The 69,580-nt window shown below is 49.9% G+C and overlaps 2 protein-coding genes, 1 long non-coding RNA gene and 4 other non-coding genes across 8 annotated transcripts; 6 read left to right on the forward strand and 1 right to left on the reverse strand.

Annotated features, from left to right (window-relative positions):
- Positions 1-1,966: 1,966 nt before the first annotated feature.
- On the reverse strand, positions 1,967-30,092 carry Syngr1 (synaptogyrin 1). Of its 2 annotated transcripts, none has more exons than XM_075959859.1 (4): positions 29,934-30,090; positions 10,098-10,335; positions 9,009-9,154; positions 1,967-5,399 (listed from the first exon to the last, which is right to left on the reverse strand). In XM_075959859.1, the coding sequence occupies exons 1-4, from the start codon at positions 30,030-30,032 to the stop codon at positions 5,178-5,180; spliced, it is 705 nt and encodes a 234-aa protein (XP_075815974.1). In that variant the 5' UTR covers positions 30,033-30,090; the 3' UTR covers positions 1,967-5,177. The 2 variants fall into 2 exon arrangements, with proteins under 2 accessions (XP_075815974.1, XP_075815975.1); XM_075959860.1 differs by lacking the exon at positions 1,967-5,399 and adding an exon at positions 7,434-7,711 and having other exon boundaries at positions 29,934-30,092.
- A 12,451-nt stretch (positions 30,093-42,543) lies between these two features.
- Rpl3 (ribosomal protein L3) lies at positions 42,544-48,607 on the forward strand. Its single transcript, XM_075959862.1, has 10 exons — positions 42,544-42,729; positions 43,377-43,569; positions 44,271-44,439; positions 45,476-45,611; positions 46,195-46,381; positions 46,832-46,992; positions 47,684-47,785; positions 48,045-48,140; positions 48,296-48,415; positions 48,507-48,607. Exons 1-10 carry the CDS (start codon positions 42,727-42,729, stop codon positions 48,549-48,551), a joined length of 1,212 nt encoding a protein of 403 aa, XP_075815977.1. The 5' UTR covers positions 42,544-42,726; the 3' UTR covers positions 48,552-48,607.
- Positions 43,128-43,189, forward strand: LOC142845293 (small nucleolar RNA SNORD43). Its single transcript, XR_012909853.1, has one exon. It is a non-coding gene; the product is annotated as a small nucleolar RNA SNORD43 (small nucleolar RNA).
- On the forward strand, positions 45,421-45,475 carry LOC142845320 (small nucleolar RNA U82P). The gene has a single exon (XR_012909880.1). It is a non-coding gene; the product is annotated as a small nucleolar RNA U82P (small nucleolar RNA).
- On the forward strand, positions 46,437-46,528 carry LOC142845313 (small nucleolar RNA U83B). Its single transcript, XR_012909873.1, has one exon. It is a non-coding gene; the product is annotated as a small nucleolar RNA U83B (small nucleolar RNA).
- LOC142845312 (small nucleolar RNA U83B) lies at positions 47,876-47,969 on the forward strand. Its single transcript, XR_012909872.1, has one exon. It is a non-coding gene; the product is annotated as a small nucleolar RNA U83B (small nucleolar RNA).
- A 13,983-nt stretch (positions 48,608-62,590) lies between the features above and the next one.
- LOC142844689 (uncharacterized) lies at positions 62,591-69,157 on the forward strand. The gene is made up of 4 exons (XR_012909760.1): positions 62,591-63,106; positions 64,924-65,025; positions 65,689-65,889; positions 68,612-69,157. It is a non-coding gene; the product is annotated as an uncharacterized LOC142844689 (long non-coding RNA).
- Positions 69,158-69,580: the final 423 nt, after the last annotated feature.

Below are 69,580 nucleotides of genomic sequence, written 5' to 3' on the forward strand. Positions count from 1 at the left end.
CTGTGCCCAGGTGGAGAGTAACAAAAGAGTGAGCGGTGGCACAAGCCCAGCAGGGCCATGGTAAGAGAAGGGGTTTCATGTAAAAGTGCCTGACGGTGTGGGGTGTGCACAAACGCAGCGCTGGAGCCGAGGAACGGGCAGCACGGCCAGCGGGTGGCACAGCCGGCACAGCCACAGGGACTTGATAGCAAATTGTAAAATAAAAGATGCATCTGAAGATTTCATTAAAGCTCATGGTTTGATTCAAAGAACCAAAAAGGAAAGTCTTTTTGTCATTTATTTATTTATTTATTTTTAACATGTATGGGTATTTTGCCTGAATGTTTACCTGTGAATCACTTGCTTGCTTGCTACCCAGAGAGGCCAGAAGAGGGTGCTGGATCTCCTGGGACTGGAGTTATTGGCAATTTTAAACTGCCACGTGGGTCCTGGGAATTGAACTTGGGTCCTCTGGAAGAGCAGGCAGTGCTCTTAACCACTGACCCATCTCTTCAGCCCCGGGAAAGAATTCTTAAAAGAATTTACAACATCACAAAGCAAACATCAGACACAAAAATCAAATTAAAAGTTCACCACGCTCTGCAGAAGAGAACTGTGTCCTCAAGATGCTTCATCATTAACAGAGGCAATTTTACAAAAACCTTTCCTTTGTAATTGAGGAAATTAAATTGCATAAACAAACTAGGGGCTGGAGAGATGGCCCAGCAGTTAAAACCATTTGCTACACTTGCAGAGGACCTGGTTTCCATTCCCAGCACCCACATCGTGGCTCACAGCCACAGAGAACGCCAGTTCCAGGGGATCCAGTGCCCCCTTCTAATTTCTGCACAGACTTCACACTCGTGATGCACAGACATACATACGGACAAAACACTCACACACATAAAAATGAATAAATATTTATAATTGCATAAATAAATTGTTAAAACATTTACAATGAACCGGAGTGGCAGCACACTCCTCTAATCCCAACAATCAGGAGATAGAGGCAGGAGGATCTCTGGGAGTTTAAAGCCAGCCTCGTCTATGTAATGAATGTCAGGCCAGCCAAAGTTGCATAGTGAGACGATCCTGTCTCAAAAAAAAAAAAAAAAAAACAAGACTCAAACAAAGAATCTGTGTGGAGCTGGTGAGATGGCTCAGTGAGTAAAGGCACTTGCTGTCAGGCGTGGTGACTGGAGTTTAATATTTAGGATCCACATGGTGGAAGGAAAGAACCAGCTCCCTGAAGTTGTCCCCCAAGCTCCACATGTGCGCTAGAGCACCCCCCACCAGTAAATATGTAAATGTTTAGAAAAATCTACTTAGGCTGGGAATACAGCTTAGTCTGTACAGTGCTCTAGCACACGAGGAGCCCTGGATTCTCTCTCCCAGGCTGCATAAACAAGGAGTGCTGGCAAGTGTTTATCATCCTAGCACTCAGGAGGTGGAGGCAGGATCAGAACAGTCAAAATGCTTGTTATCTAAGTACGAGGATCCGAGTATGTCTATAATCCTGGTATGGGAAGGTGGAGGCAGGAGGATCCTTGGAGCTCTTGCACTACTGACCAGCTAGAATTGCTGAATTGGTGCACTCCAGATTCAGGGGAAGATCATGTACCAAAACACTAAGGTGAAGGACTGGTGGGATGGCTCAGTGGGCAAAGGTGCTTGCTGCACAAACTTGGTAATCTGAATTTGACCCCTGAATCCAGGTAAAGATAGAACAGACTTGTCCTCTGCTTACCACAGGCACATCATGGCATGTGTGTCAAACACACACACACACAGTTCAAGGTCATCCACAGCTACAGAGCAAATTTGAGGCCAGCCTAGAAGACCTGCAACTTTGTCTTGGGAAAAAAAAAAAACAAGTTAACCAAACAATAATAAACAGATAAAACTTGGCCCAGGGCAGCGGAGACAGAGGAGATAAACAAGCTGAAGCCACACGCAGGCTGATGAAAAAACAATGACACAGCCCCTGTGAGTTGGAAGTCTTCACTTTATTACTATATCACCAGAAGTCACCACCTTCACTTGGTTCACCACGGATGGATGGATGTCATTGAGGAGGATGCCACAGGGCCACTGGATCCACTCTGGAGAGGCTTAACCAGGTGGGGGAGGGTCTAGAGCAGGGCCCACGTTGGGGGCTGCTCTTCACTGCACACACGCACGCACACACACTCACAGATATATTGTAGAGCCTTATATTATACATCTTATATATAGAAAATATATATATTTATATTATACACAGGCAGTAACGCTGTGGGAGGGGCTGGGGCACCCAGACAAGAGCTGTGGGCACCAGGGGGCGGGAGTATCAGGGTGGGGGTAGCACTAGGAGATGGCTAGCCCAGCCCATCCTCCATAAACTCTGGGGACTCCTGCTCACACTCAAAGGGGTTGTGGATCAAGGTTAGGGGTGCCCCAGGGGTAACAAGTGGGATCTATTGGTTACATGGGAAAAGCCTGGAACCCCAAGAGTCATGAGGGGCAGACGGAGTGGAGACTGGTGCCGGTTCCCTGGGAATTAGCCCGATTGCTACACTCCAGGTGGACTGGGGGCCACCCAGGCAAGATGGCCTGTAACTGTGCAGATTATGACATCTCAGAAGGCAGAAGATGGGGCTCCCAATCTCTCACTCTGTGCTTAACCTTGGATGAGACATGAATCTCTTGAAAGACCCCTGCAACTATAAAGTCCTGTAGAATCCATTCCCAGACCTTCTTTTGTGCTTGACAGGGAAAAGGGAGCCCCAAGTCCATAGAACCCAGCTGTGGGGGGTGTCTCCATGGAGAGTGGGGGAGAGAAAAGCAGATGCAGTGGAGAGGGGAAGGAAACCAGGGTGCTGCTGGCGTTGGGTCCTACGAGGACTATGCTTTGTCCAAGGAGGTGTGGGGCTGTGATCCCTCCCAAATCACTAAGTCAGAAGCCTGGGTCTGACTCAAATCCTCCTAGGCTTCTTGTCTGTTGACTGACATCACTACCATGATGGTGGCATGCATCTGGAAAAGGAGGGGGGTGCCTGCTGAGGTCCTAGCAGCCCAGCTCCTGGTCCTGTAAACTTCCGCAGCCTGAGGTCTAAGGTCGATGATAGACACCCCAGGCTGGGCAGAGTTTAACCAGCACTCTGCCCTCTGCTTGACATCACAAGTGGCCTGTTGCTGCCTAGGGAGACACCAATGGGCCATCCTCAGAACTCTAGCGTTCACCAGCATGAGTTGCAAAGGCCAGGACTTCTCATAGCCTCTTGGTGGCACAGAAACATTCTGTGGCCATTGTCTTCTCTCTGGTCTGAAACCAGTTAAGTCACCCAAGCGGTCCCTGCTTGACCCACCTGGTTGGGGCATGGGGCTGTACACAGAGCCCCTTCCTAGGTGTGGAAAATGGAAGTTAGCAACAGCCAGCTGTCACTCAGCTGCCTGGGGTCCTCTCCCAACACTGGAGCCCCCTACGGAACTTGGAGACCCCAGTTAGGATCCAATCTCCAATGTTAACTCTCTATACTCACAGAGACTCAATTTCCCCTTCTGCTCAGGAGGGGGCAGTGGTGCTCCTTCTGTGCCTCTGAAGCGTGTGGCCCCTCCCTTGCTGTCTTCCTGAGGCCTGCACTCATGCCAGGTCTCCTACGGTAATGGCCCTGTACCTCTATGTAGGAGTTCACAGGCTCTTAGCGGACAGGCGCCACAGACAGCCTCGGTGACACCTCACCAACATGGGTACCAGAAGAGAAAACATGCCTGTCAGAGTCCTGTAGGGCACGGGGTGAGATGCTGAGGACACCCTTGCTGAAACTGACCCGCAGCCCATTGCCCTGCTTCACAAAGAACCAGCTGGTGTATGCCAGGTACACAGGACGATGGCATAGACAACCCTCCCTCTGGGCTCCCTCTGTCACACAGAGGGAAGCACCTCCTGTGAGAATGTGGCCTTGCTGTCTCTATAGGCCCCACCCACTCTCCCATCTCTAGTCTCTGAGATAACCTGCTATTTTCTTTCCTGTGGCCCGAGATCTCCCTGAGTCCATTCTCTCGTGTCTCACTTACGAGTTAGCTATGGCACTCAAACTGAACCTGTCATTGAAAGCTCCTGTCCTGAACCCTGGCTGACCCAGACAAGCAGAGGGAGGACAGTGTCCCAGGTGGTGACAAGGGTGGAGTCACCTGCTGGATGGGTGGAGTCAAGGCCAGCTCTACCACTAGCACAGGGACCTCCGGGCAGGTCTCCACTCCCCCCAGCCTCCTGTCTACCCAGTCATGTGCACAGCGAGCCCAAGAGGCAGAGATGGCCACCACTCCTTTGGGAGACTGCAAAGGAGGTTGCTGGCAGACCCCAAAGAAGTTCCCTGTGGGGCATGTTGAGCATGGAGCAACACAAGGGGACAGGGGAGCCCTCTAGAAGGCCAGGACTGAGGAGAAAACCTGAATGGGGGAAAGTAACTGAGGCAGAAGAGGCCCTTGGTTTGCAGCAGATCGTGTGTCTTGCTGGACTCAGGTCCTGAAGCATCCCCCCAACCCCCGAATTAGAGTAACACTGAGAGGCAAAACCTAGGTGCAGGAATAGAAAGGCTGACAGGAGCTCTGCATCTAGCCTACCTTGAGGTGGCCTGTTCTCAGCTCTTTGAATGACCTTGGACAAAGCATTCTGACCTCTCAGACCTCGGTTCCCTCGACTATAAAATGCAGATGTCCCTGGCAATTCCAGGAGGACCGACTGTTCCATACCAAGGACTCTGGGGATGATGGTCCCCATCCTGTGATTGACCACACTCACCTTGTGACTGAGCCCCTGTAGCCAAACTTGCCCATATCTGTCTGCCCTGCCTTTCCTGCACCCAGAGCAGGGCTTCCTCAGCCCACTGTCCCCCATCCCTCACTCCCCAGCCGAGCAAGGCCTAGCATACAGTAGGTGCTCAGCAAATGCTCAAGGACACAATGAATGACTGTAACCCCTGGGCCCCACCCTCTAGACCCCTGCTGGGCACACACTTGCACACACATGTAGACACACCCCACCTGGCTCCCCCCCACCAACCCACCCCAGCTGCACTGGGCCTCAGTGGAATCACCTGGAGGCTTAGCAGGTGCTAGGCAGGGTCACCTGGGAGGGAGCAGGATGTTTGAAAGGGGAGCTAGGATGAAAGGGCAGGGGCAGGGTAGGCGGTCACTGTCACCACCATCATGGGGGCTCAGTAGCCCTGTGACTGGTAACCCTGGGGCTCAGCATCGAAGGCGTTGGCTGGATGCTGGTAGGTGCCACCCATGCCAGCAGGGTCCGGCCCAGCGCTGGGCTCCACGTAGGGTGCATAAGGCATGCTGGAGTCCTGGCTGGGATCCATGTAGTCCTGGGAGAAGAGGGCCGAGTCGGCGCCAATCTGGTACCGCTGGAAGGCCAGCACAGCCTGGCCCGCCTGGGATGGGGGCAGGCAGGGACGAAGACAGGTAGGAGGGATGGTTAGGAGAGAGACAGACAAGAGTATTGGGTTAGTAGAGGTTAGTTGACAGGATACAGATGGTTACAGATGTTCAAACCACCAAGCTTGACTAAGGGGAAGGACTGTTCACACAGCCACCCCTTCCGAGGCCCAGGACCACATCATCCAGCCATAAAGAACCTCAGAAGTCACCTGCCCCGAGTATCCCAAGCCAAGATGACTCAGCCTCGGAGGGTTAAGATGGCCCAAAGGCCCACAGCCTGCTCCCAAACTGTGTTCTCAGGGGTGTTATGTGAAATGGGAGAAAAAGCCTCCTAAAACAGATGCCATCTTTTTGCTTCTCTTGCAGCTAGGCACAGTCATGTGGTTAACTTCCAACCAATGAGGCACAGCCATATCCCATGACCCACTGTCAGGTCTAATGCCCAGAAAACAGATGTGATAGCTGGCGCTCCAATAGCTAAAAACACACTAAGATGGACGATGGGTAAGAGCTAAGGTTGTGTCTAATCACTGAAGGCATTCAAAGCCACTATGCAAGCCCCACACTATTTCTCCAGATTTGAAATTTTTTAAAATTATTATTATTATTTGGAATTGAAATCATTTGCCACTAAAGCTAATTCCAGCCGAAACACACAGCAAGACAAGTTTGGGAAATGAACAAAGCAGTAAAACACATCTCAGAACCACAGGACTCATCAGAACCTTGACTGTCTGATACATGCTGGGCCCTGTTTGTCTCAGCACAAAGATTGCCTGCAGCTGCACAGAGGGAAGACAGGATGCTGACCACAGGAACCACATCAAATCGGCTCTGCAATTCACAAAGAAAGCCTTCCCTAGACCTTTCCAGCCCACAGTCCTGGGTCATGGCTGGGAAGATGAAGGCAGAGAGGAGGAGTGCCGAGACTCAGCCCCAAAGCCAGAGGCCCTGGCCTGTGTGAGACTGAGGAGTTGTCAGGGCTCTCTGGGGCAGTGGTGAGAGGGCAGGAAACAAAAGAGAAGTATGGAGGCCAGGCTCTCCCCGTATTCCCTGGCTTCGTGATGCCTGCGGAGGCAGGAAGCTGGAGCGATGACTTCCACAAATCCTTTCGAGAGAGAGGCCGCCAGCTAGAGCACTGGTTCTCAACCTTTGGGGGTCGCATGTCAGTTCTTTAAATTACAATTATAACACTGCTCTAGAGACACTGGAGTCCGCTTGCACCTACTGCATCCTCACAGCCTGCAGAGAGTACAAGCCCTGGGTGGGTGCTGTCCAGATTCTGGGGACCCAGAGGAGGCAGTGAGGAGGATCTAGAGGCCAAAGTCTTTCGACAGAACAAGTATTCACTAGAAGACCCACTCCCCACTGGGCTGTGGTGGCGCACGCCTTTAATGCCAGCACTCGGGAGGCAGAGGCAGGCGGATCTCTGTGAGTTCGAGGCCAGCCTGGTCTACAGAGCTAGTTCCAGGACAGGATCCAAAGCCACAGAGAAACTCTGTCTCAAAAAACCAAAAAAAAAAAAAAGACCCACTCCCCGAGGAGAGTTTATGGGGATGCACCTGACTCAAGGAATGAATGAATGAATGGGTGAACAAATGAATGAACGACAGAACTGACATTTATTGAGCATCCCTGTGCCAAGGCCTGCAGGCCTTTGTTCAACCTGCTCAGCTGCCTGAAGAAGTTCATCCATTATCAGTCAGGCTAGGAAAATTGACCAAGATTCAGAGAGGTGCAAGAATTTGCTCTTGGTCACACAGCACAGGAAAGCTGAGCTGGGCCAAAGGTCCTCCAACATTCCAGGCCAGCCCTCTGCAAGAAGTCACCCCAGGGGGACAGTAAGCTGGCCTTTCACACCACAATCACAGACAGGTTATCACACTGTCCAGGCTCAGCCCCTTCCAGGAAGGCACTTCAGACCCTCTAAGGGGCCACCCCACTTTGTGGAAGGTCAGCTACCTTTCCCTCCCAGCCTACAGGCTCCCGGGACCAGGGACCAGTCTAATCCACACAGGCACCAAACAGTTGCTCAATAAATGTTTACTGAAGGAGTGAACGTAAAGAATAAACCGAGGAAGCGATGCAGCATGAGTGAGCCAGCGCTGAGTCTTAGCTGACTGCTCCAGCTAGCCTGTCCTTCCTGTCCTAGCGGTCAGCGGTCTCCTGCACTTGAGCCCTGCTGGGGCCTGGACTCCCTGCCCTTCAGGGGCTACGGCTGAGCTGAGGCAGGGAACAGTGTGTTGTAGTCCTCCTGGAAGGTAAGTTCCTTGAGTCTGCGGACGGCCAGGGCTGCTGTCAGGCTCTGCCGGAGAGAGCAGGGGTGAGGCTGCTGAGGAGGTGGAAGGGCAGAGCTGACTCAGGAAGGCCAGCTGTGGTCAGCAGCACCAGTCCTTCAGGTCCGGTCAGCTCTGCCCATCTCAGCCAGAGGCCCACTCTCCTCCAGATACCTTCTTCCCCAATGAGATCCCCTGGGGTCACCTTGACTGTCCTGCCCAGTCCTGAAGGCATCAAGAGCTATGGTTACTCATGGCTGGTCTCCAGGAACCACAAAATTCTAGCTCCCAAAACTGGGGGCTGAGGATGCCCCAGAAAATGGGTGTTGGGGTCCTTTTAAAATATATATATATGGCCAGAGCTGGAGAGATGGCCCAGAGGTTAAGAGCACTAAATGCTCTTCCAGAGATTATGAGTTCAATTCCCAGCAACCACATGGTGGCTCACAGCCATCTGTAATGAGATCTGGTGCCCTCTTCTGGCATGCAAGCATACACGGAAGGAATGTTGTATACATAATAAATAAATAAATCTTAAAAAAAAATAGACATGACCTAGACCCACACAAAGAAGGGCTAGCCTTACTATGCCATGGAGTCCTCGAGACCTTGGGATAGCCCTGCAAAGAACAGACTGCAGCAAATCCAAGACCCCTAGATATGATTCCCCCCACCTGCAAGATTTCTAGTTTTGGAAACAGGGTTTCTCTGTGTAAGAGTCCTGTAGCTCTGTAGACCAGGTTGGCCTTAAACTCACAGAGATCCACAGAGATATGCCGGGATTAAAGGCGTGCGCCACCATTGCCCAGTTTATTTTTTGTCTTTTTTAAGGAATATTATTTTTAGACTGGGTGTGGTGAAACGAATTCTGGGACAGCCAGGGCTACAGAGAGAAACCCTGTCTTGAAAAGCCAAAAATAGACGAACAAACACACTGATAAGTGACTGAGCCTCAGTTTCCCTGTTTGGAAAGCAGTGTCAATAGGAACCTTCTGAAGTGGGGAGCCCCCATGAACGAAGACCCTCGTGAACGAAGACTCAACATGAGCAAAGAAAACAAGGGAAGCAGCAAAGGCGCTGCCTGTGTGCAGAGACCAGGCAGGAGGACCTTGAGTTTAGGTCCAGTCTGGGCTGCACTGTGAAGTTCACGTCACAACCCTAGGAAAGCTGCTCCACAAAAGGCAAGGGTTTGCCATGCTCAGGGAGGCTGTGGGTGGTGCTGGAGTGAGGTTCCCGCCAGGAGACAGAGCTCAGCCTATCTATTCAATAGGCCACAGCTTGGAGTGTGGCTGGGGCCAGTGGGGAGTCTACAGGCGCCATACTCACCCAAGTGAAAATGGAGAAGAAAGAGAAGGCGATGGCGGCCCGGGCGGCATCTGTCCCTTCGTTCAGAGGGTTGTCCTGGACCTTGGAGACTTGCCACTGGTTGGCCAGGAAGCAGAAACCCACAAACCAGAAGAAGGCCCAGAAGGCTGGAGTGTCCAGGGTCAGGCCAGATGTCAGTGACACACACAGAGAAAGGGGAGAAAACAGGGTACCAAGAACAAGGACACAGGTCAAGAGCATGCTCCCATGCTCCCCGACCCCCAAATGATGAGCGAGGAGGTGGAACAGAGAGAAGGAGCGGACTGGGAATGATGGAGTTGGGGGGCCACAGAGAGGGCAGGTCAAAAGCAAGCAGATGCACAGGGCAAACCATGGAGCGAGAGGACAATGGGGAGGGGTTGGGCAGCCAGGTCAGGGGCCTCTCTTAGCGCCTGCCACATCCCTGGCCTGGTCTGGACGACCAGCTGCCAATGCAAGGAGCAGGATGCAGCAGCCCTGCTCAGACTTCTGGAGAACTGGGGAGAGGGACCACTGGGACAAGGACAATAGTGACTGCACAGCCTACAGCCTGGGCCTCCACTTCCCACGTGCGCAGCTTCCAGAAGCCTCCCAAGTGGAGCCCCCTGAAGCTGAGGTGTGTGGGCTGGGTAGAAGATCAAGATCCTCTGTGGGTACCAGGGTCTCCCCAGAACTGTCCAGGACAGAGCCTGGGCATGTGCCAGCCTATCCCTGAAAGGAGCTTCTGGGAACTCCATGGAAACAAGGGAACAGTCACTTAGTCCTACGTCTTTCTGGAAGGTCAAAGGGTCCCCAGTTCCTTAGGAAGCAGGGCCCACAGTCTCCTGATCCTGCCCAAAGTGCCTACCAGACTGACTCTGGGATTCCCATGGGTGGGAGACTGGCAAAGGGAGGTAGTTCTGCTGAGACCAGGGGAAGGGGGATCGAGGATCTCCAGGGAAGGGAGCCGAAGGGCACTGAGACCAGAGCTGACCTGAGCCCCTCCCCTAGTCAGCCGCAGCCCCTCGTCTGGGGCTTCACTACCCACACTTCACGGGAGGTTATTAAGGGGTACCACCCGAGCAGGCTCACCCGAGACACCGATGTCGGACAGCACAGCCTTCTTGCGATCCTTGACACTGCTGATCTGTGGGAAGTACACATCCAGAGCCAGGTAGAGCAGGCAGGTGAGGAACGCCAGCACGCCCACGGTCACGCCGTAGCTGCAGGCATTGGGGTTCCGGTTGTAGATGCAGAACTCCTCCTCCTCCTCTGAGCTGTTGAGGTAGCCCTCATTCACGATGGAGCCAAAGACCACAATGGAGAAAACCTGCAGGGCGGAGCAAGTGTGAGCACAGCCAGGCTCCCCCACCCTGTAGCCTGATCCCCTGCGAACACGAACACGAGACAGGTAGGTATTTAAGCAGGGACCCCAGAGGAGGGCGACTTGCTTGAGGTCGCACAGCAAGGCAGCATCCATCACTTTCTAACACTGCTACAGAGCTTAAGGGCCTCTGACTGCTCATGCAGTCCTTCCTACCTCCTGACACCAAGGGTCCCCAGGGCTCCCTGCCAATCCCCCATCCTCCAGGTCAGTTTCTACAGTTCCTAGCACCCACCCAGTCCAGTATCGCGTCCCTCTCTGAACAGCCTAGGTAGGGCTGCTCTAGTCTGGTGTCTCGAGCCACGAGTCTTGGTCCTACCCTGGTGAATGAAGTGAGAAGTCAAAAGCTCATAGCGGTAGCCATCCTGCCAGAGGCGTCCCATAAGCCACCTCACTCACGGTCTTAACAAACCCGGATCACTTCAGCTGGACTGGCAGCTAGCTCAGGCCACAGTGGCTCTGCCTCCTGCAGGCCACACCCCATGGTGACTAAACCTGGTAGATAAAATGTGGTTACAAGGTGTCTCGGAGCTGGGCAGGCAGCGGTGGCGCACGCCTTTAATTCCGGCACTTGGGAGGCAGAGACAGGTAAGACAGGTAGGTCTCTGAGTTCAAAGTCAGCCTGGTCTACAAAGCAAATTGCAGCCAAGGCTACACAGAGAAACCCTGTCTTGAACTCCCCCTCCAAAACAAACAAATAAATAAATAAAAGAGTCTGGGCTCATAAGGCCCCACCCCACTGAGAAGCTACAGGTGGTTGCTAGGGGAAGGGCAGCCATCTTCCTTATGGTGAACTCCCTTTTGCCAGGTAAATAAGGCCCTGCTGTGCTCATGCCAGCAACCTTAATGCAAAGACACAGGGCTGGAGAGCGTCCCAGCGGGTAAGAGTGCTTGCTACTCTTCCAGAGGACCCAATTCCGTTTCCAGTACCCATTTCCGGTGGCTCATAACCATCTGTAATTCCAGGGGATCTGGTGCCCTCTACAGGCCTTTGTGGGCACTGCACTCACACGGCATACATAGACACAAACATACATAGACATAAATAAAACAGGAATGATCAAAGACATGACTGTAAGAGCTTGTTGGGTAGAGGGGTTTGGCAGGAGGGAGAAGGAGGAATGACTGGGGGGGAAATGATCAAAGTACATTACATAAGTTTGAAGTTACAAAAGGATAATTTAAGCGATGAGATTTTGCCTCTGGCTCCCACTCTCTGACCTCCTGTCCCTGCCTGCTCTACTGGAAGGCAGCTGCTGTGACAAGGGGCGGAGGAAAGTCTCTAGCTGACAGCCTGAAGGGAGCTGAAGCCCTCTCCATCAGCAGCCCATGGAGTGGGGGTGGGCTGAAACCCAGAGCACATGCTTGTGAACTTGAAACTGACTTGTCCACAGGAGAGCCAATGAGACCACAGCCCTGGCTGACATCGTGGCTTTAGCCATGAGAGACCTGGAGGCAATAGCGCCCACCTTAGCAGATTCCTGACCCACGGAAACTGAGGTAAACTGTGACTGCTGTTTTAGGCAATACGTTTGGGGCAATGTATTATGTAGCAATGGCTAATCGACATATCAGTATCATCAGCAAATGCAGACAACTGCACGCGTGTATGTGGAGGCTAGAAGTCAATGTCTGGGGGCTTCCTCGGCTACTCTCCACCTTACTTTTAGAAACAAGATCTAGAGCTGGGCGGTGGTGGTGCACACCTTTAACCCCAGCACTCGGGAGGCAGAGGCAGGTGGATCTCTGTGAGTTCGAGGCCAGCCTGGTCTACAAAAGCTAGTTCCAAGATAGGCTCAAAGCTACAGAGAAACCCTGGTTCGAAAAAAAAAAAAGAAAGAAAAAGAAGAAGGAAAGAAAGAAAGATAGATAGATCAATCGATCGATCTCTCACTAAACTTGGAGCCCACTGATTCAGCCAGACCGTCTGGCCAGTAAGCCCCAGAGATCTTGCCATCTCTGCCCATCCAGCATTGCTATTACAGGCTCAGGCCACTGTACCCAGCTTTTAGATGACTATGAAGGCCTGAACTTGGGTCCTTGTGTCTACATAGCAAGAACTTACCAAGAGAGTCATCTCCTCAGCCCCTACTTTCCGTTTATTTAAAAATGTATTTTACGCGCATGGATGTTTGGTCTGTACACATGTGCAGTGCTCATGGATGCCACAAGAGGGCGTCCGATTCCCCCGGGACTGGATTCCCAGATGGTTGTGAGCCTCCATGTGGGTACAAAAAAATATCCTTCCGTTATCAGCCACATGCTCTCTGCCACAGTGGACACACCCAGGAGGGGTGGTAAGGCAGAGACGTTGTGGAATAGGGGAAGAGCCAAGAATCGTCCACAGTGTTTTCTTGCATGTCTACCACCAAACAACAGTGGTCCCATTCATCTGCTGCCTCATGACACCCTCCAGGCCTCAGCACACTGAGGTGTTTGATCTTTTCATTATATCAATCTCCATTAAGTGGATAATTGGTGATGGGATATTAGATTGGTATTTGTGAGTTATTGTTTTTAGAAAATTATATTGGTATTGATTCTTGTATGTTGATACAAAGTTAAATTATATTAACTATTGTATGCGAGTATGCTTCAGCCTCTGTTTAAAACATTAGTTATGTATTGATATATACATTGTATTGATATATATATATTTACCATATTGCAGTGTACATTTCTACCTCTGATTAAGATACTTATATATTGTTTATGTAATGATATACATTGTTTACATTTGGAGGTCATTGTCCTCATTTATTGCAGTTTTTATTCTCTTAGTCTTCAAGTTAGATAGGTATCGAGAATTATAGATCAATAGTCATCTATGTTTGTCATATTTATATATAGGCTAATCAGGTTCTTTAGATACATAGAGATTATATTTAGTATAGATAGTATAATCTTCAACCTCTTCAAAGAGCTGTAGAAAAAGGCCTTTAATCTAACCTAGAGTTCCGTGGTAGTGAGACACAATTACTCCTAGCAACACCGCTCTACTCCCTAGAGAATGTTGAGCACCAAAGACACTCCACTGGGAGCTTGTCTTCTTGGAAGAACTGGCCTTTGAGCAAAGAAAAGCCCATACCTCGACCACTGACAGAGATACAGAGTATCCGTAAATGTATAAAACAGGATTGTCTTATCTTGCCAAGACAGGGTAGGATAGTTCTAAAGCCTTAGCCAAAGTTGGTTGCCTCAACATTGCAAATGAGACTTTGGGTGATTGCCCAGGTAGTCAGTTATCTCTATCATTTGTTGCACATTTTGGAAGTTTCTCGTTTGTACTTCCTGGTTGCTCAAGTTATATTACTTCCCTTCTCAGATCTTTGATAGAGTTGAAGATTAGATAATTATAGTTACCCTCCTCATGATTTAGCCAAACTTAATTTCAATATATTATTTAGACTCCTTGAAATAGAATGCTTAGTAAAACTTTTGTTATATGTTTCTTGATTAATATTGTTTGTTGCTTGTAATTTTATATTCGGTATCTGTTCCTATTGTATATAGTTGTATTGGGTTTGGTTCGATCTTGTTTAGACAAAAGGGGGAGATGATGGGGAAGCTCAGCCAATCACATTTCGCTAGGGTGTGGCGCCTGGGGCCAGGGAAGAAAGACCTGGGAATCCAGGTGCACTCTCTCTTCTCTCTTCGCTCGTGTGAGTTTCCCCGTTTTCCAATTATTAAACTAGGTCTGTTATATTGAGCTTGTCTGGTTAATTCTAGCTTACCGGTCGACTACGCCCATCAGTCCTTCATATCCCCAGATGCCACCAAACACACAGAATGGAAAAGTCTCTTGATTAGAGAGATTTCAGACCCTGGGGTCAGACAGGCCTTCTCCATTCAAATCTGGAGCTGCTTGCTAGGTGCAGCCCCATACAATGGGCTTCTAGAAAATTCTCATCTAGTGAGACGGCTCAGTGGATAAAAGCACTTGTAGCACAAGCTTGGTGAGCTGAGTTCGATTCCTGGGACCCACACAAAAGTGGAAGGAGAGAAATAACTCGGCAAAGTTGTCTTTTGTCTTCCGCGGGTGGGTGCACAGAGTCACACCCACGCATATACATGTATACAGGGGATGTAGTTCACTGGTTCCGCGGGTGCACAGAGTCAAACTCAGGCACACCTATATATACACAGGGGATGTAGTTCACTGGTTCCGCGGGTGCACAGAGTCACACTCAGGCACACACATATATACACAGGGGATGTAGTTCACTGGTAGGTCAGGCACTTACCATCCTGGCACTTAAAAAAACACAACACCAACCTCTCCTCTCGGGGAGGTTTGCACACCAGTACCCAGAGCAGGGCATGCCTCTCAGGATTAAGAAAGAGGCCCTTTCAGGTTGCTTCCTTTCCCTGGAGGCTTTGGGCAAAATGGAACACCAGAGGCCTCTCTTGAGCAATACTGCCTGTTCCTGTGGCAGGAAAACACACTGCTGCAGCAGGGGCTGAGAACAAGAGTGAGCCCCACTTGTCAACAGCAAGGAAAACGGGCTCCCCAAAGGCTGGGAGGGGGAGCAGGCAAGCGGAAATCTGGGCCTTGGGGAAGGCTAAAGAGGAACCATTAAGACTGGGTCTCTAAGGGGAATCAAGAAGGGAGTCCTTGGAGAGGCCAGGAAAATGGTGCTGGAGACATGTGTCCCCAGGAAGGTGAGGAGCAAGATCAAAACACCCTCAAAAATAGGAACGGGGAGGCCTGTGACCCCACAACAGCAGCAGGCTCCAGCTCTGGTCAGGCACTCACCACAAATTGTAAGCTTCCTAGTGCCTGAAACTTTGCAGAAAGGGACACTGAGGACAACAGGACCTTCCTGTGGGGAGTGACCCGTGGGGTACAATCAGAGAATCCCTGCCTGGCCTTGGGTCTAGGGGAAAACAACAGCCCGGGACTCCCAATATACTCTGAGGAATGGATGCTTCGGGTGACGGCAGGTCCTGAAAAGGTCAAGAGGATGCATCAGTGGTCAGGGCAGAGCTCTGCAGCCGGGCCCTTTGAGATGACTGAGAAAGAGCCAGCCCTGCATGGATGGCTCACATAATCCGGGCAGGGGAACGGAAGCAGAGGCTGGAGGTGAACTGAGGATATGGTGGGGGAGTGAGAGAGTAGCAGTGATCAGTGGGGTACAGGCCTGATGGACTGTGGGGTGACCACCGTCTTCAGGCGCAATAAGCACGGGATTTGAAGTAGCTGGGGGACAAGGCCAGACTCACAGATCCCTTCCCATTGGTCCTGCTCCTTCTGATGTCCCCACCGGAAGATGGAAGATTGGAAGTTGAAAAAAATCACTTTTGGGGTTCCTCTCTACCATCTGGATACATCCTGAGTATCTAGGTATAGAGGCCAACTGGGCACCAGCCCCATTCACTTCTGGGGGCCCTGCTCCTCGTCAGCTATGTGCTTCCCTTCCACTGTCCCAGGCCCTTTCTAGGTCTTCTTCCTTGGAGACTGTTCCTAGCACAGGTCCCATCCCAAACTTAATGGTGGCCTCTGTGACAGGTGCAGGGAAAGCACACAAACTGCAAGGGTGCACTATTCGGAGAGCTGACTGTGTCACACACACAGATCTGCACTGCGTCGGGGTGGGGCCCAGGAGGCCTCTTCCTAGAGGTCAGTAACAGCAACTCCTGAGCACCTCATATGTGATCTACACCAAAACTACAAGGCATCCAAGGTCCCTGTTCACACCGAAGGAGACAGGTATTCATGTAAGTTCTGAAACATACCACGAAGAAGCATTAACTAGAGTAAGGGGAGACAGCCAGGGTGGCTGATGAAGTGACCACTGAGTCAGGCAGCAGCAAACACCACCACCACCCCACCTCCCCCACCCCCGCCCTAATCGGTATCTCAAAAATGATGGCCCAGGGAGGAGCAACAACAAGCACAAAGTCCCTAGGGTGCAAACAAACTTATTGTGTTAAGAGGGAGGTAAGGGAAGTGACACAGAGCCAGAGGAAGACATCTGGGAATTAAGGTCACCAAGGTAAGCAAAGGCTGGTCCCCTGGGATCAGGGTAGGTCTAACAGCCAATGCGGACTCAGAAGCAGTAACTGACCTGATCTGACCTGGGTTTGCAAAGAACCAGCTGGTCAGCTCGGAGAGAGACTGCAGGGAGCTCCTGCAGGGATTCCTGCAGAATCCAGGCTGGAAAGAGCCAGGGAGCAAACTGGGGGAGCTCGGACTGCAGGAGTGGTGCAGCCTGCAGACCTGCTCAGGTCCCACACAGTGGAGGAGAATACTGAACTCAAGGGTAGACCTGACGACAAACAGACAGAGGTGCACCTGAACACACCTACACCCTGTCTGTGTGTATGTCTGCAGGCCAGAAGAAGGCACCAGACCCCATTACAGATGGTTGTGAGCCACCATGTGGTTGCCGGGATTTGAACTCAGGACCTTTGGAAGAGCAGGCCATGCTCCTAACCACTGAGCCATCTCTCCAGCCCCTGAACAGACTGTCTTCAAGGACCTACCGTCTCTGAAGTCTCCAGAGCCACCTACCGGATTCTCTCAGTCTCACCAGCAGCGATGATCTAATTTCTCATCTGAGTGGGAAGCCCCAGAGCAGGGGACAGGACCTCATGTGTTGCCGCTCGACCTCTCACAGATGTGGAGAGAAGGGCTTACAGCGTGTACTGAGGTATGCTCAGACCCACCAGACTGACATACTCATTCCTATCTTAGGACTGTGCCTGGGGACTCGCGGGTCACCCAGGCTGCAGTGGAGCCAGCACTGGCATGCCAGACTCTCTGAATCCAGAGCGGGTGCCCTGTACCAGGCAGCCTCCCTGGGTAGCTTGTTAAAGCCAGATCTGCAGAGACCGCAGGGAACACATAGCGTAAGCAGACACCAGAGAACCGGAAACTAAACCAGACGGAAACTCTATATGGATCCAGTGGAAGCCAGGATATGGGAAAAGACATTGTGGTAGCTGGCTGTGCTGTGGGGAAGGGGAAACGGTCCTCACAGGAAGAACCAGGGGCCAAAAAACAGCAGAGGACCCAGACAGGAGGCTAGGGACCCAGGGGGGCTGCCTGACAGTGGCAGGTTCAGAATGAACCTCCTTCTGTCCAACTAGCTGGAGAAAATGGCGAGGAAGGGATGGCGAGGTGGCTTAGCAGGTAAAAGGCCCATGTTGTCAAAGTCTGGAGTCCTGAGTTCTATCCCAGGAGTCACACAGTGGAAAGAGAAATCTAAAGCTATCCTCTGATCTCCACACATGTGCTGTGGCGGACACTCCAGAATACAGTCAGAAAATAGAAAACAAATGGCCAGGTAGACAGCATGCCTCTGCCATGGGTTCCGCCCGCTTCTGGATCCATCCGTCCTGTCTTTAGAAACAGAGTCCAGATGGTGCTTGGTAGAGACCCACAGCCAACTCAGAGCAAGAAGAAAAACCAGATTAGAGAATTTCGGGATACTGAGCTGCTAAATTCAGAGGTGCAGAGCATCCAACAACCCAGAAGCCCTGAGCCTCTGGCACCCTTGGCCTCTGCACCCTGTCAGTCATCTGGAGGGGAAGAATGCACAGCTGCAGGGTGCTGCAAAATTCTGCACATGCAGCTCCCACTCCAAACACTGCTTCCTTCCTTTTTTTTCATCTAACGAGGCAACGCCTTTCACTCTTGGGGACCCTATGAAGATGTGGCGACCCCAGCAACCTTCTGGACACCTCCTTAGTGACCCTCCCCACCCTGATCTCAGGGGTTGGGATGTTTACTGTCTGTCTCCCCATGAGACCCTGTGCCAGCCTGTAATTCCAGAGGGTCAGAAGCCAAAGAAAGTACCTCACAGATTTGACCATTAGTCTTCATTGAGACCCATATATCCCAACAAAGTAGCTGCTACCCAACAGGGAAGCAGAGGTTCACCAGAAGGTGGGACATGGCCTCTGACCCAGCCTGTCCCTCCAAAGCACTCCAGGATAGAACTTACAGCTGCTCCCAAAAAGGGGCAAATTCCAGACCGCAGTTCCAGGCTACCATGACAGACAGCCCTGAGTAATTCCCAAGGGACCAAATGGTGAGTATTCTTAGAGAACAGAGCCAGGAGGCCTGTGTCTGAGTCAACTGAAGGACTCTAAGAACACCTCCCCTTCTCAACCCGTCCCTCAGCCAGCAGGGGCACCAGCAACTCCTGAAGTCCTAGCTATTAAAGGTAAGGTATTTTACTTTCCTCTCTGCTTGTTTCTCAAATAAATCTTTCCATCCTTATGTTTAGATTTATTTTTATTTGTGTTGGTGTATGCCACGTGTGTGTGGGTGAGCAAGCAGCCAAAAGATGATATCAGATCCCCTGGAACAGGAGTTACAGGCAGCTGGGAGCCACCCAACAGGAGTGCTGGGAACTGAACTTGGTTGGGTTCTCCAGAAGAGCAAGTAGTCTTTTTTTTTTTGAAAGATCTATTTTTTATTATGCTTTTTAATTAATTTATTTTATGTGCATTGGTGTTTGGCCTGTGTGTGTGTTTGTATGAGGTGTCAGAGCCCCTGGGACTGAAATTAAAGACAGTTGTGAGCTGCCACGTGAGTGCTGGGAACTGAACTTAGGACCTCAGGAAGAGCAGCCAGAGCACTTAACCTCTGAGCCATCTCTCCAGCCACCAGCAAGTACTCTTAACCACTGATAATTTCTCCAGCCTCTTCTTCTTTTTGTGAGACAGAGTCTTAGTTAGTCTGGTACTTGATTATGTAGCCCCATCTGGCCTTGAACTCGCAACAGTCCCCTGATGACTCAATCTTCTGTATACTGGAACTACAGGCCTGTGCCACCACACTAGTCTGGAAAGGTCTGTAGATGAATGTCAGGTTTACCCAGCTAAGCTGCAGATAGCATCCATTAAACACCCCGGCCTGTTAAGCTTCCAACAAAACCTTCCACTGGCCCTGCACAGACATTGATTCCTAAGTCGGGTGGTTGGGAGGAGACTGCTTGGTCCCCGTTGCCCTCCACCCCTTTGGTGCAGGCAGCCAGACAGCCTGCTCACCACCTCAAGGTCTTCTCTAATTGAGCCCCAAGCCCCAGAAAACAGCTAGGCAGATATCATGCACCGCAAATACCCTCTTTATCCCCCAGCACAATTATGAGGCAAGCAAGGGTCTTGCCCCTAGCCTCCTCCTCCAAGACCCCATCCACCACTCATTCACAGGGTCCCATCTATCTACCAGACCCCAGACCTGAGCCAGACCTCAACCCTCACCAATCTGGCTACCTGGCCCTGTTACCTCGGCTTCCCCACAAAATTCTGTAGCACTTCGTATTGCCAGCTTGGACCCAGGCCACCTCCACAGATCTTCAGGCAGTGACAGCAGCCACGCCAGATGCTTTCATTAAACCTAAGTCAGGGGAATGCTGTTATTCTGCTAAACTGACACTCACTCAGAAGTGAACTCACCCTTCCCACCAGGCCTTACCCGCTTCCTCTGGCTTTTATCAACATTGCCCTCCTAAGGCCATGAAACCTCAAAGCCTTCGCCCTTGGCTGGCCCTTGGATCTTTCCCCAGATCTTCCCAAGGAGGACAGCTTGGCAGCATCTGAACCTCCACAGGAACTACACGGCCCCAGGAAGCCCTCAGGACTCTCAGATCCAGGGTAGCTTCCAATCAGCTCCCTTAGTCGCATCATTACGTAAGTTGTTCCCTATAGCTCAATAGCTGGGTTCAGTCTCCCCAAGCCCAGCAGGAAGGTCAAGAGAGGCCTGCAGGGGAGCAGGAGCCAGCGTGACATGCACAGGCAGAGCAGAGCTCCAGGAGAGAACTCGGTACCTCTGGCCGGTAGTGTACCACTTGCACACCCCTGAACACAAGGGACTCACGCCCAAAACCGACTGTGAGCTGAGCCTGGCTTCTGGCCAGCATCTGGGCTGCAGTCCCCTCCCCAGCCCAATCCTGCCTCCTGCACCCCGGGATAGGCGACCATGCTGAGATGAGTCAGGCTGCCAAGGGCCCTACTACAGACAAGTCCACAGCCCACAAGATCATGTGAGGGAAGCAGAGAAGCCAGCACAGGGACGCGTGACAGCGCCCAGCAGCAGCTCATCTGCCTAGAGAGCCTGGGCCTCTCCTCCTGGCAGCCTTAGATGTAGCCACTGGAGATTAGGTGGTAATCTTCCCATAGGCTGTCCTCACGTGGTCTCAGTAGTGGGGGTGAGCTGGCTGGTGCGGAGATGCAAACCAACAACCCCCTCCTGAAGCTATGAAAACACAGGGCTTGAAAGCCTCATCAAGAAGGGGGAAACTGAGACCCAGAGAGCTGGCTGCTTTGACTGGCCAGGGCTCCTCCATCAGTGCCATCTCTGCCCCTTTTGGAAGGAAGAAGTGGAGAATGTCCATCTTGTCTGACCCTGTCACTGCTGAACCCAAGCACCCAGTCCACCCAGCAAGGTGGCATTGGTGAATTCACTTCAGAGACAGGACAACAGAGGCTCTGGAGTTCCTCATCTAGTAGGGACAGGGTTCACCACTCAGGTACTGCCTCTTGCCTTGCCAGGTGATGCCAGCCCCAGGCTGACACCGCGGTTTCTCCTAGCCTGGCTCCCCTTTGGAGACAATCAACGTAGAAGAGGTTGCAGCCTTGCCAATTCTCAACTATCTGCCCAGTGGACAAGGGCAATGAGGAGAGAGTGAGCTGGGGAACCCAGGAAAGCTTCCCAGGGGAGGTGAGAGTTCTGATAAAACAAGGGGGCAGAGTAGCACAGGTTCCAACACACACCCACAGTTCAGAGTCCTCCCAAGTTAGCCATCACCCCAGCAATGGGAGTCTGACAGATTCCCTGTCCCCAAGGCTTATAGCCCAACTCAGTTCTATTATGCCTCTCAGTCCACGCCATCAGCTCCTTCTGGCTGGTTGGTTCTTATCCTGCTAACTCTAGTGTTGCCTTCTTGTCTCAAAGTCTCAAAGGGTATGCACTTCCTCCTGGTTCTCCACACTCATATTTTAACTAGATTCTGGGCCATATTTCTCACATTAGTGTGGAAGCCTTCATTGCCTAAAGCAGGCAAAACACAGAGTCCAGGTGAAATCGAAGGACAGAGTGCCCACATCCTATGCATTTGGACTCAAGGGAAGGGCACACAGAGGACCTCGCTGCCAGCCGGGTACCATGGAAATCCATTTATAAGGATCAACCACGGGATTTGGCAATGTGAAGGTCACGGATGAGCCTGACCAGAGGGAGGTGGGAGGGAGAGAGGGAGCCTGCTGAATGTCATTCTAGACTGAGCCCTCTCAGCCCTCCAAGAGACCAGGGAAATGGGGAGGGGGTGGCTGAAGAGGGGGAAAGGCCAGGAGCAGAGAGGGGAACCTGAAGGTGGAGAGGCAAGAGGAGAATTGGGGGAAGCTCCAGATGCAGACACAGGAACTTGAGCAGCCAAGAGGGCCAATATCCAGGAGGCTGAGCCACCAAACAGGGAGCCCAGGGCAGAGATGGAGAGCAGGACCGGATTTAACGCAGCAGTGGCAGGTAAGTGCAGCCGCGCAAAAGTGCCAGAGAGGGGACAAGGCCAGGCATGGGGAGGGTCAGTGGCTCAGAGGTTCAGAGGACAGACAAGAGGGCTGAGGACAACTGGACATGGCATAAGGATGCACACAGCCTAGGCTGTGGCTGTGTCAGATAAGGACAAGACATGGAGGAGGGCAGGCCCAGGTGTGAAAAAAGAGAGGGGGAGAGAGGTAGGCACAGTGACCAGAACCGAAGAGCTGCAGGTCAGGGAAGGGGTGTGAGGCCAGGGGAACCACGCTGGCTCTGGTGTGTCAGAAGGGAAGGGAGATCTCAGGGCTGCTGGGCAGCCCAAGCTGGAGGAAGGCCTTCAAGTCCAAGAGGCTTCAGGGACAGAAGGACCCTGAGCCTGCTCACAAAGGGAAGGTGGGAAGAAGAGAATGACCACTATTGAGTGGCTTCAGGGTACAAGGGCTCAAGGTAGACCAGGTTACAGAGAATTTACATGAGGGGGTCAGGGATTAGAACTTCAGGAGAGACAGAAACTCAGGGCACAGTCCACGTCCATCTGCTCTATGACTGTGGGCTACCTCAGCAATCTGGCTTGTGGGGTCCTTCACGGTTCTGGGCTGATAGCTGGGGGCTGTACCAGCCAAAGAGCTACTCTTCCCCCAAGCCTGGGCTGACAGCTTGGGACTGTAGCAGCCAAAGAGTTATCTCTTCCCCCAAGTCACTTCCCCTGCACCTGCCTCCTCAGAGGAGATGAGCCAAACTCCATGCCTGGAAAGGAAGCTCCCCCAGAAATAAGGAGGTATGACCAGCCTGCCAAGCTCCAGCGACACACATGTGTGCCAGGAGCCTCCCTCTGCTGCAGTGTGTGTGGTGCACATAAGTGGAGGCCGAAGGTCAGCACAGGGCGCCCTCCTCTGCTGTTATCTTATTTTTTGAGGCAGGGTCTCTCAGTGAGCCTGCAGGTCATTGATTCAGCTAGGCTGGCAGAGTTCCAGGGACCTGCCTGTGTCTGCCCACACCCAGTGCTAGGGTTACAGGCATATGCTGCCACATCTGGCTTATACGAGGGTGTAAGGGATCCGAATCCAGGTCCTTAGGTCCTTCTGACCCCCACAGACACCTGGCAAACAAGTGGTGGGTAAACATCCATAGAGACAAAACACTCATACACATAAAATAATAAAATAAAATCCAAGTCACTGTCTTTTCCAACTTAATGAATGGGGAAACTGAGGCTTAGAGAACATCTTGCCCTAGCCACACAGCCACTGAAGACTTGCCCTGTGCTCTGCTTACCTCCTCTCCCACTGGGACAGCAGGTTTTTCAGGTCTGACTTCCAAGCCTGGCTTCTCTAACTACCTTGTTATCTGCCTCTTCTTTCCTCCCTCCCGGCTTCTCCTCTCTGTCCTCCTGGCCTTTCCCCCCCACCCCATGCTCAGCTTTGCTCCTCTTGGTCTGAGGACTGACATACCTATCCCAGCAGCCCCAGTTACTGGCTCTGGGTTTATCTGCCATCTGAAGTGGGGACTGCACACCTCTAATCTCATTGGGAGACGGAGAGAAGTTCCAGGACATCCTGGGCTAAACATCAAGACCCTGTCTCAAGTTGGGCAGCAGTGGCGCACACCTTTGACCAGTCAGAGCTACACAAAGAAATACTGTCTCAAAAAAAAAAAAACCCAGCCAGGTGGTGGTGGCACATTGGCACATGCCTAATCCCAGCACTTGGGAGGCAGAGGAAGGTGGATCTCTGTGAGTTCGAAGCCAACCTGGACAGGTTCCAAAGCTACAGAAATCCTGTTTCGAAAAACAAAAATTAAAACAAAAAAAAAAAAAAAAAAACAAGAGACCCTGTCTCAAACTAAAAAGTGAAGAATTGGGGCAGGAAAGACTGCTCTTCCAGAAGACCTGAGTTCAGTTCCCAGCACTCAAATAAGAAGGCCAGGAGAGCCGGGCGGTGGTGGCGCACGCCTTTATTCCCAGCACTCGGGAGGCAGAGGCAGGCGGATCTCTGTGAGTTCGAGGCCAGCCTGGTCTACAAGAGCTAGTTCCAGGACAGGAACCAAAAGCTGCAGAGAAACCCTGTCTCGAAAAAATCAAAAAAAAAAAAAAAAAAAAAAAGAAGGCCAGGAGATCTGCTTCTTTCTTTCTGACTCTATAAGCACCCACACTTACATGGCACGCACACACAAACACACACGAACAAGCATAAATAAAAATCAGTCTTAAAAAAGAAGTTAAAGCCGGGCGGTGGTGGCGCACACCTTTAATCTCAGCACTCGGGAGGCAGAGGCAGGAGGATCTCTGTGAGTTCGAGACCAGCCTGGTCTACAAGAGCTAGTTCCAGGACAGGCTCCAAAGCCACAGAGAAACCCTGTCTCGAAAAACCAAAAAAAAAAAAAAATCAAATAAAAAAGAAGTTAAAAATTAGCCAGGTGTGGTGGCGCACAACTTTAATCCCAACACACAGGAGGCAAAGGTAAGTGGATCTCTGAGTTTGAGACCAGCCTGGTCTACAGAGTTCCAGGATAGTGAGGGCTACACAGAGAAACCTTGTCTTAAGAAATAAACAAAAAATTAAAAATTAAAAAAAATTTAAAAAAAGAAAAAAAGAAAGAAAAAAAAGCCAGGAGGTGATAGTGCACACCTTTAATCCCAGCACTCAGGAGGTAGAGGCAGGTCGATTTCTGTGAGTTTGAGGCCAGCCTGGTCTACAAGAGCTAGTTCCGCCGAGCGGTGGTGGCGCACGCCTTTAATCCCAGCACTCGGGAGGCAGAGGCAGGTGGATCTCTGTGAGTTCGAGACCAGCCTGGTCTACAGAGCTAGTTCCAGGACAGGCTCCAAAACCACAGAGAAACCCTGTCTCGAAAAACCAAAAAAAAAAAAGAGCTAGTTCCAGGACAGGATCCAAAGCTACAGAGAAAGCCTGTCTCAAAAAACCAAAAAACAAACAAACAAACAAACAAAAAAAGTCAAAAATTGTTGACTAGAGGTATAATACAATGAGTGTTAAAGCATTTGTCTAGCAGGCATGAAGCTCGGGACTACAAAAACAAAATAATAATAATAATAACAACAACAACAACATGGAGAAAAGATATAAGCAAGGAAGAGCTCACCAGCTCACCACTGCCACAAACCTTCCAGGTTCTCCAACCCTAAGACACAAATGAAGGCTAGGAAAGAGACTTGCTGCTGAGGCTAAAACCCAGGCTGTCAGGCCCCTCAGGCCTCCAGCTGTCTACACACCAAGGAAAGCACCAAAATACACATCAGAAACCCAGAGGCCCAACCTCTTACCTCCTGTGTACAACTCACCACACCCTAGACCTGAGACACACACGGGAGTCCAAGAGTTGGCCCCATCAGAGAGGCCAGGAGGGCTCCAGGATGGACAGTCACAGATGTCAAGCCTTCCTGTCTAGGTGCCAGAGTGTGCCTGACACTGGGAGAAAGCCGACTGAACGTGACAACATACCTCCAACCAGGACACATGCCCCCAGACACAACTGCGAGCCAGGACTCCGGGAGACATCTGCAGAGAGCGCAAGGAGCATGAAGCCCTGCAGCCCGGATGTTCCTCGACCTAGAGAGTCACCTGGCTGAGCTTGTTGCTAACCTAAAAATGGGGGAAAGAAACCAGGTGTGGAGATGCACACCTTGAATCCCAGCAGAGGCAGGAGGATCTCAAGACCAGACTCAGCTACGAAGTGAGTTCTAGGACAGCCAGAGCTACACAGAGAAAGCCTGTCACGAGGGGAGGGAGAGCCCCACTATACTTACTGAATTCTCCCTGAGTACTCAAAAAAAATCAGTCTATCAGTCCATCTGGGTGTAGTGGCTGGCGCACACCTTTAATCCAGGTGGATCTCTGAGTTCAGGTCTAAAGCCTGATCTACAAAGCAAGTTCCAGGACAGCTGGGGTTACACAGAGAAACCTTGTCTCGAAAGAAAAATGACCACAAAAAGTGGAAAGTTCTGGAGAGACCACTCTGCAGTTAAGACAACTTGCTGTTCTTTTTGTTTGTTTGTTTTTGTTTTTCGAGACAGGGTTTCTCTGTGGTTTAGGAGCCTGTCCTGGAACTAGCTCTTGTAGACCAAGCTGGTCTCAAACTCACAGAGATCCGCCTGCCTCTGCCTCCCAAGTGCTGGGATTAAAGGCATGCGCCACCACCGCCCGGCAACTTGCTGTTCTTTAGAGTGCCAGTACCCAGTTCCCAGCATCCTAGGAGGTTCATAATGCTTCAATTCCAACTCCGGCATATCAGATAATCTCTTTTGTCTCCCGAATCCCCCTCACAAAGGTGCACACACATAGACACAAACTTAGCCTGGAATGTTATATAGAGAAACTTTGTCTCAGAAAAACAATCAAAAAATTAAAAAACTTGGGGGCTGGAGAGATGGCTCAGTGGTTAAGAGCATTGCCTGCTCTTCCAAAGGTCCTGAGTTCAATTCCCAGCAACCACATGGTGGCTCACAACCATCTGTAATGAGGTCTGGTGCCCTCTTCTGGCCTTTAGGCATACACGCCAACAGAATATTGTATACATAATAAATAAATATTTAAAAAAAATTAAAAAACTAAAAAATAAACTTTAAAAACATTTAAGCGGACTAAAGATGTGACCTAGTTGGTAAAGAGTTTGCCCAGCATGCAAGAAGCCCTGAGTTCCATCGCCATCACTTAACAAAATCGAGTGTTGCCTCGTAGCCTATAATTCTAGCCAGAGGGAGGTGGAGGCAGGTGAATCAATCCAAGGTCATTTCTAGTTACAGACCAAGTTTGAGGCCAGCCTGAGCTATAAAAGATCCTGCCTTTAAAAAAAAATGTAGGGATGGGGGAGAGCAGAATTAAAAAGCAGATGGAGGCAGCAGCTTGCAGTTGCCCTGGACGATGTCCCAACCCGGCCATCCCCATCAGGTGCAGTCTGGCCTTGCCCAGCCTGGGGGAAGGAGTGACAGGGAAGAGTAGAGACAGCTTCAGTCAAGGGGCTCCAGGGACTCAAGGTCCACATTGAGCGAGGCCCCAACGTTTGCACGGTAAGAGTCTCAAGGCCATCTTTTGTAAAAACAGGAAAAAACGATCTGGTACAACTTCTACAAACCCACTAGTCTGTGTGCTGGGACCGTAGCTGCAGTGGAGTCCTGGGTACCAGTGGCCCTAGCTTGTACAGGACTGAGTGGCCTGGGAATCTGGGGCTATGCTAAAGCCAGGAAAATTACAGCAAACCTGAACAAATCGGTGCCCTTAACTCCATGGAGAAGTCTAGGGCTGTCAGACCCCACAGTAGATGAGAGAGGGCATTGGTGGCCCCATTGTTAGTATTCAGGCATCAGTACTGGCCTGCCCTTGGGGTCCTGACAGGATGCATCCTCAACTGCAGCCACTAAGAGCAGCTCCTGTGCACATTCACTACGTTCCCTTCTAAAAGGTGGGCCTGTGTGTCTCTCATTCTCTCTGTGTCTCTTCCCCCTTCTCTCTCTGTCTCTTCTCTTCCACTGCTCCTGTCCCCAGAGACCAGTCTCTCCCACTCACCTCCCCCTTTCCCCATCCCCTTCCCCCAATTAAACAAACAAACAAAAAAAAAACCCTCCACGTGAACTCTGGCATTGGGGAGCCACTCCAGAATTTGTTAGGATGTCTCTACATACCACAGACTGAATAAGGTGGGATGGAAACAAGACGGCATGACATGAAATTTACCCTCTCTCTCTCATTCTTTCTTTTCCCTTTTCCGCCCCAGAACTGAGGTTAGAGACCAGGGCCTTAACACTTGTTAGGCAAGGGGTCTGCCACTAACTACACCCCCAGGCTCATCTTCATCCTTTCTAAAGGTGTACGTCAGTGGTATAATATATCCCATGTTATAATCACCATGCACGATTTTTGTGCTTTCCAATAACCAGCAGGTATTACTTTAATGATCAGGTAGAGGGGGAAGGTCTTTATCTTATTTTTAGACAATCTCCTGTAGCCCAGGTTGGCTCTAACTGGCTATGTAATTGAGGCTGGCCTTGAACTCTTGATCCTCCAACCTCTAAGTCCTGAGTACTGAGATTACAGGTAGAGGTCATTGCTCAAAGCTTTTCTTTTTTAGGGTGTGGGTGTTTCTCTGTGTCAGAGTCCTGGCTGTCCTGGAACTCACTCTGTAGACCAGGCTGGCCTTGAACTCACAGATCAACCAGCCTCTGCCTCCAGAGTGCAGGAATCAAAGGTGTGTGTCACTGCCACCCAGGATCAAAGCTTTTTATCTAGATTTTAAAAACATTTTTCTCTAGCCTATAGTACACACCTTTGCTAAAAGTATAAAGCACCTAGAATCCAGGTGCCTGAGCAGGGCTGGGAGATCATGGAGATCTTTGGGCTGGAGTTAGACTTGATCACTCATAACCTGGAAACTACAGGATTGGCAATCTCCCCTGCAGCAGAAACCCAGTCCTTTGGCAACAAGACTTGGATTCGAATGCTTGCCTGCCGTTCTCAAGGATCACTGAGTAGGTGCTAGATCTAGTTAATTCCCCCCTCCTGCTCACCAGGTCCTCCTTTTACCCCATGTATACAAGTGTATGGCCTCTGCATCCCACTAGACCCAAAACGACATCACCTCCAAGAAGCACCCCAATTCCACAGCAGGAAGACCCTGTCCTGGCTCCCTCCCCGGTAGGACTGTGGGCTCCCTGAGCATCAGGGCTGAGCCTGAGTCATGCAGCCTTCCCTTCGGGCCTGGCAGACTCAATAAAGCTTTGCTAAATGAAGCCATCGCGGGGAGAAATGACCCAAGCACAAGAAACGCCCACACCCCCTCACCAAGCTTCCCTCTCACAGCCAGGTGCCCCAGAGAAGTCAGAAGAAGACGAGGATTCCCACTTTACCTAGGGCCTGCAGGGACTTCTGCAATATGGGGAGTGACAAGAATAAAGAAATTCAGGGTCACAAATCCTTATGGACATATCTGGGCTGCATGGCCATAAAGAGTGCCAGAAACAAGGCTCTCCATAAGGAGGACATTTAAACATTTTCTAAGACCAGAATAAATCCCAAGCCATTGCACCCATCAGACCCTGATATGGCCCTGAAAACCAGGAGAGAGGGGCACCTCAGCAAGCCTAGGTCACAGCTGACTTCAATCACAACCCCAAGGGTCCCTAACCTATGTCACCAATCCAGGTTCTTTCGGTCTTAGCCCTTCAGGAGCGAGCCCCAGACTTGCAGGGGCAAAACCCTCCTCCACGAAGCCAGCCAACCCCAAAGGACATCACAGCCCTCAGACCTCCTCTCCCTCCGGTGCAAAGCCCCAGAGCCTCTCCCTTCAAGCTGTTTTTGCCCCACACCCCAGGTCTGAGCTGAGCCCCACTCAGCTCTGGAGGTCCTGCACCGATTTGGTGGGCAGAAGGTTGCAAACAGACCGCCCTCCCTGCTCTCCATTGCGTGGAAGGGACCTTTCTCCAGACAACACCTAGGCGCCACTCAGGTGTATGCTGCGGCTGGAGGTGGGAGTATCGCCTATTCACAAAATGTCAGAGCCCAAGGGGGCCTCAAGGAGGCTCCTCCCACCCCTATAAATCGAGACACTAAAGCATGACAAAAGAGGTGACGCTCCCCACCCAGCTCGGAACTGAATCCCTCGCTTCCCCGATCTTTTCTTGGGTGGTTCCCTGCCCAAGGTCACGCGGCTTAGCAGATGCAGGTCTTGGAGGAACCCCGGTATCCAGCACCACACTCAGGGCTCTGCAGCGTGTGGGATGAGCAACAAAACCTGGTTTGCGGTCCTCGCCCCGAACGCGAGCGGCAGGTGCGGCGTGCGCCCTACCGAGAAGATCCACGCCCTGATCCGCGCCCCCCAAAAGCGGCCTTGAACTCGCGCTCCGTCCCCACGGACGCGCGCGAGCCGCGCTGCTAGCCGCAAAGCAGCGACAGCTTGGAGGTCACGGCGATAGGGCTGAGGAACTCGGCGGCGATGGCCGGGGAAGCAGCGTGCGGACGGGATCCGCTGCACCGGCAGGGCCGGCCCGGCCAGGTGAGGTCGCACCGCTCGCCGGCGCCCAGAGCCCCAGCCAGCCTTGCTACGTCCTTACCCAAGACACGACACGCAGGATGGTGTGTGGCTGCCGCACCAGGGTGTAAGGGTCGAAGGCGCCCCCGGCTTTGCCCGCTCCGTACGCACCCCCTTCCATCGTGGCTGCACCGCGCGGCGCCCCCCGCTCGGCGCGCGCCGCCAACCCGTGCGCGTGCGTGGCGCCCCCGCCCCCTCTCCTGCGCGCGGCAGGCGTGGTCCGGAGCTCCCGCTAGGGGGCGTTCGTGCCGGGCAGGCGAGGCTCTCGGGAGCGCGCGCTCGGGGAGCGCGTGCTGCTGTGGGGGTCTCGGTGCCCGGCTAGCTCCTCGTGAGTGGGATGGTCTCTGTCTGCAAGGTGGTGCTGGGTCGGTGTGCAGACGCGTCCCCGCCTTCGGGAGCACTCCAAGCTGTAGCTCTCCAGGAAACCCTCTTCGTTATTTGTTTGTTTGCTTGTTGTTTATTTGCCTTTCCTGTCGCTGTCTTCCTCAAATAGAGTGAAGGGGCTCTGTTTGACAGTACGTTGGTCGATGAACGCGCCGCTAAATCGCTGGCTTCAGGAATGACCCGCTCTAAGAGACCTGCAGAACCTCTGGCCCCCAGAACCCCTTTGCCTCCTAGCTCCACCGATGACGTCATACTTGCGCACCCCCCAACCCCCCACTCCCGTCTAGTGGGACCCGTAAGGGAGGCAAAAGCTGGGGGAGCGGGAAACCACAGATCTTGTGAGATTCCCTTCCCCTACACCACAGCTCCCTGCTTCTTTCCTTAATCAAGTAATTAATTATGTAATTATTTCTTCCATTGTCTCCTCTGCGTGTCTGTGGGCTGCGCATCTGGCCAAGTTATGTCTTGTTTGCTATATCCAAAGTCCTCACAAACAATAGGTGGTCAATAAATACACCCTAGCCCTCATCATAGTCCTACCCTTCTCCCCCTAACCCCCCATCTATCCCTACACAATTTGACCTAAGGGCTCCAGAATTTGTTGTTTTTCAGACAGCATCTCTTGTAGTCTAGGCTGACTTCTGGAACTCACCATGCCATATGGAGGGGGATGATTTTGAACTTCAATCCTCTTGCTTCTTCATTCCAACTACGGTGTTTCAGGCCTGTGTTACCATATACATCTGCAATGAGAAATCTTTGAGGCAGCTGTTATACTATGCTATATATAAAGTGTATATATACATATATATAAGTTTATATATATATATATATATAAACTTCTAGAAGAAAGCAAGAGAAAATCTTTGTAACTTTGTGCATAGGCAGAATTTTTGTCTTTTTTCTTCCTTCCTTCATTTATTTATTCTTTTTTTTTTTTTTTTTTTTTTTTTTTTTTAGTTTTTCAAGACACGGTTTCTCTGTAGCTTTGGAGCCTGTCCTGGCACTAGCTCTTGTAGTCCAGGCTGGCCTCGAACTCACAGAGATCCACCTGCCTCTGCCTCCCGAGTGCTGGGATTAAAGGCGTGAGCCACCACCACCCGGCTATTTATTCATTTTTTTGAGACAGGATTTCTCTATGTAACAGTCCTGGCTTCCAGGAACTTGCTTGGTAGACCAGGCTGGCCTTGAACTCACTGAGATCTGCCTGCCTCTGCCTCCCAAAAGTTGGATGCCACAGCCACCCAGCTCATTTATCTTGCATTAACATTTGCCTTCATGTTTGTATGTGCACCATATAAATGCAATGCCTGGGGAGACCAGAAGAGGGCTGGGATCCCCTAGAACTGGGAGCCAAACTCTGGTCTACCACAAGAGCAACAAGTGCTCTCCAGCTCTTTTGTTTTATAACAAGGTCTCACACAGTCATCAGACTCACTATGTAGCCCATGCTCAGCTCAAACTTGGGGCAATCTTGTGAGCTGAGATCTCAGTCATGAGCTACCACACCTGGCTCAGCATTTGCTCAGAAGCACAAAGCTGTGTGTGGCCAGGAGGGTTCCTGGACTGAGCAGCCAACCTGTATTTTTTTTTTCGAGACAGGGTTTCTCTGTACCTTTGAAACCTGTCCTGGAACTAGCTCTTGGAGCCCACCCAGGCTGGCCTCGAACTCATAGAGATCTGCCTCCCTAGTGCTGGGATTAAAGGTATGTGCCACCACCACTCCGGCTCACTACACATTCTTTTTTTTTAAATTATTTTATTGATATTTATTGAGCTCTGTGTTTTTCTCTGCTCCCCTCCCTGCCTCTCCCCTCCCCACTTTAATCCTCCCCCAAGGTCCCCTTGCTCCCAATTTACTCAGGAGATCTTGTCTTTTTCTACTTTCTACTTCCCATGTAGATTAGATCTATGTAAGTCTCTCTTAGTGCCCATATTGTTGTCTAAATTCTCTGGGATTGTGCTTTGTAGGCTGGCTTTCTTTGCTTTATGTTTAAAAACCACCTATGAGTGAGTACATCTGATAATTGTCTTTCTGTGTCTGGGTTACCTCACTCAAAATAATGTTTTCTAGGGGCTGGAGAGATGGCTCAGAGGTTAAGAGAGGTTTGCCTGCTCTTCCAAACGTCCTGAGTTCAATTCCCAGCAACCACATGGTGGCTCACAACCATCTGTAATGGGGTCTGGTGCCCCCTCCTGGCCTGCAAGCAAACACACAGAAGATTGTATACATAATAAATAAATATAAATAAATTAAAAAAATAATAATGTTTTCTAGCTTCATCCATTGTCCTGCAAAATTCAAGCTGTTGTTATTTTTTCTGCTGTGTAGTACTCCATTGTGTAAATGTACCATATTTTCCTTATCCATTCTTTGGTTGAGGGGCATTTAGGTTGTTTGCAGGTTCTGGCTATGACAAACAATGCTGTTAAGAACATAGTCGAGCACATGTCCTTGTGGTACGATTGAGCATCCTCTGGATATATACCCAAAAGTGGTATTACTAGGTCTTGAGGAAGGTTGTTTCCTAATTTTCTGAGAAATCGCCACACTGACATCCAAAGGAGTTGTACCAGCTTGTGCTCCCACCAACAATACAGAAGTGTTCCTTTTCCCCACAACCTCTCGAGCATAAGTTGTCATCAGTGTTTTTGCTCTTGGCCATTCTTACAGGTGTAAGATGGAATCTCAGAGTTGTTTTGATTTGCATTTCTCTGATGACTAAAGATGTTGAACATTTCCTTAAGTGTCTTTCAGCCATTTTAGATTCCTCTGTTGAGAGTTCTCTGTTTAGGTCTGTACTCCATTTTTTATTGGATTATGTGTTCTTTTGGTGTCCAATTTCTTTTTTTTGGGGGGGGGGGTTTTCGAGACAGGGTTTCTCTGTGGTTTTGGAGCCTGTCCTGGAACTAGCTCTTGTAGACCAGGCTGGTCTCGAACTCACAGAGATCCGCCTGCCTCTGCCTCCCAAGTGCTGGGATTAAAGGCGTGCGCCACCACCGCCCGGCTGGTGTCCAATTTCTTGAGTTCTTTGTATATTTTGGAGATCAGACCTCTGTCTGATGTGGGGTTAGTGAAGATCTTTTCCCCTTCTGTAGGTTGTTGTTTTGTCTTGTTGACCATGTCCTTTGCTTTACAGAAGCTTTTCAGTTTCAGGAGGTCCCATTTATTAATTGTTTCTCTCAGTGTCTGAGCTGTTGGGGTTCTATTTAGGAAGTGTTTCCCTGTGCCAATGCATTCAAGTGTACTTCCCACTTTCTCTTCTATAAGGTTCAGTGTGGCTGGCTTTATGTTGAGGTCTTTGATCCATTTGGACTTGAGTTTTGTGCATGGTGATAGATATGGGTCTATTTTCATTTTTCTACATGTTAAATATGCTTTCTTTTTTCCATTTGATATTTTTTGCTTCTTTATCAAATATCAGGTGTTCAAAGATGTGTGGATTGATAGCTGGGTCTTCTATTCTGTTCCAATGGTCTTCCTGTCTGTTCTTATGCCAATTATTTTTTTTTAATATTTATTTATTTATTATGTATACAATATTCTGTCTGTGTGTATGCCTGCAGGCCAGAAGAGGGCACCAAACCCCATTACAGATGGCTGTGAGCCACCATGTGGTTGCTGGGAATTGAACTCAGGACCTTTGGAAGAGCAGGCAATGCTCTTAACCTCTGAGCCATCTCTCCAGGCCCCCCAATTCTTTTTTTTTAATATTTATTTATTTATTATATATACAGTATTCCTCTGCATGTATGCCTACATGCCAGATCTCGTTACAGATGGGTGTGAGCCACCATGTGGGTGCTGGGAACTGAACTCAGGACCTCTGGAAGTGCAACCAGTGCTCTTAGCCACTAAGCCATCTCTCCAGCTCCTTACTAAGCATTCTTGAAGGTTGTTGAAACATTCTCCATCTTGTCCGTCTTGACCTTGTCCCGAGTTCTATGCCACAATGTAAACAAACACGTTGCTGTCTTTCCCTGGTATCAGAATTTATCCAGTAACAATGAATTCATAAGGTGGAGCAGTTTCAACAGCACCTGTTTGCCAGATAATCCTGCCTACCTCAGTGATCGAGCTAAGGTAAACGCAGCTGCTCTTATTCTAATCTTACTTACTAAAATTAACTCTCTTGTCACACATTGCACAGTAACTCACTCAAGCCGGCTGCACGTAAGTGCTGTACACAAGGAGTGTGCAGTGACAGGCTACTGCGTTGTCGTCCTTGAAGGTGTTTCAGAAGAGGGCCGACAGAAATGCAAATAGAGTCAGCCTTAATCAGATAAGGAACCAAACCAGCTTCAGGGAAGAGGATATTGCTGTAGAGATCACTGGAGATCAGCATTGATAGTGAAGATGGAGCCAGCTACAGGGATGAAAGGACAAGCCTGGCCAGAACAGATCCAGGCCCAAACCGCTGGGGAGGCAGACAGGCTCAGGAGTAAGCTACGTCAACAGCAGGGACTGGGCTGAGCTTAAAGCCCAGCAACAGCTGTTCCATTTATTTATTGTTTTTTATTCATTTATTTATTATGTATACAACATTCTGCCACCATGTGTGCCTGAAGGCCAGAAGAGGGCACCAGATCTCATTACAGATGGTTGTGAGCCACCATGTGGTTGCTGGGAATTGAACTCAGGACCTCTGGAAGAGCAGCCACTGCTCTTAACCATTGAGCCATCTCTCCAGCCCCCCACCCCCGTTCCATTTATTTTTAATTAAAACTTTTTTTATTTTTTACGTGTATGGGTGTTTTGCCTGCATGTTTGTCTGTGTACCCTGTATTGCAGTGACCATGGAGGCCAGATGAGAGCGTCAGATTCACTGGGATTCAAAATACAGGCCATTGTGAGCCACCATATGGGTGCCGGGAGTCCACTAGAGCAGCCGGTGCTCTTAACCACTGGGCTAGCTCTCAAGACCCTGTTTTTAATATGTTGCTATTGTATTTATCATGTGTGTAGAGATCAGTTGGCTGCTCAGAGTCAGTTCTTTTCTTCTACTAAGTGAGTTCTGAGGATTGAACTCAGGTCATCAGGCTTGGAGGGGCCTCATATCTATTTTTATTTGCCAGCCCTCATATTTATTTATTTTATTTACTTATTAGGTTTTTTTGGGGGGAGATTTGTTTGTTACAGAGTTTCTCTGTGTAACAGCCTTAGCTGTCCTGGAACTAGCTCTGTAGACCAGGATGGCCTCGAACTCACAGAGATTCACCTTCTTCTGCCTCCCCAGTGTTGGATTAAAGGCATAGACCACTTTGTGAAGGATATAGCAGACTATAAGGAGCCATCTGGGGGTGCCTTCACACCCACCTACCACACTCCCACAGGCATTCCGTGTGAAGGGCCCCTGCCAATCAGTTAGAGAGGATGTATTCACCATATGTACTTGCTCCTGGTGAAATAGATATGCGAGTCTATGTATATGTCCTGGTCCTGCTTCCTGCCACGCGGCCCCTAAAGCTCTTGGACTCATGTTCTCTTTTTGTATGCTAATGAGGGTACTGGAACCTCAGCCTTGATCCTGCTCAGAGGCTCTGGACACCGTATACCGAAAGGACTTCTGGGAGGACATCCGAAAAGCAGCACTACTCCCCATCAGAGTAGCATCATCTTGGCTATTAAGCCCTCTGGCAAAAGACTATAATTTTGGTTTTTTGGAGACAAGGTTTCACTGTGGCTTTGGAGCCTGTCCTAGAACTAGCTCTGTAGACCAGGCTGGTCTCGAACTCACAGAGATCTGCCTGCCTCTGCCTCCTGAGTGCTGGGATTAAAGGTGTGCGCCACCATCGCCTGGCAAAACTATAGTTTCAAAATGTCTTGTGTGGGGCTGGAGAGATGGCTCAGTGGTTAAGAGCATTGCCTGCTCTTCCAAAGGTCCTGAGTTCAATTCCCGGCAACCACATGGTGGCTCACAACCCTCTGTAATGAGGTCTGGTGCCCTCTTCTGGCCTGCAGACATGCACACAGACAGAATATTGTACACATAATAAATAAATAAATATTAAAAAAATGTCTTGTGTAACCCTTCTTATTGCTAAACCAGGTTGGCTGTAATCCTAGAATCTGGAAGGTAGAGACTGGAGAAGCAGTTCAAGGTTGGCTTCAGCACTTAAGTTCCGGTCAGCCTGGGCTACTTGAGACTGTCTCAAAAGAACAAATAGACCAGAGAGAGGGGCAGGGAGCAAACACTGCTCTTGCAGTGGGCCAGAGTTCAGATCCCAGCAGTCACACTGGGTGACTCATAACCTGTAACTCCAGCTCCAGAGGGATCTGTTGCCTATAGTCTCCGTGGGCATCTGCATTCCGGTGTACACACCCATACACAGACCATACATATAAAATAAATACATAAATAAATTTAAAAAGTTACAAAGAAAACACATCCTCCTTATGTTTGCCTTCAAAAGTTTCCCATCAAGCCAGGGAAATGACTCAGTAGGTACAGAGCTTGCATTGCTTAGGACCCCAGTTTCAATCCCAAACATTCATATTAAAAAAATTATATATGGTAGAGACACACTTGTAATCCCAGAGCTAGGAGGTAGAGACAGACAAATCTTGGGAACTTACTGGCTAGCCATATTGCCTATCCCAAATGGCTTCTGTCTCCAGGTTCTTTGAGAGAATCTGTCAAAAATAAAGAGGAAGCAAGAGGAAGGCAGGTCTCTGAGTTCAAGGCCAGCCTGGTCTACTGGTGAGTACCAGGATAGCCAGGACTACCTAACAGAGACCCTATCTAGAAAAAAACCTAACAAATAAGGTGTAAACAAACAGCACTGTGGAGGCAGAGACAGGTGGAGCTGAGTGAGTTTCAGAATAGCCTAGCATACACACTCACTGCAGCCACCTGGTGAGCCCTCTGTTCGAAAGATAAAAAATTAAAAGAAGGGCTCAGCAGTTAAGAGAGATGACTTGCTGCTCTTGCGGAGGACCTTAGTTCAGTTCCTAGCGCTTATACTGTGACTCACAACCATTGTAATTTAGTAATTCCAATTCCAGAAGATTCGATCCCCTTTTGATCTCCTTGAAAGCAACACACACACACCATACATACACACTAATAATAACAAGAAGAAGAAGAAGAAGAAGAAGAAGAAGAAGAAGAAGAAGAAGAAGAAGAAGAAGAAGAAGAAGAAGAAGAAGAACTAATAATAACAAGAGAGAAGGGAAGGAGTAAAATTAAAAAATAAAAACAACTAAGCCAGGCAGTGGTGGCGCACACCTTTAATCCCAGGGAGGCAGAAGTAGGAGGATCTCTGTGAATTCAAAGAAAGCCTGATCTACAGAACTAGTTCCAGGACAGCCAGGGCTACACAGAGAAACCCTGTCTTGAAAAAAAGAGGGGGGTGCACGCCTTTAATCCCAGCACTTAGGAGGCAGAGGCAGGCGGATCTCTGTGAGTTCGAGGCCAGCCTGGTCTACAGAGCTAGTTCCAGGACAAGCTCCAAAGCCACAGAGAAACCCTGTCTCGAAAAAAAAAAAAAAAAGAAGTTAAGAGCCCAGGCTACTCTTCCAGAGGTTCAAATTCCCTGCTACCAGGATGTTCACAACCAACTGTTATGCGATCTGGTGCCCTCTTCTGGCACTCAGGCATACATGCAGGCAGAACGCTATAATAAATATCTAAATAAACAAGGGACTAGAAAGTTAAAAGACTAAAAGCTCAGTAGTTAAAAACACTGGCTCTTCTTCCAGAGGACCCAGGTTCAATTCCTAACACCCATATAGTGGCTCACAATAGTCTGTAACTCCAGATACCTTTTACAGGCCTTCATGGGCTTTAGGCACACACAGACACACATACAAAAGCAAAACACTTATATACTAAATACAATAATAAAAACAAATGTGAATTGGACTAGATATATAGCTCTTCTGGCTTCCATAGCAAGCACAAAATCCTGGGTTCAATCCCCAGCACTACCCCAAAAATAAGTGTGAAGGCACATATATGTATGTAATCTAGCTCTCTTAGGTAGAAGCAGGAGGATCAGGAATAGCCATCCTTAGCTATACAAGTAGTGATCTTGAGACCAGGCTGGGATAAATGAGACTCTGCCTCAAAAATAAACAGACACACACACACAAGACAAAGATACATAAACACACACATACACCACACATAGACACACGCACAACAACAACAACAAACACGGTGATAGGGTAGCAGAATGCGGTCCTCCGGGAATGATGTGGCCACTGCAGTCTTGAATTCTCTGTGATTTCCAGCACAAGATCTGTCCTGTCATCATCCAATTACAAGAAGAGTAGAAGACTTCACAGATGCCCATCTCTCCAAGATGATTTAAAGACTGCTAAGTGGTTGCTAGGAGAGGGACACTTTCTTCAGTGGTGTAGCCACTGCTAAGATACTCATTCTTCACCCATATATTAAATTACTACCCATGACCCCAGAAGTAATTCTAATAAAACTCACTGGGCCACCAACAATTAGAACAGGAAAGACATGAATGTGGAAAAAGAACTATTTGGGAAGAGAAAGGTGAGCGGCAAGAGTGGGAGGGCAATAAGGGATAAGCTCAGTTGCAGCGTGTTATACATATGCACAAAGGAGTCACAGTGAAAACCACTATTACGTGTAACTAGCGCATGCTAATGACAAGCTTTTCAAAAGTGACCTGAAAAGAGAAGCATTCATCATCTCAGGGCTATCAGCACCCCAGAGAAAGGGGAGTCATATGACAGCTTTTGACCAGTTCCTATTTGAATCAGCTGAGAAGTTTAGATGAAGTTTTAGACTTTGGGTTTTTTGTTTTTCTCCTGCAAGTGGTGTCTGTTCAGATTTTCAGAAAAGTATCTGTGTGTGTCACAGCGCTTGTGGAGCTTAGAGGACTTCCTGTGGGCGTTGGTTCTGAGTCACTAGGATAGAATTCGGGTCTTCCAGGGTGTCTGCAAGCTCCTTCACAGGATCACCCACCTTGCAGAACCTGTCCAGATGATTTTAGCTGAATGTTCCTGCCACTGTATGTTCAAAAATTGTCATTTCTGGCTGATTCTTCAAAGAAAGCGAAGAGCATTTGCTTGGCTGACAGCCTGGGTTTTGCCAGACTGCTTGGACTTGGTATGGCTCTCAATATTGCCTCTCTGTGGATAAGTTTACATATTTACAGAGGATGTAAAACATACCAACCTGGCCGGGCAGTGGTGGCTCATGCCTTTAGTTCCAGCACTCGGGAGGCAGAGGCAGGCGGATCTCTGTGAGTTCTAGGCCAGCCTGGTCTACAAGAGCTAGTTCCAGGACAGACTCCAAAGCTACAGAGAAACCCTATCTCAAAAAACAAAACAAACCCTTAATTTTGACATAACCAAATATAATTAATTACTTTATTCTTTACGGCTTGTGTTTCTAAGATTCTGGGGTCAAAAGTATCTGTTGGTGGTGGGGGCTGGAGAAATGGGTCAGTGGTTAAGTACATTAGCTGCTCTTGCAGAAGACAGGAGTTCAATTCCAGCATCCACATGAAGGCTCACAACCAGCTATAATTCCAGTTCCAGGGTATCTGGAGGCGTTGCATGCATGTGGTATACAAGCATACATGTAGGCAAAACACCTATACACATAAAAATAACAATTTCTTTGAAAAATCTTTTTCAATGTGTGTTAGCATTGTTGTTCACTGTGTATATTCATGCGTGTGTGTGTGTGTGTGTGTGTGTGCACGCAAAAATTTAAGGCCAGACTGGTATACAAAATGAATTCCAGGGTTCCAAAAACCACAGAGAAACCCTGTCTCGAAAAACCAAAAAAAAAAAAAAAGAATTCCAGGACAGCCAGGGCTACACAGAGAAATCCTATCTCGAAAAACAAAAACAAAAGCAAACAAAAATTGACAATTGACACCTCTGATGTCTATGTTCTATTCCTTTTTTCTTTCTTTTCCCTGCCACATTGTTTTCACTACTGTGAATTTGTAATATGTTTACTATTTTTGGTAAAGCAAGTCTCCAGCTTGGCTCGGTGTTTTCAAAAATGTCTGAAGCTGGGACTGGATGTGGCAATATAAGCCTGGAATTCAGCACTTAGGAGACATCTTAGGGAGACCCAGAGTTTGAGGCGACCTTAGGCTGCACATACCACAAAACAAAAACAAGGCCATACCACAAACCAAAAACAAACAGACAAGCCTGGCTGGGCGGTGGTGGCGCACGCCTTTAATCCCAGCACTCGGGAGGCAGAGGCAGGCAGAGGTCTGTGAGTTTGAGGCTAGCCTGGTCTACAAGAGCTAGTTCCAGGACAGGCTCCAAGCTACAGAGAAACCCTGTCTAGGAAAAAACAAACAAACAACAACAACAACAAATAGCCAAGGGCTAAGGATGTAGCTTACTGGGAGAGCACTGGTCTCACTTTCAGGTCTCTTCTTGTGTTTAAGAGATTTTTGGCCAGGTGGCCAGGCATCCAACAGCAGGCCTTTAAAGTCTTTAATCCCAGGAAGCAGAGGAAGGTGGATCTCTGTGAGTTCGAGGCCAATCTGGTCGACAGAGTTCCAGGACAGTCCGGGTTACACAGGGAAACCTTGTCTGGTTTGTTTTGAGACAGAGTCTCACTGGGTACACCAGGCTGGCCTTGCACTGTGTGTCCCCATACCGGGCTAGATTTTATTTTTGTGTCTCCATATGTGCATGCTTGCACAGGTGCCTGAGAATGCCGGAAGATGTCTGATTCACGGTAGCTGGAGTCATCTGGAAAAGCAGTACGCAGTCTTAATCAACAAGCCATCTGTCAAGCCTTTATTTTAGTTTCTGAAACAGGGTCATTTGTATTCCAGGTTCGCTTCAGACTCAATATGTAGCCAAGAACAACCTATAAATCCTGATTCTCCGGATTACTAGGATTACAGATATGAACACCATGCCTGTCTTTACACTGTACTAGTTTCGTGTATTCTAGGCAAAGACTCTACCAACTGAAGCACAAGTCCTAACCCAAAAGTTCTACCTTTTTAAGTGTTAAATTTTTATTTTATTTTATTATTTTGTGACAGAGTCTCACCACATAGCCTTGGCTGGCTTGCAGCTACCTATGTAGACCAGGTTGGCCTCAAACTCAGATACCTGCCTGCCTTTGCCTCCCAAGTGCTGGGATTGAAGGCGTGTGCTAGATATCGGTTTAAAGGATGTTCTGTACTTGGTACCCCTACTTTCAGAATGTCTTTCTTACTTTTCTTTAATAAAGCTATATTCACACTCCTAAAAACAAATATATATATATATATAATATATTATATAATATATATTAAATCTGGAGAGATGGTTCAGTCGTTAAGGAAACTTGCTGCTATCCCAGGGGCCCGGGGTTTAGTTTACCGCACTCCCAACTGTCTGTAGCTCCAGTTCCAGGGTCTGATACCCTCTTCTGACTTCTGCAGATGCCAGGGACACACATGGTACACATACATACACCTTGGCAAAATACTCATACACTCACATAACATGAATAAATCTAAAAATTAAGCCGGGCGATGGTGGCGCACGCCTTTAATCCCAGCACTCGGGAGGCAGAGGCAGGCGGATCTCTGTGAGTTTGAGACCAGCCTGGTCTACAGAGCTAGTTCCAGGACAGGTTCCAAAGCCACAGAGAAACCCTGTCTCGAAAAACAAAACAAACAAACAAACCTAAAAATTAAGGGGCTGGACCGATGGCTCAGCAGTTAAGATTACTGACTGCTCTTCCGGCTTCCGGACCAGGGGTTCAAGTCCAGCACCCACACGGCGGCTCACAAGTGTCTGTAACTCCAGTTCCAGGGGATTTAACACCCTCACAAGGACAGACAGGCGGACATGCAGGCAAAACACCAATACACGTTTAAAAATTAAAAAGAAAAAAGAAAAGGAAAGAACAAAATGTGAACGGGGCATGGCATGTAGGTGCTGGAATGGCAGAGACCGAACTTGAAAGAAGTGTGCCCGAAATTATGGCGTATTAAAGGCAGGTCGTTGTTGCATTAAAATCACTGGCTAGTCAGAGAGCATACGCGTTTCATCCAGTTCCATCTAACTAAAGCCTGCCTCAACGACGTTGCTTTCGACATTCTGTAGAGTTATAAGGGACAGCACCTGGAGACTGAATTCTAGAGGTGACAGCGTAGCACACCAACACAAACAACGCAGCCATTTTGCCTCATTACCATCAAGTTTGGCTGCTGCAGAGCGCCGTAGATTCATTACATTAGAAACCGCAGCGTTTATGAGGCTTTTTTGCAACGTTTGAACCCAACCACTTGCCGTACCGACGCTACTTGTCAATCCGGAGTGGGCGGGAAAGGAACGTTCGTTGCGCGTACTTCAATCCGACGGCCTCTGCGGCAGCACGCTCGCACGCTGAGTGGGCGGAGTCATCAGGAGGCTTTATATAGTCTGCCCCAAGGCCTGGCCGTCCTCTATCGGCGGCGGCGTGTGAGGAAAGATGGTACGTGTGTCAAAGGCGGGCGTCCCCTTGGTTGTCTGCTAGCGTGGTCCACTGGGCGCCATCGTGGTCTCCCCATGACTGGGAAGGTGCTTTCGGAGAACAAAGAACGTGGCGGTGGCCGCGACGGGCCCTAGATCTCTATTGAGAATGCGTGCGGAGGGCCGGCCTGAGCCTGTGGGAGAGGCCTTTCCTTGAGCCCAAGCCTAAAGGTCCCTCGATTTAAAACGAGTTATTTTTGGTTCTTGACATCAGTTTATTCCAAAAGTGCGTATTGATAGCGTGGTGGGAAATTTCGTGTGCTTTGGATTGCCTTGACTAAAACGGGGGTTATTGTGCGAATTCCCATTTGGGACCTGATTCCGCGAAAGGAACTGGGTCTCCCGAGTTCCCAGAAGCTACAAATGATGAACCTTTTGACGGGCGGACAGAAACTCTGTGCTGATTGTCATGTTCTGATTTGGCGTTGGGAATTCGAGAGGCCTACCCGTAAATGCTGGCTTTCGAAGCGCCATGTGGCCATTTACCAGGGCGTCGTGAGAGCTCACACATGTAAAGGGGCATGCTCTCCAGGGACTAATGGTTAAGTGGTAGGGTTGACCAGAGCAGTTGAGAAGGCCCTGTGGTAATGATTATTCTCTCTCCCCCAGTCTCACAGGAAATTCTCCGCTCCCAGGCATGGGTCCTTGGGCTTCTTGCCGCGGAAGCGCAGCAGCAGGCATCGTGGGAAAGTGAAGAGCTTCCCCAAGGATGACCCTTCCAAGCCTGTTCACCTTACAGCCTTTCTAGGCTACAAGGCTGGCATGACCCACATTGTCCGAGAGGTTGACAGACCAGGATCCAGTACGTAAAAAATTACTTTGTACAACTTGGCAGGGTATGTTCAGAAATGGTGCCTGCAATGAATTTGTAAAGCCCCACAGCAGGTGTTCCGCCTCTGAAGCTGAGGGGTGACAGTGCCCACTTAATGAGACTAAGAATGGCCGTGCTAGGCAGATAGGGCCCATTCAAAATCCTGTGGGGGCAAAGTCCATAGTTGGTCATTCCTAACCATGTGCATGCCTGGGCATCAAAGCCGAGTTAGTCCTAAAAGCAGCTGCTGCCTCACATATTCGGAGCTTTAAGGTTTGTTCCTATGTCTGTTTAGACACTTGTTTGATGTCTGGACTGATTATAAAGAGATCTGAAACCAGGCCAGTATGGCCTCGTGGCAAAGCTTATTTCAAATGTAGGGTGAAGCTGAGGTATTTTATCAAAGCCAGCTTCCTGAATGCTGGGGATTATAGGTGATGATAGTTGCTGCCTGATGTAATGTCTGTTCTATACTACCAACGAGTACACAGAACAAGTGTAGTCGAGGTATTGTGGAACCTGGGACCTTAGGGTTCAACTGCAGTGAAAGCTCCTTGGGGAGCCTGAGGATGTAGAGAGCAGTGCTGAAGGCCAGACCGAATAGTTGGTACGGAGGCAGCGAGCCTTTTTGGCTGAGTGGGCATTAGAATGTCGGTAGTTGTGTACACACTGATGCCTGTTTGCCTTCACAGAGGTAAACAAGAAAGAAGTCGTGGAGGCTGTAACCATTGTGGAAACACCACCTATGGTAGTTGTAGGCATCGTGGGATATGTCGAAACCCCACGAGGTCTCCGCACCTTCAAGACAGTATTTGCTGAGCACATCAGTGATGAGTGCAAAAGGCGGTTCTACAAGAACTGGTAAGGAGGGGGAACACTGGGGAGGTGCAATTTAGGATCTTGTGGACGTTGTACTGGGTTTCTTCTTTTTCCTCCACCTTTAGTATTTTTGAGACAGGGTTTACCTCTTTGGAGTATGTCTTATAACTCACTCTTTATACCAGGCTAGCACCCACAGCTCCGCGCTCCCCTTTCAATGGGAGTGCCAGGATTAGATGTGTGCCACCACAGCCCAGCCGGCAGATTCTCTGTAGCCCTAACCAGGAACTCCAGAACACCTGGCGATTTGCCTGCCTTTGCTTCCCTAGTGCTGGGTTTCTTAGGACCTTCATCAAAGGTTGTGAAGACAGATCTGTATTTATTTTGGTTTTTGTTTGACCCGAAATCTTGACTCCAACCAACCTAGTGGGTTTGGCATTGTTTTGATACTGAAAAATAGCAGATAAAGCTAGAAAGTAAGGGCTGGAGAGATGGTTCAGGGGTTAAGAGCACTGGCTATTCTTCCAGAGGTCCTGAGTTCAATTCCCAGCAACCACATGGTGGCTCACAACTCTCTAGTGAGATCTGGTGCCCTCTTCTGGCGTACGGGCATACATAGAGGCAGAGTGTTGTATACATACTAAATAAGTCCTTTTTTAAAAAAAAGGCTAGAAAGTAGACATGTCTACTCATTCTGCCTCTTTAGTTGAGGTTCGTTGGGGTTTGGAGATTGAACCTGGAGCCTTAGCTGTACCAGACAAGTCTCCTGCCTCTGCCTGATCCCTAATATTTTAGTGAGGTGATCCCTTGGGTAGAAAAGGGGAGATTATGGTGCCTTGGAGCAAGAACTGTTTTCTGTATATGTGTGGCTTTCATTAACCTGTGGACCTCTGCTCAGCTCCGCTCGGCTCTGCCCGATGAGCTCCATCCAGGCTCCGCTTGCTGGTGGAAAAGGCTCCTTAGAAGCCAGCAATGAGCCTCATGCCCACATGGTGCCAGTGTGCCTTCCTCTCACCCCTTACAATGGTGACGATGGCCTGCACCGGGCTCCTCCCCCAACTCTGCTCTGCTCCTGAAGGCACAAATCTAAGAAGAAGGCCTTCACCAAATACTGTAAGAAATGGCAGGATGACATGGGCAAGAAACAGCTGGAGAAGGACTTCAACAGCATGAAGAAGTACTGCCAGGTCATCCGCATAATTGCCCACACTCAGGTGAGCACCTACTGCGACCTAGGAGTGAGGTTTTTCTGTCATTCATAGGTATTTTATTATCTGAGACTTGGGGGTATTAGGACATTTCAGGTGTCTTGTCCAGGTAGCAGCTTAATTGCTGCGTGAACTTGACTATTGCCCATGTGTAGTACTTAATCTCATGGTGTTACCGACCAGCAGAGGGCACTGTGGCACTTTACTCCATCTTAAGTTTCATTTAATCAGCACACTGGTGATTCATGGCAGCAATCAATGCTTAGCCTGGATCCTTGTAAGGTGCTGGCACTGGGCTGTAATGACAGTTATTTAGTTGGATATTTCAGGCTGTTAATTACAATTCAGGCTTCTCAGTGTCAGGTATCTTGCTGTATCCCTTGCTCAACTTGAAACTCACATATTAAAATGAAGTTGTGAGCTTGGGCTGTGTATTTTGTTTTCAAAACACAGGGCTGGTAAGGTGGATTACAGGAACCATTTAAGTACAGCTATCTCATATCAGCCAAACACTCTTAACTCAGTGGTTAGAAGTGGGATTGTAAGGTTGCTTTGCTGTCAACCTGATCTGAGCTTTCTCCTCTTCTAGATGCGTCTGCTTCCTCTGCGCCAGAAGAAGGCACACTTGATGGAGATCCAGCTAAATGGGGGCACTGTGGCTGAGAAGCTAGACTGGGCCCGGGAGAGGCTGGAGCAGCAGGTTCCTGTGAACCAGGTGTTTGGGCAGGATGAGATGATTGACGTCATTGGAGTGACAAAAGGCAAAGGCTACAAAGGTAAGCTTTGGTAGCAGGTTGTGGTTCTGTGGGTGATAACATGGGGGGTGACCTAGCTATTCTATGATGAGACTCTGGAATGTGCTGTACACAGCACCCGAGTAACACTGTGGAAGCATTCCCTGTTGCCTTCCTTCTGAGAATAGCATCCCTTGTCTAGGTTCTAAGGAGTGGGATGACAGTTGAGTTTACTGGTGAACACTAAATGTTAAACTGCCTTAAAATCAAAGACATGGCATGGCCTGGCCTTAAGCTCTCTCTCTCTGTGATATGCAGACATTGATGCTGCAGATAAAATCAGATGTGAAATGTGATCTGATCTTCACTCACCTTTTGGCAGATAATTAGTGTTTTTTTTCCCAAAAGTAACTCATAAAAACCAGTTGGGCACGCACAGGGAGGAACAGAGTTGTACCCCGGTCCCTTCTAAAAATGACACGTTCTCTTTAGGGGTGACCAGTCGTTGGCATACAAAGAAACTGCCCCGCAAGACCCATCGAGGGTTGCGCAAGGTTGCCTGTATTGGCGCTTGGCACCCTGCCCGAGTGGCCTTCTCTGTGGCTCGGGCTGGGCAGAAAGGCTACCATCATCGGACAGAAATCAACAAGAAGGTGAGATGTGACAAGGCTGGCTGGGATCCATCCTGCAGGTGGGGCAGTCGGGCGGAACCCACAGCCCCAACCCTTTCCCAGGTGGGGAGTTTTGTTTGAATTTTTTGAGAAAGTTTCTCTAGCTTTGGAGCCTGACCTGGCATTTGCTCTGTAGACCCGCCTGGCCTTGAACTCACATCGACCTGGCTCCAGGGAGATTTTTTTAAAGGTTCATTTTATAAGCAATGTTTCTGCATGACCTTGGAGGTTGTGACAGACCTCAGGATTATTGGAGTGAGCTGCCGTTATGTCTAGCATTAGTTTTTTTTTTGATATTTATTATATTATGTGTATAGCATTCCTTCCACATGTGCCTGCAAGCCAGAAGGGGGTGCCAGGTCTCATAGATGGCTGTAAGCCACCATGTGGTTGCTGGGAATTGAACTCAGGACCTCTGGAAGAGCAGTCAGTGCTCTTAACCTCTGAGCCATCTCTCCATTAGTTTTTAGTTTAGCATTAGTTTTTAGGCTCATGTAGCTAATTGAAGAGCACTTTGACCTTTGGATAGTACACATTTGTGTATTGTCCTATCTACCTGGAAACCTGTGGACTTTCTGCTTTCAGAGTCTGGGTACTAGGCTAGTTGCTAGCACCTCAGTGTTATTGACCTGGTTCCTAGGACTGCTTTCTCAGTTGTTGATGGTATTTTCAGATTTACAAGATTGGCCAGGGCTACCTTATCAAGGATGGCAAGCTGATCAAGAACAATGCATCTACCGACTATGACCTTTCTGACAAGAGCATCAACCCACTGGTGAGTGCTGACACCCAGATGCTTTTGTGGGGTGGCACTTGGCTTTCATGACCCCTGTAGTAGTTCCTAGAGGGGTGGGGATCCATCATAGCTGTTCTGTGATGAGGCTCTGGAATGTGCGCTGGGCACAGCGCCCGAGTGAAACTGAGGAACCATTCCCTGTTGCCTTCCTTCTGAGAACAGCTTTGCTGATCATGGTTGGCTGTATGTAACTGGCTTCTTAATTTGCACTGACCAGTAACTTTTTATGATTCCCTAGGGTGGCTTTGTCCATTATGGTGAGGTAACCAATGACTTCATCATGCTCAAAGGCTGTGTGGTGGGAACCAAGAAGCGAGTGCTCACACTCCGCAAGGTAAAACCCAGGGTCCTTAGCTGTGGAAATACTGGCCTGTCGTAGGAGTGGAACCTGACCCCACATAGCAGTTTCCACAGTTTGCATGAGTTCTGCATATTGTGCTACTGAACTGGCTCTGGGTGTCACTAACCAATTTTTTTTGTGTGCCACAGTCCTTGCTGGTGCAGACCAAACGGCGGGCTCTGGAGAAGATTGACCTGAAATTCATTGACACCACCTCCAAGTTTGGCCACGGTCGTTTCCAGACCATGGAGGAGAAGAAAGCATTCATGGTAAGGACCTTCATGTTCCAGTTTTGTTTTGGCTGTTTTGCCCACATGGCTGTTTAGGATTTAGACTGACAAACTCCTGTTTCTCTCACAGGGACCACTCAAGAAAGACCGCATTGCCAAGGAGGAAGGTGCTTAATGCCAGAATTTGCTTGACTGGTGTGGTTGGTCTCAATAAAAACTTTTTCAGTGAAATTGGCTCTTCAATTTTTCTCTAGGGCAATGGCCAACCATTAATGGAGGGGGGAAGTTCAATACTTCAACATAGAGGCACTAAAAATGCTTGGTGTCCATTGCCTACAGGAAACATAGTGAGTCACTGGAGGACTATATGTCCTTCCTATCTGATACATGCAGCTTCTGACTCTGGAAGCTGTTTGCAGAGTTTGCTTGACACTGGGGTTGTGACAAGGGGAGGTAGGACTTGATGCTGTGGTCTGCATGGTAGCTTTCAGTTAGAGCTTGGCTCAAATACAAAGGTTTTCTGGTGGTGATAATGTGTCAGCTGCTCGGCTCAAGCAAATAGGACAGGACAGCTAGAACAGCTCCAAGGCCCTGATTTAAGGTTACCCTTGGACTGCTCAAATAGTATGTGTGGATGTCAGCCCACAACTGGAGGTCCTTTAAAGTTGTGGTTCAGTGGTCACTTGGTGTTTCAGCTGTACTTAAGCCCTGAGCCACCAGGGGGTAGGTATAGTACATGGCAAACAGCTAAGCTGTGCTGTGGTGTCAAGTTGGCCCAGGCACATCCCAGTGAGAACGCTGATCTCATGTTGTGGACTGCTTTTAGGACCCTATTAGACCTGTAGAAGGCATACAGGACATCCAGACCTTATTCCCTAGTTATGGCCAAGATGTTCAGGAGCATGGTCTGGGGAACAAAGTTTGTCTAGGTAAAAGTGATGGAAGCCTGTGCTTGGGGAAATAATACTACAGGTAAGGTAACCTTAAGAGATGTAAATGTAGTCTGGTCCTAGAATTTTTCAGGTAGTCCAGGGTACCCTGGGCCACCTTGCCTCATGTCTGTAGTTCTACTTTATCTGTATGTTTAACATGTATTTATATACTACATGCATGCCTGGAGCCTACAGAGCCAGAAGAGGACAGAATTGGGGTTAAGGATGGCTGTAAGCCCCCATGTGGTTTATGGGACCTGAACTCTGGTCCTCACCTCACCCAAGATAGATAGCTCCATAACACCAGGCATAGAATACCTCTTAGTAGAAAAGAGGCACAGAGGGCTGTAGTTTTGCTTTCTTGATACTTGGGCAAGCATGGACACCCACCCCAAGCCTCTACCCGAGGCATGGCCTCTGGAGCCAGTGCTCACTACACTCCCAGCACCATTACAAGCACTTCTCAGGAACCTCGTGGAGGCAGATGGGAAATGTAGACAAAACTGAGAAGTGAATAACAAAACAGGCCAGTGGCAGGGCCTGTCAGTCTGCAAGCAAGTGTGGCAGAGGCTCTAGGACAGACCTCGGACTCTGGTCCCAGCTCCTGAGGGAGGAGAGCCATAAGAGCAACCCGTTTTGGCCAGGTCACCTGCAGATTCCTCTGGCCTCTAGGACAGAGCTTGGCACACAGTAAGTACTCAATAAACTTTGGAGTGTTGCATCTGTACCTGGGTGGGAATCACCAGCATTTGCTTGTTGCTGGGATACATTGCCTCTCCCAACCATTCTCCATGTGCATCATACAGTTCCCATGCCTGTGTCTTGTTCCTGTCACACTTTCCTCTCACTAGAATTCCAAGACAGGTCTCACCGGAATCCTGTGGTGGCAAAACAAGGATTTGCATTCCAATCCTGAAAAAAATACCTGCTGGGAATTTCTGAGCAAGTGGGAACAGGGAGGTAGTGGCAAGAACCACCATTGCCTTAAAAGGTATGACAAAGCCAGAGTTACTAGGGATAGCCAACTGGGTGCCACCTCCAGGGTTCACCTATAAGTGTTCTAGCCTAGACCCTGGTGACAGTCTTGCTGGGGTGGGAATGGGTTCCCAGGCTGTCCCCAGTAATAGAGGCAGCTTCGTATCTGCCAGTTCTCGGAATGCAGGTTCTTGTCTGAGGCTCTCATACCCCCTAGCTGCCCTGCCCTCTTCCTAAAGATCCGCCCGCCTATAGCAGGCCTGCTCCTTGGTCTGGCCCCTGGCTAGCTCCCAAAAGCTTGGTAGGTAGCTCCTTTTCCCCTGGATGTCCTGGAACTCTGTAGATCAGCTGGCCTCGACTTACAGATCTGCCTGTCTCTGCGAGAGCCACCACCGCCTGACTCAGCTCAGCCTTTAGGGCCACTCTTTGAAATGGGTTCTGTTACTACCCCATGGTGCAGATGCAAAGCTGAGGTCAAGAGAATAAGTAGCATGATTAGGGGTAGCACTGCTGGGACTAAGACAGGAAGAGGACCCAAGTCTCTTAGCCAAGTTTGGGTGCTGGGAGGAGCTGGAAGTCTGTCTGGTGAGCACCTTTTGGGCATCACACCTGCTGGCTCAGGGTCACCTGCAGTCCCGACAGCTGTTCCCATTCCACAGATGGAGAAGTGAGGTTACAGCTGCTTCCGAGCATCTTCAGGTCACACACACTTGAGTAGGACAGCTCACAGAAGGAAAGTGAGGCAGGATGAGACTAACCATCCCTTGGTGAGACTCCCAGGAGTGGGGAAGCCAGAAGCAGATGCTGCCTCAGGAAGCTAAGGTCTTGACGACTGTGTCCACTGCCCCCAACAAGCAGGGCCACTGAGGCTCCATGAGGAATGGAGGGACGTGATCCCCAGTGCAGTGCAGCCCCTCTCCAAGCTCATCCATGGGCTCTGCTTCCTTGACACAGTGCTTACTCCTGACAGGCATAGAGGAGTCAGCTACCACACTAGGTCCCTGGGTGACCACTGGCTTCATGTGACTATGGAGAAGCGGCCCTGCCTCCATCTACCCACTTTAGCTCTGCTCAGTCTGGCCGAGTCAAAGACTGAGGGAAGGCGCTAAAGATAGTTGAAGCAGCCATTTCCCCATCCCTGAGGCCACCACCCAGTCGCCAGTTGGCCCTTCCAGCAAGCTGCCTGGCCAGTGCCCAGCCTGGGGCATAGCACAGGGTACTGGGTGACAGTGGCTGACCTGTACTTCTGCAGAAGCTACCCTGTCATTTCATAGATGACAGTCCAAGCAGAAGGACAGCAGCCCCCATGCTCACGTCATGTGCCCCTTGATGCTCATACCATCCACCTATCTCCACTAAGGCTGGTTAACCAACCAAGCCAGTCACCCATTCAGCCATGGCAGATCTGGGCCCTTCTGCCAGAGAGCTACCATCTCCCAGCTCACCACTGCTGACCTTGGCCTTTGGGTCTTACAGGATCCCCAACCGCCCAAGCCACCAACTGACAGTGCAAAGCAGTTTGGGCAGGTGCTTTCTTTCTTTCTCTTTCTTTCTTTCTTTCTTTCTTTCTTTCTTTCTTTCTTTCTTTCTTTCTTTCCTTCCTTCCTTCCTTCTTTCTTTCTTTCTTTCCTTCTTTCTTTCTTTTTCTTTTCCTTTCATTCTTTTCTTATTTATTGAGACAGGGTTTCTTTCTTTTCTTTGCCCCCCTTTGGTTTTTCGAGACAGGATTTCTCTGTAGCTTTGGAGCCTGTCCTAGAACTAGCTCTTATAGACCAGGCTGGCCTCGAACTCACAGAGATCCGCCTGCCTCTGCCTGCTGAGTGCTGGGATTAAAGGCGTGCGCCACCACCACCCAGTGAGACAGGGTTGCTCTGTGTAGCTCTGACTGTCCTGGAACTCACTCTGTAGAGAAGGCTGGATGCTGGGCTGTGTGGTCACAGCAGCCTGAAGCTATTGCTCTCTGCTGCCTGCACCTGCTGCTTGTCCTGCCTCGTGTGGTCTCCACCTGAGGCTGGGCTGTCTCAGAGCAATGTGTGCAGGGCCTGACATAGTGGGTAGTCAGGCACAGAGGGCCAAGTGAAGTGCCTATTGTGTGTTCGCCAGCCTGGATGTGCTGGGTTTTTTTTTAATTGTTGTTTTAATTTTGGTTTATTTGGGACGCTATCCGTGAACTCTTTGTAGCTGAGGATGACAGAACTGATCCTCCAGCACAAGTAAGAACCAACCACTGCAAGTTGACCTCTGACCTCCATAAGTACACTCTGCCCCTCCTACCTCAAACACATGCGCACACACAGTAATAATAATAACAACGACAACCTGACAACAGGCAGAAGGTGAGGGATGGAAACTAGGAGTCACCACCTCCCTGCCTGGATCTAGGTTCTCCGTCTCAGCCCATGCAGGGCCCTCTTCTCAAACCAGGATGAGCTGGGTGGAGAGAACACCCTTGGATTTGTCTCATACAGTCCTGTTTACTCTAAATATCTGGGGAAGCAGGTGCTAAGGGACCCCGTTCATAGCAGAGAGCCAGGCTTGAGCAAGTACCGTCTCCCCTGGGGAGAGAAGCGGGTGGTCCAAGCCCTAGAGAGTCCCTCACAAGGACGCATCCCCTTTCCACACTGGGCAGGGGCTCGCCCTGCTGCCGCCACAGTGCCCCCTCCCTGAAGTCTGCTCTCGAGGCTCCTCCACCCTGTTCTCCGTTGGTCCCTGTCACCATGTGTGCTGCCGTTGGCCCTGGGTCCCAGCCACACACCTCCTCCTGTTCTGCCCTGTTCTTGTACCCCCCCAAATCTGTCAGAAGATCCGTAGACCACGGCATGCGTGAAGAAGCTGAAGAATGAATGACATATTGTTCCTGCTGAAGCTAGGAGCACAGCCTGCTGTTCCTCAGTGCCTCTGGCCTGGCTCTCCTGCTTCCTAGGTTTTTGGTTCCTTAGAATGCAAAGAAGGGACAGTGCCATGTCCACTCTAGAGGCCGCTCCCTGCACACCTCTTCTCTCCATTGCTAGCACCTGCCTCCGTCCTGCTCACTGTCACCCTGCTGCCCTATAAGGCAGGGCCTTCTGTTTTGGTCACCATGATCTAAGCTTCCAGAGAAGTGAGGGTGGAAAAGGAAGCAATCCAAGTGTGTGAGAGAAGGGGAAAGGGCCCAGCCGCCGTGACTTCCTCTAAGCAAAATTAGGAAAAGATGAAGTGAAAACGGCTTTGGGCAGCAGAGTGCTCCCTGTAACTCAGCCCGGGCGTGGGGGTAGGGGCTCTGTCTCAGGGTGTCTGTGTGACTGGTGTGGGGGGTGCTTCTCGTCCTTGGAGGTGAGGGTTACACGAAGGCCTCTCTACAGCCCAGATGCCCTGTTGCGGGACTTGTTTCCTCTGTCCTCCCTTCCCCTAAAAGTTCCCAGTCCCAGCTCTGGTGCCTACTGTGTGACCTTGAGCAAGTGACTGAACCCTTGGACCTTGGTCTTGGGTCCAATCTAAGACCAAGGCAGGCTGTGTTCCAGATGACCTCTGGAGTCGGTGAACAGCAGATGGAGAAGGGCCATCAATGCCACGTATGGGAGTCCAGGGCTCCAGAGAGCCACCAGGGAAGGCTCCAGAAGGGCCATGGGAAGGGCTCTGGGGAAAGCTGGTCAGTGGGAAAGAGAGAGGGACCACAAGGAGAGGCAGAGGACACCCAGCAAGAACTAGCTCCGGCCTAGTGGGACTAAGGTGAGCAGTCACAGGAGGGAGCTTGGACCTCATCCCAGGGTAGCAGGGAGCCAAAGGAGGAATGGGAACAGTTTAAGGGACAAAGGGGGTCCAGGAAAAGATGAGGCCTCCCAGAGGAGAGGACCTGAACGTGAGCCTTCACAGGGACAGTTAGAGGACCGTGGGTGGAGTGTTGTGGCTTACTTCTGTCAACCTCCATACCTGGAAGGCAGGAGACCAGGTCAACCTCAATTACATAGCTGGTTTGAGTCTAACCTGGGCTACATGAGACCCTGCTTCAAAATAAGGTGAAAAGTAGCTAACAAAACAGAACAGAACCCTTGCTGGGCAGTGGTGGCACACGCCTTTAATCCCAGCACTCAGGAGGCAGAGGCAGGCGGATCTCTGTGAGTTCGAGGCCAGCCTGGTCTACAAGAGCTAGTTCCAGGTCGGGCTCCAAAACCACAGAGAAACCCTGTCTCGAAAAACCAAAAAAAAAAAAAAAAACAAATAAAAAAAGAAAAAAAAACATAACCCTTAAGCAAAACCAAATTGTAAAGAGCAGCATGCTGGCACACTTTGGGCAAATTACTACCCTCTCTGGTCTTAATTCCATCTGTCCTGCCAGGGCTCACCTGACCCTGACCTATTGTTGTTGTTGTTGGTTTGTTTTTCTGCTGCTTTTGTTTTTAGTAAATTATTTCCTATTTTTTTAAAAAAAATTCTCTTAGCCGGGCGGTGGTGGCGCACATCTTTAATCCCAGCACTCGGGAGGCAGAGGCAGGAGGATCTCTGTGAGTTTGAGACCAGCCTGGTCTACAGAGCTAGTTCTAGGACAGGCTCCAAAGCCACAGAGAAACCCTGTCTCGAAAAAAAAAAAAAAAAAAAAAAACAAAACAAAACTCTCTCTCTCTCTCTCTCTCTCTCTCTCTCTCTCTCTCTCTCCAAAGCCACAGAGAAACCCTGTCTCGAAAAACCAAAAAAAAATAAAAAAAACAAAAAACAAAACAAAACTCTCTCTCTCTCTCTCTCTCTCTCTCTCTCTCTCTCTCTCTCTCTCTCTCTCTCTCTTTCTTTTTCCAAGACAGGGTTTCTCTGTGTAGCCCTAGCTGTCCTGGAACTTGCTCTGAAGACCAGGTTGTCTTCAAAATGTCCTCAAACTCAGAGATCTGCCTGCCTCTGCCTTTGCCTACCGAGTGCTGGGATTAAACGCAAGATCCACCAGGCCAGACTCACATTTATTTTCTTTTGATATTTATTTGTTTTTATGGGTTCAGTGTTTTGCCTACATGTATGTCTGTCAACCACAGATGTGCCTGGCTCCAGAGGAAACCAGAAGAAGGAATTGGATTCCCTCAAACTGGGGTCAGAGTTGGTTGTAAGCCTCCATGTGGGTGCTGGGAACTGAACCCAGCTCCTACTGAAAAGCACCCAGTGCTCTTAACCGCTGAGCCCTCTCTTCAGCCTCTCACAGTTTTAGCATTGCGTATGCCAGGGATAGAGATAACTGGAATCTTCCAGAGGGTGAGTCAAATTTCTGAATTTAGCCAGAGACCCTGCTTGCCTGCCTTCCTGCCTGCCTCCGTTTCCCCTCTGCACCAGGCTAGGGTGAGGCAGGGAGGATAATAATGGTGGATTGTCAGAAACCATACAGCCTCAGGGGCCGGATGCCAGGGATTGTTTTCCATTCATAGGATGGTGGTGGGCCTTTCCTGCCAGGAGAAAATTCCAAGCTCGGCTGCCGGGAGGGAAAGATCTTGCCACCCCCGGTGACCACACACCCTCCCTCCAACCCCTTGGCATCTGCACATTCCTTCTCTCCTCCTGCATCTCTCCTGGCCCCATGGGGGAACCTCTTGGGTTGGGGGGAGAGGCCTCCAGCACCCTGGTTTTGCTCACAAGTGCCCTGTCTCTTTCTTGTCCTATCCTGTTTGCAGCCCAGGCTCAAGGTACTGGTCTAATGTTCCTAACCAAGACTTGTCCTGTCTTGCTGCAGCTCGCTAGTCTGGATGGCTGGAAGGTTGGGGGGCTCCTGGGTTGAGCACAGGGATTATGACTGGGAGATTTCAGTTCTAAGAGCTTTGCTCCCCAGATCCCCAGTCCCCAGATTTCTGTGGTTATAATCCTTGTCTGTAAGGCTCTGAGCTTCTAGACTTGGCCAAAAGGTCAAGAAGAGACAGACACCAGGCTTCTAAGAGTGAGTCACAAAATTCTCGGAGCCAGAGCTGGAAAATGGTCCAGCACTCCATGGTCCTGGAGTTTTCTCGTTGGAAGAACTTGTGTTAGCATTTCTGCAAAGGCATTGTGGTTCCAGAGCCACGCTGCAGGTTGGGAGGGATGATGGTGGCTGTGATGATGGCAGGCCAGGTGCACCGCTGTGGGCGTTGGTGGCAGCTTGGGTGCTGACAGCTGGGCAGGGGCTGTTGTCTGAGCCTATCACACCTGGCCCTGGCCCAGGAAGGGGAGTGACAAGGACCAGAGGCCCAGAGACCAGAAGGGAACCTTCTCCCTCAGCCTTGCATTCTCTCACTTGGGACCTTCCTCCTCCTTTCTTTTTTCCTCTCTCCCTCCCTTTCCTTCCTTCCTCCTTCCCTTCTTCCTTCCTTTCTTCCTTTCTTAATTTTTAAAAAAATTATTTTTATTTTTTTTAAATTTATTTATTTATTGTGTATACAACATTCTGCCTCCATGTATGCCCACACACTAGAAGAGGGCACCAGATCTCATTACAGATGGTTGTGAGCCACTATGTGGTTGCTGGGAATTGAACTCATGACCTCTGGAAGAGCAGCCGGTGCTCTTAACCACTGAGCCATCTCTCCAGCCCCTAAAAAATTTATTTTTATTTTATGAGCGCTTGCCTGCATGTATGTATATGCAGTTTGTGTATATCTGGTGCTTGAGAAGGTCAGAAGTGGCATCAGGTATCTTGGGACTGGAGTTGGTTGGAGATGGTTGTAGGCTACCATGCGGGTGCTGGGAACTGTACCTGGGTCTTCTGGGAAAGCAGTCAATGCTTTCAAGCTCTGAGTCATGCCCTCTCCCCCCATTCCTCTGTGTAGATCAGGCTGTCCTAGAACTCACTCTGTAGACCAGGCTGTCCTGGAGCTCAGAAATCCGCCTGCTGCTGTCTCCAGAGTGCTGGGATTAAAGGCATGTGTGCCACCACCGCCCAGCCCAGCTTGTTTTTTTTTTTCCCATTTTGTTTTGAGATGGGGTTTCAGACTCCCTTGAAATTCAGTATGTAGACCAGGCTGATCTTGAACTTAAAGAGATCCACCTGCCTTCCAAGTGCTGAGGTAAAAACTTTGCACCACTATGCCTAGACCCTTCTTGCCAGTGATCGTATAATGGCTGGAACATGCTAGAGCCCTTTTGGAGACACTTTTGAATAAGTGGGGGCACAGCTAGTGGTGGGGTAGTCCATGTCCCATACAGGGCAAGGGCAACTAGGACTTTCTGGGGTCAGCCAGGAGTCTTCCTATGGGTCTCATACTAATCCACCATTCTGGGGGTTGTTGGTGTCTGATTGCAGAGTGACACCCACATCTTGCCTGCCTCTCACTGGGACTGTCATTGCCTACTCCTGCTGCATTTTGTACTTGTCTGTCTTCTCTACCCTCCCCACAACCTCCTAAGTGCCCCCACCCCGCTCCGGGGGAGCACCCATCCATCTTGGCCCCACTTGGTGGGCTCTGCACAAGGCTGTGGGAACTGGAATTTGGAGCATCTCCTGGCATATGCATACTCTTGCATCCTGCCAGCCTGCTGGGGCACCTCCTCTGACTCTGGGCCAGGAATTCCTCTTGATTGCTCCCCACAAACCCTGGGGCAGGAGGTTGCTATGAGTAGAGCTAGGCAGAGGCTGGCAGTGGGGATGGGAGGAGGGAGGAGGAAACTATGTCCTGGAGATTCTTGGCAGGTGGGTTGGAGAGGGACAGGTTCTGACTTTGTCCCTTCACCTCCTAGTTCACCATTACAGGCCTTCCATGGGCACAAATGACCAAAACTCGAGTCTCCTGTACCCTTCCATGGAGTCCATGCTATACCCATTCTGCACATTATTGAACATCCTGGGCCCGCACCGGATGCTGGGAATTCCTGTCCACACAGGGTCACCTTCCATGGTGAGAGCACCCTGTGTAGGGGGAAGTGAGGAGAAAAGCACTTAGTGGAAAGATTCAAGCTGGGCGATGGTGGCACACGCCTTTAATCCCAGCACTCCGGAGGCAGAGGCAGGCGGATCTCTGTGAGTTCGAGACCAGCCTGGTCTACAGAGCTAGTTCCAGGACAGGCTCCAAAGCCACAGAGAAACCCTGTCTTGAAAAACCAAAAAAAAAAAAATAAAAAAAAGGAAGATTCAGCAGTGGGTGCTGGGGTGGAGAGTGGGCAGGACCTGCTCCATGGGGGAGATGAGACCTTGCCTAGGAAATGTGGGAAGGAGACACAAGTGGTTAGACCAATCCCAGAGGAAGCATAGATCAGGCAGGCACCCAAGGCTGGGAGGAAGACAGAGAGCCAGACAGGATTCAATTTTCAAGTTTTGTTTATTTTGCCCTGAGTATATGTCATGTGCATGCTGGTGCCAGCAGAGACCAGAAGAGGGCGCTAGATCCCCTACAATTGGAGTTGTAGATGACTGAGCCACCGTGTGGGTGCCTGGTTCCTCTGTGAGAGCAGCCAATGCTCTTAACCATGAGCCATCTCTCCAGCTCCATCTTATAAGTTTTTTTTTTTTTTTTTTGGTTTTTCGAGACAGGGTTTCTCTGTAGTTTTGGAGCCTGTCCTGGAACTAGCTCTTGTAGACCAGGCTGGTCTCGAACTCACAGAGATCCTCCTGCCTCTGCCTCCCGAGTGCTGGGATTAAAGGCGTGCGCCACCACCGCCCGGCTCCATCTTATAAGTTTAGGAGGATTTGGGGGCTATTAGGTGGAGGCTGGGGGAAGAAGTAAAGAGGGATACAGGGTACAGGTGACAAAGGAAGGAGGATGGGTCCAGGAGGGACAGAGGTGGCAACTTCTAGAGGGAGAGAGAGAGAGAGAGAGCGAGCCCTGCACTTAGCTTGGATGTGGGCAGAGCTGTGTTAACTAATGTGTGTTCCCTGGTAGGAGGCAGGATCCTGGCTTAGTAGCATTTGCCGTTTTCTGTGGAGTAAATAGAGCACTGTAACTCAGGGTGGTTTCCTGCATCTGTAACCCCAGCACACAGGAAGTGGAGGCAAGGTGAACAGGAGCTCAAGGCCAGACCTGGGCCTTTTTTCTCCCAGTAGGAGAAAAAACTCTAAAATAAGTCAAGCATACACATTTAGTCCCAGCACTGGGGAAGCAGAGGCAGGAAGATCTCTGTTTGAAGTTAGCCTGATCTACATAGCAAATAGACCCAGCTAAGCTTACACAGTGAGACTTTGTCTTAAAAACCAAAAGCCTAAAATTAGCCAGGTGCGGAGGTATGCGCCTTCATTATTTACTCATTTGTTTTGGTTTCTCGAGACACAGTTCTCTTATCCCTGGCTGTCCTAGAGCTCACTCTGTCGACCAGGCCTCGAACTCAGAGATCCACCTGGCTCTGCCTCCCAAGTGCTGGGATTAAAGGTGTGCGCCACTACCGCCTGCTTGAGGCGTGCATCTTTATTAATCCCAGCACTCGGGAGGCAGAGCCAGCCTGGGTAAGTTCCAGGACAGGTTCCAAAGCTACAGAGAAACCCTTTCTTGTAAAACAAAACAAAACAAAAAAAACCAAGAGCAAACAAACAAAATCCCCCACTAAATAAATAAATAAATAAAAAGTGAACACTAGCCGGGTGGTGGTGGTGCACGCCTTTAATCCCAGCACTCGGGAGGCAGAGGCAGGCGGATCTCTGGGAGTTTGAGGCCAACTTGGTCTACAAGAGCTAGTTCCAGGACAGGAACCAAAAGCTACGGAGAAACCCTGTCTCGAAAATTTAAAAAAAAAAAAAGTGAGCACTGCCGTCAACCTGACCTTTGAAAGGGGTATTGTGGTCACCAACACCAGTGACAGGAAGTGTGGAGAAGCAGTTAGGGTGGGATAAGTGGTGAGGGTATGAAATGATTTAATTTAATTTAATTTTTGTTTTTTCAAGACAGTGTTTCACTACGTAGCTTTGGTTATCCTACAGCTCATGCTGTGAACCAGTCTGGCCTTGAACTCCTAGAGATACATCTGCCTCTGACTCCCTCTATGCTGGGATTAAATGTGTGTTCCACCATTGCCTGGCTATTTTATTTTATTAAAGACTTTTTTTTTCTCTTTTTGGTATTTTATGTGTATGGGTGTTTTGCCCATGTCTGTGTACCACATGCATGCAGTGCCCAAGGAGGCCAGAAGGGGGCATCAGATCTTCAGGAGCTGAAGTTACAGCAGGTTTGTTGCTGGGTAAACGCTAGAATTCAAACCCGGGCCCTCTGGAGGAGCAGTCAGTGCTCTTAACAGCCGAGCTGTCTCTCTAGCCGCTGTGAGTGAGTTTTAAATCTGCAGAGGTGCTCCCAGGCTCCACCAGAGCTCCGTGGATGTGAGGAGAAAGTAGACCTCTCAGGCCCAATGGCCCAGGAAGCTGGCTTAGAAGGCAGGGCATAGTGCCAGGAGACAGAGTTCTTACCTTGAGACTGCCTCTCATTGGCTGTGCAACGTAGAACACCTTCCCTACCCTGACAGCCTCTGGTTCTTAAGGCATGTGGCGCTCTTAGCCCCTGCCTGAGTCTGGTGATGTGGTTTTATTTATTTCTTTTCTATTTATTTTATTTTATATTTGTTTTTTCGAGACAAGGTTTCTCTGTGTAGCCTTAGCTGACCTGGAACTTGCTTTGCAGACCAGGCTAGCCTCCAACTCACAGAGATTGGCCTGCTTCTGCCTCCTGAGTGCTGGGATTAAAGGCGTGTGCCACCACTGCCTGGTTTAATTCTTTTCCTTCTTATAACTAATGTGTTTGTACACACCCACTTGGCCTTGCTTCTGCTTGCTCAGTCACCCAGCTGTGCTGGTGATGTCACCACTGGGGAGACAGTGACTTGGGGGGGTTACCCTGTCCCAGGCTCCTCTGGCTCAGTGCCAGGAATGCCCTTCAGGGGTTGTTCTCCTTTCTAACCAGTTAGCTGTAGATTGTATGGGGTGGGAATTGTGGTCCTGGCCTTTCCAAGTAGACCTGGAGCACTTTTAAAGGGCAGGGGAGGGCAGGAGTCCCCAGGGCCTTATGTTGTACAAGTCACTCTTGCTTTTTGGTCCATCCCAACAGGGCCTCTGGGTTCCTCCTGTGAGAGGAGGCAGGACACCTGAACCAGAGAATGTAGTTCTGGAGCTTGAAGCAACAAGAAATGATTCTGTCAACATCATGGATAAACACAGGATGAATGAACTTTCATGACTTTAAACGACACCCATGCCCAGATGGTGCACAGTTGTCGCCTCTAACCCAGTCCTGGGCCCAGCTGCCTTCTGCCACCTCTCTGACGCTGCTCTTGGCCCAGACAAAACGTCGTAGCTTTCCCTTTCTTTCTTTTTCTCTAAGGTTTATTTATTTATTTATTCATGTATACAACATTCTGCCTGTATATGCTTGCATGCCAGAGGGTGTCAGACCTCATTACAGATGGCTGTGAGCCACCATGTGGTTGCTGGGAATTGAACTCAGGACCTCTGGAAGAGCAGGCAATGCTCTTAACCTCTGAGCCATTTCTCCAGCCCCTCTTTCTTTCTTTCTTTCTTTCTTTCTTTCTTTCTTTCTTTCTTTCTTTCTTTCTTTCTTTCTTTGTTTTGTTTTTCTAGACAGGGTTTCTCTGTGCAGCCCTGGTTGTCCTGGAATTCACTCTGTAGACCATGCTGGCCTCAAACTCACAGAGATCCACCTGCCTCTGCCTCCCAAGTGCTGGAACTAAAGGTGTGCGCCACCATACTCAGCAGGACTGTACCTTCCTGGTGGCTGGCACTGCTCTCTGCTGGCTTGCTTAAGTCAAACCACGGTGGTACTCAGTGCACAGAACATAGCGACATCTAACTAGTGCAGAAAGCCAACAGCGTTAAAGGATCATGCATTTCCTGGTGGCCCTCTCACCTGGGCCCCATTTCTGTGAAGATCAGCAGAAGTTGGGGTTTCTGGTGAGAGAACTGGAGAGGATGCCCATGGGGCAGGGGTGGCTGTACTCATCCTGGTGCCGTCTCTGGGACAGAAGCTTTGGGGACCAACCAGCTCTTCAGGTAAGTGGAGTTAAAGAGGATCATTAGTTTCGATTCTTCTTGTTCCTCCCTATGTCACTCAGCAAGAGATTAAACATCCCAGCTGCACACATGTCCTATTTAGGGCGAGCAGGCACCCGCACATCAACCTGTCATAGATGGCAGTTGACAGAGCTGGGCACAGGATGCTCACGGTGGGGATGGGAGCACTGGGTGCTGGGGGGAAGTGAGTGCTGGGGTAGGTGCTGGGTGCTATGTGCTACCAGGTGCTGCCTATGCATTGGGTACTGAATGGGCCCTACTCGTGGGGAGGTTCTGGAGAGCTGCCAGGTACAGGGGGCTGCAGAGTTGCTTTCTTAGTCTTAAAGGAAGAGGGAAGATGGAGGTTATCTGCTGGGAGGGTATCCAGGGAGGGAACTGCAAACTCGTGGGCTCTTGGAACCTAGGCAGACATACTAGCCCGGTCATCAGTGTCAAGCAGCCGTGAAGGCAGAGGGAGACTAGAGAGGAGCAGGGGGCTTGGTGGCTTGGACTGAGTGGCCTATTCCTCTGACCTCATTTCCCCAGTCCCTAAGGGCGGGGCAATGCTGCCTGTTCTCAGGTGTCACAGATCCTAACTGGAACCGTGTCTGCACTCTGGCCAGGCTTGGCATCTGTTTGATGGGTGGATAACCAAGCATGCCTGTCCTGGCGGGCTTGGCAAACCTGCCCCGCCTCGGTGTATCAAGCGCTTCCAGCCAGGCTTGGTTGGATCCACTTTCTACTTTCTTCTTTGACTGCTCTCGGAGCCTTCCACCCCTGCGCTGAGCTGTTCCCCGCAGGAGGTGGAAAGAGCGTGGGCTGGGGATTCACGCTGTTGACCTGGGCTAGATCTCAGCTGCTTCCTTTCTGGGTGGCCTTGGCAAGGGCTCCCGCTCCTGAGTCACACTCATGGTCTGTAAAACAGAGGTATGCACACGTGGGCTGGGCTGTAGGGTCGTCCGTGGCCAGTGAGGGAAGAAGTACAGGGAGCCAGGCCTAAGCAGGCAAGAAGTCAGTCATACCTGGATGGGTGGGAGGTGGAAGAGGGCATGCATTGGGGGGTTCAGGGTTTCTCACACTCTAAGTTGTCTGCTTCAGGGCACTTTCTTTCTCTGACCATTGCTCGGTTCCCAGAAAAAAATGGCATCTTCTGCCCTTTGGGGTCGGGAACTAAGGGATGGATGTTTGGACTTGTGGGGCCCCACCTGGGAATGGGAGGATGTGGGGAGGTGTTGGAGGCCGGAGGCAGCGGCAACTCAAAGTGTCTGGGGCAGACAATGGGCACTGTGTGCGGGGCACGGGTGGGGCACTAGGGGGGCAGAGTGACACCCTGGCAGGAATGTGCCAGGCCTGTCTGGGAATGCCAGCCAGCACATTACTCCCCCGACTGGCTCCCCTGTGGCACGCTCCCTCATCTGGCAGCCCAGGTACTCAGAACACTGTGGGTCAAGGGTCAGAGCCTGGACCATCAGAAGGGAACCTGGGGATGGGGAGGGTGTGGCAGGCCTGCCAAGGTGCCCCCTAGCCTAAGCCATGTCTCTGGGGGAATAATGTGGACAGGCATCAGATGTGGTGTGTCACCGCCTGGCTGAGGCACTTCAGTCAGGGTCTCGCCTCTCTCTGGGACTCAGTTTACCCACCTTTGATCACTCTGTGGGGTCCTGTGGTGGCTGAACCACCTCCTCAGTTGATCTCCTTCCTCCCTGTAGAGCAGTAACTTTGCTTGCCATGATCTCCTCTGGTCACGGGGCTCACCCAAGGAGCAAGAACGTGCCACCTGAAGGCATTTTCCTCTCTCTGAGATGAGGCCTGCTTCCAGCTCCTTTCCTGCAGGTCTCACAGGGCCCTGGGAGGGGGATTCCCATGGGTGGAGGGTGGGCAAGGAGGGTCTTTCTGCCTGTCACCCTATAGTTTTCTGGTGACCTTCTTCCCTTCTCTGGACCCCTCAGCCTCTAAGCTTGCTTCCACCAGAGCCTCGAATGTGCTTCCCACCTATACTTGCTTGCTCTTCCCAGTCACCTGGCTAGACTATTTTCATTCCTGTCACTTTATAGAAGGGGAAACTGAGGCCCAGGGACGTGATGGGAGCTCCAGGTCCAACAGCTGTCCATGGTACTCTTGTGCCTGTTCCTTGGCCCTAATGTCACAGTCAGTGAAGCTTAGACAGTTCATCAGGTGACACAAATGACCAGCCCTACCAGGCCCAAACTCTCTTGGGCCTTGATGTGTTGTTTGAGGCATTTCCTTCCCTCCTCTCTGCAGAGCAGCTGGGATAAAGGGGTTGGACAGCTTAAACCTGTTTGCTTAAGGCCACATTTTGGGGTCAGGGAGTTCAGCTGGGGTCTGGAACCTCAGGGACAGTCCCTGTCTACATCAGTGGGGTATCCCTCTCACAGCCAGGGGAGCAGACACCATCCTTTCTGGGATTCCCCAGCCAGTGAGTCCAGAGATTGTCTCATGAGCCCCCAAGGTGGCCCAGGCTGCTGGATGACTTCATGGGTCTTTCCCACACCTGAGTCACTATGGCTCACAGACTGACCCTAAGGCACCTTTGGAAGAACGGGACTTGACCAGCCTGAGGGTGGGGGTGGGGTATGCTGGGCAGGTCTGGGTTCTGCTGAATAATGAACAGGGAGACAGAAGGAAGCTGGTAATGCCCCAGCTGGTGTAGCCTAGAGAATTCCTGTCCCTTTCTGGCCCTCAGGTCATCTGTGGTTCCCCTACTCCACCTCTTTGTCTTCTAGATTCTCCAACTAGGGCCCATGACTGCACCAGAGCCAAAAAAAGAGAAGATCCCAGTCTGTCTCCTCTTGGCCCCACCCCCTGACAAGCATGGACAAGCCTAGGTGAGAAGGTTGACTCAGTCTTTCCACCTGGGGAAAGGCTAGTCTCAGGAGAGAGTGAGGTGCCAGAGAGTGGGGGTGGGGGCTTGTCACTGAGTACCTAAGCATCAGGTTCCTGACATCCCTTCAGAAGATACTGTCTCTAATCCTCAAATTCTCAAAGCCCGTTTTTCCAGAAGCCCCCGTTGGATTCGCAGCACCTGTGTGGAGGCTAACAGCCATCTCTAAGTTCAGTTCCAGCGGGTCTGACGCCCTCCCCTGACCTCCAAGGGCGCTGCACCCACATGGTGAAGAGACATTCAGGCAAAACACATAAAAATGAAAGAAATTTTTACATAAATTCTCAAAGTATAATTAACATGCATATTAAAAACTGCCTTCTAGTCATGTCAGAGCAGTTTAGTTAGGATCCCCGCTACATCCAAGGCTGCACCTGATAACTGGAAGCCAGTGACATCCCTCACTCCAGGTAACCAGACACAGTCCTAGACCCCTTGGCACCCACTGGACAGTATACATAAGCAGAGACCAAGAGCAACACTCTGCAGCACATCTGGAGAGACGCCACCTTATCTGCCCTGCAGGTGGAGAGGATCCCCAGGATTTTTTTTAAATATTTATTTATTTATTATGTATACAATATTCTGTCTGTGTGTATGTCTGCAGGCCAGAAGAGGGCACCAGACCTCATTGCAGATGGTTGTGAGCCACCATGTGGTTGCCGGGAATTGAACTCAGGACCTTTGGAAGAGCAGGCAATGCTCTTAACCACTGAGCCATCTCTCCAGCCCCCGGGATTCTGACCCTCGATCTGAGACTTCTGTTAGAGACTGGACCTGACACCTTCAGCTAAGATACGTGGCACAGGTGAGCAGTTGTGAAGAGATGGGCTTAGGACCGAGCTTAGGAATTTAGTGTGTGAACCTTGTGTGGGAACCCTCAGCGTGATCACATATAACTTTTGCTATACTAACTATGCTATACCAACACGACACAAAGCTTCCCCATCTTCACTATCTAGGTGTAGAAACTGAGGTTCAAAAGGGAGGAGTAACATGGTCCTCGTACAGTGAGGTGGGCAGGACTTTCTGTACTGGTTTAGACCTCTTGGTTCCCTTTGGAGTCCACCCCACTTCCTTAGAAAGCTTGGGGACAGGCAGGAGAGGTAGGGGGGCAGAGCTGGTCTCTCTCTACTCCCCACTCCTGTGCCATGTGTCCAGGTACAACCAAGTAGCGGAGTAAGCTCCATGCCCTGCTCCATGTCCCCCTCACGTTGGTTAAGCCTTCTGCCCACTGCTCTTGTAAGTCTTTAAACAGCTTGATGACCAACTAATTACCTTGAACAGGGTCACGGGGTCACTTGAAAGCACCTGGTGCCTGAGACCAGAGTATCCGCTCCTCTATATCCCAGACCCCCTTCCCCACAAGTCCCCAACACGCTTTCTCTCCATGCAGATGAGAAGGTCCAAGTACCTTTCTGGCCTGTGTAGTGGGCTGACTAGGGTCCCCCAGGTTCCCGCCTGTCCAGGACCTCAGAATGTGAACTTAATAGGAGTAGGGTTGTTCATGGAATTAGAGGAAGGATCTCAAGATGAGGTCATCCCAGGATGGAAGGGGCCGAAATCCAGGTAGGGCCCTTATGAGATGAAGGCTAGGGCCCTTACGAGATGAAGGCGTGGGATATTTGAAAACCAACCAAAGGGGAGGAAGCCACATGGAAAAAGGCAAAGACCAGAGATGAGTGGCGTCAAGAGCCACCAGGAGCAGAAAGAGGCCAACTTTTGCCGAAGTCCTCGGGTGCAGCACCCACTTGTTAACTGCTGGTGTTGGATGTCCAGTGTGCAGAACTATGAAAGTGTCTGCAGTGCAAGCTTCAGTGCAGGAAACCAACGCACACTCTGCCACCCAGCCCTTTCCAGCCCGCTGTGTTCCTCGGCTTGCCTACATAGCTGTTGAATGTAAACGGTGGCTTGAGTTTTGGTTTTGTTTTTAGTGTGCTGTGAGTGTGCATGTGCAGACGGGTTGTTTACGCTTGTGCATGTCAACCTCCACTGTTAATCTTCAGACACGACCTTGCAGTGACCCCTCTACCGCAGACTCCTTAGTGCTAGGATTATAGACACATACCACCATACCTACCTGGCTAGGATTATAGACACATACTATCATATCTACCTGGCTCCACCCAATTCTCTACCCACTGGGATATGTAAATGGAAAGGATTCAGAATAGGGGCTGCAGGGCCTTGGGGTCTTTCTTGGGAGCTCTGACGAGGGCGGAGAGGGTACCCTGCCCAGTCTGAGTATCCTCTTTCTCCATTCCCTCGGGGTTGCCTTCTAGCTGAGGTACCAGGCCAGTAGGGCCTCTGTAGTCACACACAATGGTCCCTCTGTGCCTGGTACAAAAGAAACTGTGAATGGAAAGGGCAGGGGTGAGGGCAGAGGAAATAAGGCTGCCTGTACTAGAAATGAGTTTTGGCATTGGCAGAGGTCTGGGGTCCAAGACTGGGCATGAGGCCCTGGGCTAGACACTAGTTCACTGCTTTTGGGCTACCTGCATCCTCACTGTGATGATTTCAGAACAGCCTCTCTCCCTGATTATTTATCAGTGCTGATACTGAGAAATGAGGGTCACATGACCTTCCCTGGAGTCTGGGCTCTCTCTGTAGGTGGTTGCACAATCCATGTGGCCCAATGACAGTGGATAGGTTTCTGGGTTCAAGAAACCGCAACTTTAGGGACCAGAGAGACAGAGGTTACGAGTGCCTACAGCTTTTTCAGAAAACCCGAATTCTGATTCCAAGACCCACATTGGTTGGCTCACAAACACCTGTAATTCTAGCTCTAGGGGATCTGACACCTTCTTCTGGCCTCTGTGGGCACCCAAACACACACACACACGCACACACACACGCACACACACACACACATACACACACACACACACGTAATACAAGGACTTTTTTTTCCTGAGATAGGATTTCTCTGTACAGCCCTCGCTGTTCTGGAACTTACTTGGTAGGCCAAACTGGCCTTGAACTCAGATATCCGCCTACCTCTGCCTCCCTGCCTCCTGAGTGCTAGGATTAAAGGTGTGTGCCACCACTGCCTGGCACAAATAAACCTTAAAATAAGCAAACTGTACCTTCCACTTTCTTGCTTTTGGAAACCCAGCCGTCATGTTTTGAGGAAGCCCAACAGCTCCCAGACGAGCCCCATGTGGAAAATGACAGAGCTCCAGGCATGAATCCTACAGCGCTAACGGGTCATCAAGCCTGTCCAGGGCCCTAGTTCCCCAGAGGACAGAAGAGTCTGCTGCACCTAGCTCAGCTTGCAGATGTGGGAGCCAGATGAATGCTTGCTTTAAAAACAAAAATTAAACAAACAAAAACCTGTGTGTGTGTGTGAGTGTGTGTGTGTAAACTTGTGTGCACAGGGGCTGTGCGAAGGTCAGAGGACAGCCTCAGTTGCCATTCCTTATTTTCTACCTTGTTAGAGACAAGGTCTCTGTTTTCACATCCAACTTCATCAGGCTAGCTGACCTAAGAGCTTCTGGGAAAATCTGCCCCCACCTCTTCTCTCTCCACAGGAGTACTGGAATTCCAGCCACCACTGTCACAGCAGATTTTTCGTTAGTCCTTGGAATCCAAGCTCAGGTGCTTGCTCTTGTATGACAAGCATTTTAAGCACTGAGCCATCTCCCCAGCTCCTGCTCAACTAATATTTCAGGCCTGTATCTCCATAGCAACAGATAATTGCAATTCTTCAGGTTGGATGTGGTAGCTCACGTCTTTAATCCCAGTATTCAGGAGGCAGAGGCAGGTGAATCTCTGTGAGTTTGAGGCCAGCCTGGCCTACTAGCCTTGGCTACATATAGAGAGACTCTGTCTAAAAACAAAAAAATGGCAATTCTTCCATGGCCAATAATGTCACCACTGATGCCTGTAAGCTGGTGAGAAACACGAGCTTTGTGGGAACACTCGTCAGTGGGCACCAGGCCCCTCTCCTGGCCCCAGCTTCCGAGTCTGCAGGTGGCAATTGTAATAATACTTCATGAGAGTGGTTGAAGGCAAGATTGAAGACAAGGGACTCGGGGATGTGGACGTGCTCCATCAATGGCCGTTGCTTATTATTATTACTGTCTTTCTCTTTTTCCTTTTTATATTATATTAATAAATAAAATTATTTATGTATTTTTTATATTATTATTATTGTCTTTTTTGTTTGTTTTTCTTTCAGACTTCCTAAGTGTTAGAATTATAGCCATGCACCTCTGTACCCAGATTTATGTGGTGCTGAGGACTGGACCCAGGGTGTACTGGGGTCCTAGCTCCATTACCATCGTTTTCTTTATATATATATATTATTAATTTGATTTTAATTTAATGGACATTGATGTGAGGTTTCAGATCTCCTGGAACAGGAGTTACAGACAGTTGTGGGCTGCCATGTGGGTGCTGAGAATTGAACCCGGGTCCTCTGGAAGAGCAGCCAGTGCTCTTAACCACTGAGCCATCACTCCAGCCCCACCATCGTTTTCATATGCAGTAGCTAACTC

The sequence above is a fragment of the Microtus pennsylvanicus genome, chromosome 2 (genome assembly GCF_037038515.1).
Source record: "Microtus pennsylvanicus isolate mMicPen1 chromosome 2, mMicPen1.hap1, whole genome shotgun sequence".
Classification (NCBI taxonomy): Eukaryota; Metazoa; Chordata; class Mammalia; order Rodentia; family Cricetidae; genus Microtus; species Microtus pennsylvanicus.

Bases quoted from the DNA above. Each gene is read 5' to 3' on its own strand.
- Syngr1 (XM_075959859.1), bottom strand. From the start codon at position 30,032: ATGGAAGGGGGTGCGTACGGAGCGGGCAAAGCCGGGGGCGCCTTCGAC. The intron at 9,155-10,097 runs GTGAGCCTGCTC...TGGACACTCCAG, and splicing joins GTCCGACATCGGTGTCTCGG to CCTTCTGGGCCTTCTTCTGG. The intron at 5,400-9,008 runs GTGAGTATGGCG...CCCCCATCCCAG, and splicing joins TCTTCTCCATTTTCACTTGG to GCGGGCCAGGCTGTGCTGGC.
- Rpl3 (XM_075959862.1), top strand. The intron at 43,570-44,270 runs GTACGTAAAAAA...TTGCCTTCACAG, and splicing joins GGTTGACAGACCAGGATCCA to AGGTAAACAAGAAAGAAGTC. The intron at 44,440-45,475 runs GTAAGGAGGGGG...CTGCTCCTGAAG, and splicing joins AGGCGGTTCTACAAGAACTG to GCACAAATCTAAGAAGAAGG.